General features: G+C 45.0%; 3 protein-coding genes across 4 annotated transcripts; all 3 read left to right on the top strand.

Moving 5' to 3' along the window:
- The first annotated feature begins 11,696 nt into the window (after nt 1-11,696).
- LOC123084836 (translation initiation factor IF-2-like) lies at nt 11,697-14,858 on the top strand. Its single transcript, XM_044506347.1, has 2 exons — nt 11,697-12,311; nt 14,343-14,858. The coding sequence occupies exons 1-2, from the start codon at nt 11,712-11,714 to the stop codon at nt 14,481-14,483; spliced, it is 741 nt and encodes a 246-aa protein (XP_044362282.1). The 5' UTR covers nt 11,697-11,711; the 3' UTR covers nt 14,484-14,858.
- A 19,742-nt stretch (nt 14,859-34,600) lies between these two features.
- Nucleotides 34,601-39,219, top strand: LOC123084835 (glutathione reductase, chloroplastic). Its single transcript, XM_044506346.1, has 11 exons — nt 34,601-35,064; nt 36,016-36,241; nt 36,353-36,631; nt 36,723-36,899; nt 37,007-37,060; nt 37,151-37,299; nt 37,824-37,887; nt 37,958-38,128; nt 38,210-38,347; nt 38,514-38,578; nt 38,879-39,219. Exons 1-10 carry the CDS (start codon nt 34,706-34,708, stop codon nt 38,547-38,549), a joined length of 1,653 nt encoding a protein of 550 aa, XP_044362281.1. The 5' UTR covers nt 34,601-34,705; the 3' UTR covers nt 38,550-38,578; nt 38,879-39,219.
- Nucleotides 39,220-39,993: 774 nt separating this feature from the next.
- Nucleotides 39,994-43,428, top strand: LOC123084834 (exocyst complex component SEC15A). 2 transcript variants are annotated; one of them, XM_044506344.1, is made up of 2 exons: nt 39,994-40,216; nt 40,782-43,428. In XM_044506344.1, exon 2 carries the CDS (start codon nt 40,792-40,794, stop codon nt 43,162-43,164), a length of 2,373 nt encoding a protein of 790 aa, XP_044362279.1. In that variant the 5' UTR covers nt 39,994-40,216; nt 40,782-40,791; the 3' UTR covers nt 43,165-43,428. The 2 variants fall into 2 exon arrangements, with proteins under 2 accessions (XP_044362279.1, XP_044362280.1); XM_044506345.1 differs by having other exon boundaries at nt 39,994-40,414.
- The last annotated feature ends 28,661 nt before the right edge of the window (nt 43,429-72,089 follow it).

The raw sequence follows: 72,089 nt of genomic DNA, 5'->3' as shown, positions 1-72,089 counted from the left end.
CTACGCGTTGTTTATATTGCTACGCTATGCTATGCTATGCTCGTAGACGTGCTTTGGGTTTGAGTGAAATCCATGACAGATGTGAGATTGTTAATTAATTGTTCAACTTAAGGTGGCAACTTAAATTAACATCTAGGTGGATTGAGGCACCTGGGGAACCCAGTGTTGTCTGTTTTTTTGGAAATCCTGGGGTACCCGTGTGATCTTCCTATGGACCGCCACCCAGGCTCAAAGGGAACTGGGATGGTTCATGCTAGAAACTTCCGTGTGCGGCCACAAGCTATTACGGGCTCTAGCATAGTTGAGTAAGTTACGCGAAGCTCTTGAAGAGGTAGATCAGCAGGTAGTGGGTTTTGTAGGTTTGGTATGGTCTACCCGGAGTAAAGAGTTAATGTTTCTGAAAGACTGTGTCTCGGTCATCCGTTTCTCAAACACGTGTGAGAAATCCAACGGAGGCGATCGGGTCTTGTGGGGAAAAGTGCGCAAACCTCTGTAGAGTGTAGAATCTAATCATGGTTAGCCGTGTCCCCAGTTATGGACAAATTTGAGTATCTAGTACTTGGGTTATCACATGTATCTCATCACTTTTAATTAATATTGTTGGGTTGTTAACTACTTTAATTTGGGATTGAGTTGGGGTTACCTTCTCAATATTGTTCAACCACCATGATAGTTAAATTAAAAATCTATTCCTTTGTTGTAGGGAAAATTTGGCTTTACGCAAAACTATAAACATAGAGCTCTCCACCAGCCAAATATGCATGTAGTGATAGCATTATTCTGTTCTTGCTCTACTATGTTACTTTGCCAGCATATTCCATGTGCTGACCCGTTTTCAGGTTGCAACGTATTATGTTGCAGACTTTTCAGACGAGGAGTAAGGTTCGTTAGGTCGTTGTCGTGCAGCTCAGCTATGTCGTTGGAGTTGATGGACTCACTTTATCTTCCAAGCCTTCCGCTGTTATCGCATTAGATGGCCTTAAGCCATATTATTGTAATAAGTTCTCTCTTGAGACTTTTCAATGTAATGAGTGTGTGATTGCTACTCTGTTATAAATCCTTCGAGTACTGTGTGTGTCAGCATTACCGATCCAGGGATGACACTGAAGCATAGAGACTTGACCATCTGAGATCCGGTCGCTACAAGATGGTATCAGAGCACACGTTGAGTGTAGGACACGACCACTAAGATAAACCATAGGTCACTCTTCTCTACTCATTTCTGACTCCTCTCCATTTTCTACTCTTTAGGATGACGGAGATGAAGAACAAGTTTGCACAACCGGATGAAGACACACCTTTTGGACGTCACTTGAAGGAAGTCACTAGGTACTTGAACATTGGAATACCAAGCTTCACCGGGACGTACAACGCCACCCTACCAGAAGAGGAGCGCTGGATGATTCAAGTACAAGTTCCAGGAAGGACGTTCTCGCCAACCTCTAAACCCATAGAATTTTCCTTCGACGCACCAACCTGGAGTTTAGGAAAGAGTATGGCAGCTCACATTACCATGGGACGCATTGGAGAAGTGTATCACAGGGATCTCAAGGACACTATCTACCAAATATGTGGGCGCCGAGACGAGCAATGGGAAGTGATTAGCACTAAGAAGGATAGATCCATTGCAGCTTTCATCCAGGAGTTAAACCAGCACATTCGACGTCAGGAGAACCAGATGTGCGCGGACATGATGGACTTGAAGAAGGCGAAGACTAGGATCATCGAGCTGGAGGAAGAACTCAAGTTTACACGCGATGGATATGAGGAGGAAATCAAGACACTACTGGAGAAGAATGACGACCTAGTTAAGAAGATCGGAATATTCATGGGAGACCCCACAGCAGTAGAAGATGATGAAGAACCCAATGAGATTCGCCCCGAGGACTTCATCATCATCGACGACACCGATTCAGATCCTAGTGAGGATGACTTTGAAGACGAAGCTGGAGCAGACATCATGGAGTCTTCCACCGATCAAAATTTCTAAGATGACCACCATATATTATTAGTATTCCCCATGTAATCAGTAGTAGTTGAGCACTTTTACGATAGTTCTAGACCGCTTGTATGCCCTTGCTTTCTTGATTGAGTGAAACGGTTGTGTTTGTCTCATGTGCATATGGGTAGTGCTTTCTCATTAGACCTCATTCTATTCTGGTCTCTCCCCTCTAAACCCATCAGATGCCTCCGAGATGTGACACCGGTTTTGCTTTCCCGCCGGAGCTCACTCGGTTGATCCAGCAGCAGAATACCCTGATGCAGTTGTTAGTTCAGAACCAAGGCAACAATAACAACAACAACAACAATCCACCACCACCACCACCGGTTGACAACCTAGCCCGTTTTCTGAGGTTACAGCCGCCGGTGTTTTCCAGTAGCACCGAGCCTATAATTGCTGATGATAGGCTACGCCGTATTGGAAGGGAGTTGACCACCGCAGGTTTCACAGATGCTGAGAAGGTGCGCTTTGCCGCACACCAGTTGGATGGACCAACATCCTCATGGTGGGAGAATTACACGACCACTTTTCCTGTAGCCAATGTCACTTGGGACCAGTTTCAGCAAGCTTTCCGCATAGCCCATGTCTCAACTGGAGCTATGCAGATGAAGAAGCGGGAGTTCCGCAACTTACGCCAGGGGAACCGTACTGTGGCTCAGTACGTGAATGAGTTTAGCAAGTTATCTTGTTATGCCCCTGATGATGTGGCCACAGATGCCGCTAAGCAGGAGAAGTTTATGGAAGGGCTAAATGATGAGATGAGCATGCAGTTGATGGTAGCAACCTTCAACAACTACCAGGAGTTGGTAGATAAGGCTCTTATGATTGAAGGGAAGCAGCAGCAGATTGAGAGCCGTAAGAGGAAGTACGGACAAGGGAAGTATAACTCAGGAGCTCAGCAGAAGCCTCGCCTAACCCCGAATTCGGGAGGACTTGTTCATAACCATGGAGGTCACAACCACACTGGAGGAGGATCGCATAATCACAATGGTGCTAAGAATGGAAATGGAAAGGGAGCTAACAACAATCAGAACTGCTCCAACCTAGCGACACCCGCCAAAAGAGACCTAAGTCAAGTTACTTGCTTTAAGTGCGGGAAGACAGGGCACTATGCCAATGATTGTCCCGAAGGAAGGAATGGAAACGGAAATGGGAGCGCTAGGAAGAAGCCTAATCCATTCAACAAAGGACAAGTTAACCACGTTAACGTGGAGGAGGTTGAAGAGCAGCCGGACGCGGTAATAGGTAAGTTTTTGGTTAAGTCATTTACCGCTCTTGTTATTTTCGATACTGGTGCATCGCATTCATACATATCAATGGGATTCGTGGAAAAGTTTAAACTACCAACCCAAACCCTTAGGACCCCTCTCCTAGTGAGTTCACCCGGAGCAGAGTACATGGCTAGCCGATGGTGCGACCAGATACCCCTAACCATTAGCACACATGTTTTTCCGTCCGACCTAATTATCTTGGAGTCACAAGGATTGGATGTGATATTAGGTATGGACTGGATGTCAAGGTATGGAGGAAGTATTGACTGTGCTAGTAAGTCTATTTATCTCACCACCCCGGAGGGAAAAAATATTAAGTATGTATCTAGGCATGTGCCTAGGAGGAGCCAAGTGAATGCCCTCACGGGAGTTGTTCAGGAGGAAGTTCCTGTAGTAAAGGACTACCCGGATGTTTTTCCAGAAGCAAATGATCTAGAGGAAATTAAGAAATGGATCAAGGAGCTATTGGAGAAAGGTTACATTCGAAGAAGCTCGTCACCTCGGGGAGCCCTAGTACTTTTGGTTGAGAAGGATAAATCCCTACGGATGGTTGTTGATTATCGAGCTTTGAATGAAGTGACGATTAAGAACAAGTACCCACTGCCGATGATCAATGATCTGTTTGATCAGCTGCAAGGAGTTTTCGAAGATCGATCTACGATCGGGATATCATCAGTTGAAAATTCGAGAGAAGGATATACCAAAGACAGCGTTCACCACGCGGTATGGATTATACGAGTATATAGTCATGTCGTTTGGACTGACTAACGCCCCTGCCTATTTTATGAGCATGATGAACAAGGTGTTCATGGAATATTTGGACAAGTTTGTTGTGGTGTTCATTGATGATATTATGGTATACTCGAAGAGTGAAGAGGAGCACAAAGAGCATTTGTGGTTAGTTCTCGAGAAACTCAGGGAACATCAGTTGTATGCTAAGTTCAGCAAATGCGAATTTTGGTTGAAGGAAGTCGGATTCCTTGGACATGTTATATCAGGAGAAGGTATAGCAGTAGACCCCAACAAGGTTCAGTCAGTCACTGAATGGTTGGCACCCACTTCAGTTAGCGAGATCCGCAGTTTCCTTGGACTCGCAGGATACTACTGAAGATTCATTGAGAATTTTTCCAAGACTGCGAAGCCAATTACTGAACTATTGAATAAGGACACTAAGTTTAAATGGACGGAAGATTGTGAGGCAAGTTTCCAGGAGTTGAAGAAACGTTTGACTACAGCCCCAGTGCTAACACTACCAGATATACATAAGGATTTCCAAGTGTATTGCGACGCCTCTCGCTTAGGACTTGGATGTGTGCTTATGCAGGACGGAAGAGTTGTTTCATATGCCTCACGACAACTAAAACCTCATGAGTTGAACTATGCCATGCATGATTTGGAGCTAGCAGCCGTAGTGCATACGTTGAAGACTTGGAGACATTACCTTATTGGAAACCGTTGTGATGTGTACACGGATCATAAGAGTTTGAAGTACATCTTCACGCAGAAGGAGCTGAACCTTAGGCAGAGGAGATGGTTGGAGCTTATAAAGGATTACGACATGAAGCTACACTATCATCCAAGAAAGGCCAATGTTGTAGGAGACGCTTTGAGCCGAAAGAGTTATGCCAATATCCATGAAAGTAAGGGATTGCCGAAGGAGTTAGCAGAGGATATCATGGAACTTCGATTGGAGATTGTTCCAAGAGGTTTCGTTGCAACAATGGAGGTTCAGTCTACATTATTAGGCAAGATTCAAGAAGCTCGGAAGGATGACAAAGAGATTGCCGAGATAAAGGAGAAGATGAGCAAAGGAAAGGCTAAAGGTTTTCGTGAGGATGAGCACGATACCTTGTGGTTTGAGGATCGAGTTTATGTGCCCAACAACCCAGAGATCAGGAAGTTAATACTTCAGGAGGCTCATGACTCACCATACTCGATACACCCCGGAAACACCAAGATGTATTTGGATTTGAAGGAACGTTTCTGGTGGACTGGTATGAAGAAGGATATCGCCGAGTATGTAGCCGTATGTGATGTTTGTCAAAGAGTGAAGGCAGAGCATCAGAAACCAGCAGGACTGTTACAGCCTATGCCGATACCCGAATGGAAGTGGAATAAACTTGGCATGGATTTTATCACTGGATTGCCCAGAACCAAAGCAGGATATGATTTTATATGGGTAGTAGTCGATCGCTTGACCAAAGTGGCTCACTTTATCCCAGTGAAAACCACCTATACAAGTGCGAAGTTGGCCAAGATATATATGTCCAGGATCGTATGTCTGCATGGAGTTCCGAGGACCATCGTATCAGATAGAGGAACACAATTTACCTCAAAGTTTTGGCATCAGTTACATCAGACTTTGGGAACGAGATTGGAGTTCAGTACAACGTTTCACCCGCAGACGGATGGACAGACCGAGAGAGTCAACCAGATACTAGAAGACATGTTGAGAGCCTGTGCGCTAGATTATGGATCTAGCTGGGATGACAATTTGCCTTACGCAGAGTTCTCGTACAACAATAGCTACCAAGCCAGTTTGAAGATGGCACCGTTTGAAGCCCTGTATGGACGCAGGTGCAGAACACCGTTGATGTGGGATGAGGTAGGAGACTAGTGGTTGTTTGGACCAGACTTGATCAAGGAGTCTGAGGAGAAGGTTAAACTGATTCGTGATAGACTGAAGATTGCTCAGTCCAGGCAGAAGAGTTACGCAGATTTGAAACGCAAGGAGGTAACATATGAAATTAGAGATAGAGCATATTTGCGAGTATCACCTTTACGAGGAGTAAAACGTTTTGGAGTTAAGGGAAAGTTAGCCCCAAGATTTGTAGGACCGTATCGTGTTTTGGAACGGATGGGAGAAGTTGCCTACAAGTTGGAGTTACCTGAGGGATTGTCAGGAGTTCACGATGTGTTTCACGTTTCACAGTTGAAGAAGTGTCATGCTGAGATGGCCGATATACCGTTAAGAGATACAGTACCCTTGAAGGTGATTCAGTCGGACAGTGATTTGACTTATGAGGAGAAGCCAGTTAAGATTCTTGAGTTTGCCAGCCGAGTCACCCGTAGCAAGGTTATCAAGTTTTGCTAAGTTCAGTGGAGCCACCATACCGAGGATGAAGCCACCTGGGAACGAGAGGATGATCTCCGCAAAGACCACCCACACCTATTTTCTAGCCAACCCGAATCTCGAGGGCGAGATTCATCTTAAGGGGGGTAGGTTTGTAACATCCCAAAATTTCAATTTGGAATGTTATACATAGGTCATTCATGCATATCATATTTTATTGCATCTTCGTTCCGCAATCCTTGAAATCCTAAGCAACTCGAGGACCCTCGGAGAGAGTTGGGGATTTCCCGGTTTTCATATTTGATTTTTATCAAATAATGAAACGATGATTTTTTATTTTAATAATTTTTCTCTCCGAAAAATATTTCATTTTAAAATAAATGAGAGGAGATAATATGACTTCTCCAAAATAATTGAAATATTGGAGGAAAAATATTAAAATCATTTATTTGATTTTATTTGGATTTTATTTGCATTTAGAAAAATTGCATGTTTTTTCAAAATTGCATTTTAGGGCCAAGAAAATATTCATCTTGTTCTAAATATTTTATTTAGACGGTGAAAATTTCTTTTGGCATTTAGATTTTTATTTTATTTTCTAGGATTTTATTTCTGTCGGCGAAATTGTTTAAAAAACATCTCTCTAGCCGACTGGGCCGAAACCCAGCCGGGCCGCCGGCCAAGTCGCCGCCGCCGCCTTCCTCGCGCGCGTGCGCCGCTGCCGCCGCCGCCGCCGCGCCTTGCCCCCTACTCCAAGTCGCCGCCCCCCTTTAAAGCCGCCACCAAGCCCCCCCCCCCACACCACCACACCACCGCCGCCGCCACCACCGCCTGCCGCCCCGTGAGCCGCCACCGAGCCCCGCCGCCCAACCCCGCCTCACCGGAGCCCCTCGCCGGAGGTACCGCGACGGATTCCGAGCCACCGGTTTTTAAAAAATAAACCGTTCGGTTTTTCTAGAAAACCCTAGTTCGTTTTTTAGATCGGTTCGCCGGGTTTTCTCGGTTCTTCTAATTAGCGGACGTTCGTCCGTACGTTCGTTTTAACGAACGGTTTTCGCCCGTTAGTTACAGTTAACGAACGCTCGTTCGTTAGTCTGTTCGTCAGTTTTCTTTTTATCGGATTAATCTGTGATTATTTTCGAACGCGATTTCTGATCCGATCTTAGTTTATGTTTATCTTTTCGCTCGTTAGTCGGAATTAGGCGATTCAAGCGCCTAGTTCTTCGTCTCGAGACCCTCTTTCTGTTTAACCAACTTGCACAAGTTTTTGCTACTGTAAAATTTGACCTAAGTCTAGATTAGTAAACAAATCTTGTTTCTTTCGCCGTTTGAGTTTCGTTGCTCCGTTCGATTTGATTCTTTTTGCGTACTGGAGTTCTTAAGTTGAACTTTCTGGTCAACCTCTCTTATTTGAGTTTTGCTTGTGCATTTTGGCTTGTCACTTATGTATGTTATTGTTTGTTTGCGATAGAACACCTGGAGTGCGAAGCGTGTTACTACGAGTCTCTAGGTTTCGCGGATCGTCAGCAAGGCAAGTAACACATTGATCATACTCTTTTCATACCCAGTTTTTATGCATTAGTTCCAATCCTCAAACATTGCATGACTATGATGTTATTAACTTGTGGGTTGGGAAGTAGTTGTTGAGGTAGAACCCATTGCCCTGTTACTATCAAACCCTTGGGAGTTACTTCTACGTGTTGTTTATATTGCTACACTATGCTATGTTATGCTCGTAGATGTGCTTTGGGTTTGAGTGAAATCCATGACAGATGTGAGATTGTTAATTAATGGTTCAACTTAAGGTGGCAACTTAAATTAACATCTGGGTGGATTGAGGCACCTGGGGAACCCAGTGTTGTCTGTTTTTTTGGAAATTCCGGGGTACCCGTGTGATCTTCCTATGGACCGCCACCCAGGCTCAAAGGGAACTGGGATGATTAATGCTAGAAATTTCCATGTGCAGCCACAAGCTATTATGGGCTCTAGCATAGTTGAGTAAGTTACGTGAAGCTCTTAAAGAGGTATATCAGCAGGTAGTGGGTTTTGTAGGTTTGGTATGGTCTACCCGGAGTAAAGAGTTAACGTTTCTGAAAGACTGTGTCTCGGTCATCCGTTTCTCAAACACCATGTAGTGCGAGAAATCCAACTGAGGCGATCGGGTCTTGTGGGGAAAAGCGGGCAAACCTTTGCAGAGTGTACAATCTAACCATGGTTAGCCGTGTCCCCGGTTATGGACAAATTTGAGTATCTAGTACTTGGGTTATCACATGTATCTCATCACTTTTAATTAATATTGTTGGGTTGTTAACTACTTTAATTTGGGATTGAGTTGGGGTTACCTTCTCAATATTGTTCAACCACCATGATAGTTAAATTAAAAATCTATTCCTTTGTTGTAGGAAAAAATTGGCTTTACGCAAAACTATAAACATAGAGCTTTCCACCAGCCAAATATACATGTAGTGATAGCATTATTCTGTTCTTGCTCTACTATGTTACTTTGCCAGTATATTCCATGTGCTGACCCATTTTTAGGCTGCAACGTATTATGTTGCAGACTTTTCAGACGAGGAGTAAGGTTCGTTAGGTCATTGCCGTGCAGCTCAGCTATGCCGTTGGAGTTGATGGACTCACTTTATCTTCCAAGCCTTCTGTTGTTATCGCATTAGATGGCCTTAAGCCATATTATTGTAATAAGTTCTCTCTTGAGACTTTTCGATGTAATGAGTGTGTGATGATTGCTACTCTGTTATAAATCCTTCGAGTACTATGTGTGTTAGCATTACCGATCCAGGGATGACACTGAAGCACAGAGACTTGACCATCTGAGGTCGGGTCGCTACACGTTTACATCCACGGAACGCTGCTAGTTCTGTAATAGTAGAAGGGTCCATAATTTTTTTGACACTGCTAGTAGTTGGCCAAGTTAGCGACGGTGTCTCTTTCCAGCCGAACGTTGCTACTAGCAAAATCATATAAGGTGTTCGTGCACTGGTGATGAATGCTTCATTGATGTCATCAACATGTTCAATCATACATATTATAGTAGGAAGGAGTGAGATGGAGATGGCGGCCGGCGAGCACGGCCTAGGCTGACGCCAGTAAGGATGGTGGAGGTTGTGCCTCCTTCTCCTCCTCTTGCACGGCCTTCATGGTGGTGCCAATGGAGAGGAAGCTATGGAGGGAGAGACCTCCCCTCTAGATGAGAGGGAGAGCCATCCGGTGGTTGTATGGAGTTGTTCGGAACAAATCACGACGGCTTAGGGTTGGAGGTGAACATATAGGAGGCCCCTCCTTCATAGACCCTTCACCTCACCTTGCATCCATGGGATCCAGGGGAGGCCTTATCCTCTCATAATAGCTCCCTTGGTTGCCAAGGATCACATATGAACAAACAGAGACGAAATCGGTGAAACATTATGCAAGCTATGGCTGATTTTGCAGCCTCGGGAAGCTGTGATATGAGCAATGGTACGACCATCCACGGTCGTACCACACGCCGTCTTCTTCTCTGGAGTTTGCGGTGGTGTTTCGTATTTTGGTCATCATTTCTCCATATGAACTTCAATTTTGTGTGTTCTTGGATTCGTCTCGAAAAGCCCGATAGACCCATGGTATGGGTTCTTCGGTTTGACAGTTCGTAAAATGTCTTAATATCAAACTCTCCACAGGACCAAAATCTGATGTCTGAACTTCTACGATTTTAGCCCAAGCTTTGTCCTTTTCTATGTGACAAGTCTCCCCCTCATACGAATCTACCTCCATGACTTTCATGTCAAACTGAAACTCCTTCCCTTGCATTACCCATAGCATGCCATCACATTTTGTGCTCACAATACATCTTAGGGCCATTTGCTAATGTGATTTTCATAGATTTATACGGAGTTGAGTCGTAACCCCCCCCCCCCTTCATAATCTTTGGGATCTACAAAACAATGCGTGCGACAACTATCAACCTAGGGAATCACTGTCAGTTCAAGCAAACCTAATAAAAAGAAATAAAATCTAGAAGTTACTAATAAAAAGAAATAAAATCTAGAAGTTGTGCAGTGAGCTTGGTGAAACGGGTAAATATCTAAAACTATGCACTATGTACATGAAAAATGTAAGATGTATATGATATGAGGGATTTTTGTCGCTAGGATAGGCCATAAAAGTGATGCAAAAATCCAATCATTACTGTCTAAGAAAAGGAAGCCAAAGCCGTGGAGGACTCCCCTCCACCGACATTGCCGACTAGGCGTGTAACCGTAGGGGTCCCGGTATGTTATATAACCCGATGTTGAGATAATCGATACACAATTACAATCTCTCGGTTATACGTGTACTTTGTACATCCCAATTTGCAATATACGCGAGTATGAGTAGGATTTTACCTCGTACGCGAATCAATCTGTGGTTGGATGGTTATGAGGACAGTGGTATTACCAGCCCACTAGGGTTCAAATCCCGGCGCTCGCATTATTCCTGGATTTATTTCAGAATTTCCGGCAATGCATGTTCAGTGGGAGAGTTGCCGTCGACTACAAGGTGTCTGTGATGACTTCATCAACCTCAAGATAATATCCCGGCTTGATGTCTCGAAGGTACTCATATGGATAGGATCTATATGTGTTCATAAAAAGAATATATGCTCGTATATATGAGCGTATGTGTCTGTACTATGTTCTCAAAAAAGGATTTTACCTCGTACGGAGGTCCTAGACCTGGGTAAATCTTTTATCCCGTTTCCCCTCCAACCTAATTACCTCAACAAGATACCGTATGAGGAGATCTACGAGAATCATCTCCGCCTAGACCCCTCCAAGCCTCCCATGAGTTTGTATTTGGTTTACGGGATTTCAGACACCGTATCACGCCGTAGACGTTTGGATATTTATGAGCGTTTTGCTGCACGAGGTTGGAGTTGCCCTAGTTAGGGCACGAGAAAGTATTTCAAAAAGAAAAAAATCCCGAGTATACCAATAAAAAATATCTCGCTACAAATCAAATGTCATATTTTTGAGCACGGCGAACTAAGCTCCGCGAGGATGATAATTTTTTTTAACAAGCATGACAAATTTTTGCGGTGTTTATTTTTTTTAACGAGAATTGGCATGCTTGCTAAAGAAAATCACCGTCCATCCCACAACATAAGATATCATAAAAATGCGTTCGATTACCATGCTCAGATTTTATCATTTCAAGTAAAAACAATGTCTGCTCCGTAGGCAGCGATCGACTCCAGTGGAGATGATACGATGCACTGCATTTGCAGCAGGGAAGGAGAGGAGAGAGGGGCAGGGCATCATTACTGGGCCTGGCGCTCGCGCTCACATCAACCATCAATGATGCGCGCCGAACCATTTGGGAACGAAAACTGATGAATGCTCTGCCCTGCCACCCTCCTCCTCTCCCACGTCAAGCTGACCCGCGTTGCTTCTCCGCGCCACCATCCCAGCTGGAATTCACTCCCCCACCATCCCGCTCCGGTTTCCGCGACAAGCGAGCGAGTAAAACCGAGGCGTGCGTGCGGCCTCTGTCGCCGGCGAGGCCAGGCGGCGCCTGGAAATTACCCCGCTGCCCTCGCCCACGCGCTGGCGCAGTGCGGTGGGGCGTCCGACGTCCCGTCGTCACGTCGAGGGGGCAGGAGCGTAAAATCACGGCGCCGCGCTCGCGCGGGAAATCCGGAAGCGGAGTGGCGTGGTACTGCGGCCCAGGGTGTCGCCCGTCCGTCCGTCCTTGCCATCTCAGAACCTTTCAATACAACCACCCCCGAGAGGCCGAGACTATTGCCATCCATCGTCGCACCAGCAGCGGCTCTTCCCCCATTCCGCGTGGGGGGCTAGGGTTTCCATCGCGCTCTCCCCGCCTCGCCCCTCGCCGTCGCCGGCCAGGGGCCCCCGATCGGGCCGGCGCCGGGGCCTCCTCGCCGCGGAGGGCTCCGGCCGGCTCGCGCTCGCCGGATGCGGCCGGTTCCGAGGTACAGGAACGCCCTCTCGCGCCGCTGTGCGACACTGCCTTTTCTTCTTCCGTGCCCGTGCGCTTATTGGTGGGTTGTTTCGGGGGGCGTAGCTTGCGATGATCTCTCTAGCGGAATGTGCGGTGGCGCTGGGGATTTTTGTTTGTGTCCTCGATGGTTCCGTTCCTGAGAAGGGGAGCGCCGCCGCATCACTCTGGGAGAATGTTGGTGCCCCGACGATGCTTTAGCGGTAGTAAGCTGCTCGAGATCGTTTGTAGGTGCATTGGTGGACATCCTTGTCTCTGCAGCGACTCCTGAAGGAGTTGCTGCGACTAGTACTCTGTTGTGCACATGCTTCTCGTTGTAGACTTGTAGGATCCTTGCAGTGTTGCTGTATGAGTGCATCTAGTACTTTGTGGTGATCCGTGATCTATCTAGCTGCGGATCACAAAGTCAAATGCCAGTTGCTGTACTAGTTGATTGGTACAGTTAGCAATTGATTTTCTTTAGTTCAGCTTGCACATATTCAGTGTGGTCTGGGTATGTTCGTCCTGCGGAACAAAGCTGGAAAGTGACTAGTTAATCCGGTAAAACCAAGCATGGAAAATGTGGATGTAAAATCCTGGCAGTTTAGCGAGTAATGTCTTGGGAGCAGGACGCACATTCTCCAGTGGTGACCTTTCTCTGCTTTGTTGGAATACTGTAGGATGTACATCTGATTACAAAAGTACTGATGCATAAATCTATTGCTGGTTCCACGAGCCTACTCTGAACTTCCCTGTGCTGTATATGAATCTAAAGAACCTGGAGCACTTCACATTACAGCATCATCTCACCTCAGCTTCACATCTGACATGTGTAGTTAACTATTACCTCCATCCCAAAATTCTTGTCTTTGATGTGTCTAGATACGGATGTATCTAGGGAGTATATAACAAGGTGTTTTGCACATTGTTTCTTGGTGGTGGGGTTGTACATGCTACCATGAATGCCAAATATTGCCTGTTGTCCTATATGAGATAAGATGCCATCATATGGCCTTTGGTATGCTTGCCTTTGATAGTTCTATGCAGTCTCACAATTTGAGTGAGCAATAGCTTGGGATGTGATTGAAGATGCAACTGCGAATGGCCTTTGTTAATGGTAACGACTATAAAAGCAGATAATGACACTTGATAATTTGCAACTTGAAGAGAAAAAAAGACGATGGGGCTATTGGTTTACTAGTTACTTTTACTTTTGTAGTCATAAATACAAGCAGCATACATGTCAAAATTTTATGACAAGAAGAGTAAAGCAACCATTGGAACATCAATCTTGCACCCAATCGAGTCATTCTACATGCATCAGTTCACTTGGCTATTTCAAATTAGAGTAAGAAATGTGGTAAAAATATATTCCAGAATTCATGAAGGACTGGTTGTGGCATGTGAAAATTATAATAATTGCCGTTATTGTATTGTTGAAGTTGTTATGTATTGGTTGTAATGGAATTGGACCCTTCAAGCCTAGTGGTCAAATGATCAAGCCGAACTTAACCAGTAAAGTTCTCAGGCCGTGCTTTTCTCCTGGACATTGCCTAAATTTGAAATCGATAGTTGTTACACTGATGGTTTGTACGTAATATTTTCGAACAGCATGTTTCTTCGGTAAGCTTGGTAAAAACCTTGTCTTCTCGCTGCCCTTGTACCACAGTCCAAGCTAACATGATGCCTTTCAGTAGAACAAATAAAAACATGAGTACTTTGACTTTCAGCAAAAGCGGCATCAAGTCCAGCATAATTACTTTTGTGAATTATTATGTACTCCCTCCGTCCCAAATTACTCGTCGCAGAAATGGATGTATCTAGAACTAAAATACATCTAGATACATCCATACCTATGACAAGTAATTCGGAACGGAGGGAGTACCTGCTTAAGCTTACTTGTTTATCCACATTATTCCTGGAGCTGCCTATTGCAAATGTTATTGCCGGTTATGTTTTTGTACAAAAATTGCTTGCTGCAGCCTTTTACCAACATCACTTCATTAAGACATCTGCTCTTTTGCAGTGTAGAGCAATGGGGAATGGAGCCAAGGCTGCTGATGATGTTAGGGAAGGGCAACTCAAGCTCATGGATCAATGTCTTGCCGCCACAAGCCCGGCAGTTGTGCATACTGCTCTTCTTTGGGGCTTGGCAAACCTAACCTGAGTCTCCTCAGGCCAAGACCCAGCGCAGCGACTCCTTGTAAGAGGAGGCATTCGTCTGCACGTGCCCATCAACAACTCCTGCAACTATTCTCCACTAACACCGATGACCTCGTCCGGGCACTAACCTGTCCTGGATGAGCTATGGTGATACCTACCTACCGAAGTACTATTATAGCCATCACTAATCTTTCTTCCTTAGTTTCCCTCCGTCTTCACTGCGGTTATTACCACTAATATTATGTAAGGTTTATTTTGGTTTGCTGTGAACCAATTTGGAAATTGGTGGATCATCGTGGTAGTACCATTTCATATTGTTGGATTCTAGATGTCTGTACTGACTTCTGGTGCACGAATGAATGAATGACCAGTTATATGACGCCGCATTTCTGAACGTTGGCGATTTGCTTGTGTACTGGAATCTTGCTGATGATACCTTGAACTAATGGAAGGTTATGTTGATGAGAGTTGAGTTGTGTTGTAGCTGCATGAAAAAGCCTTGTGTACTGTTTTGTTTTTGGAAAAGTATGTGGATTTATTATATAGGTTCAACCTTGCACCATCGGACGACCACAGCCATCATCTCTGCTTCTTTGTTGGAGCTGGCTTTGATTTTGTCACTGACAACCAACTTCTTTGTCGGAGCTGGTTTTGATTTTGTCGATGACAACCATCCGCCGACTCCGTTCTAATGGACGAACTCGGATTAAAGCCTGAAAGACTATCTTGAAGATGAAGCGTCGCCATCCGCTAAAATGCCACCTTGGCGAGAAAAATAATAATTATGACCTAACTACTCCCTCTGTTTGTAAATATAAGTCTTTGTAGAGCTTTCACTATAAACCACATACAGATGTAAATAGATGCATTTTAAGTGTAGATTCATTCATTTTGCTCCGTATGTAGTCCACCTAGTGAAATCTCTACAAAGACTTATCAGGAGATGAGAGAAGGATGTTCCTACAAGCCTCCTCAGCGATTTGGATTCCTGGTCGTTGGATCTGGCTGCTTGATGCGATCTGGGCCGTCAAATCAACCCCTGGAACGACCTCGTCCGTCGGATAAAAAAAAGTTACTGCTGGAATGAATAGTTTCACCTCGACCGTGCCACCGCACGTAAATAGCCTACCCTGCCGGGGGCATTTTCGTCATTTCACGCTTGCGCGTATAAATTGCGTCCCCGCTCCTGTGGAGATGACCTAGCCGCTCTCCCCCGCACTCACGCAGCCCCTCTCCTCTTCCTCTCGTCCCCCCTCCTGCCCACTCACTCGATCCCCACTGCTCGCCGCCCCGGACGCCGGTCGATTCCGGCCGCCCCGTCGCCGCCCGGCACACACGCAGCTGCAGCTCTACTAGCTTCACCGCGTCGATCCACTTTTCCTCGACTCCTGTGGTCGCCCCCATCAATTTCCCCCTGCTAGGGTTTCGGTTGTGGAGGTCGACCTCGCCTCCGGCAGCCGCCTGCTCATTGCCCGGCGCGATTGGACCGCGGACATCAACACGAAAGAGGTGTTGTTCATCATCATCAATCTGCTTCGGGTTCACCGGATTCAAGAAAGGGCACGGGCGGCAACTCCCTCCTGGATCCATCCGTTGCAGGTGTGCAGGCAACTCCGGTGAGTCCACCCTGATGCATTGTTTGTACCTCGCGCACTTTTTCCCTCTCTCGTGGTTCGGCGGGGAGCGAGCGGCGGTTGCAGATCAATGCCATGTGGTGGAGCGGTGGGGGGTTTGTAGGGGGAACCACGCCATGGCGGGTGAGGCGGACTGTGCCGACTAGAGAGGTGCAGGCGCTTTTGATGGGGCGGATGGTTCACGGCCGGCCTGTGGCGAAGGGAGGGGCGTTGATGTACAGGACGTAGGAGAGCATGGTGATGCTTCCGTACAGCGTGGTGACCACAGCGGGGCGTGCCTAGGTGCATGGGGGCGAGCTGGAGTTTGTTTCTGTTGATGGGCTCGTGGGAGGGGCCGTACCCTAGGGGAGGTGGCGACGGTGGCTTAGGCTTGTTATTTTCTTCCATATGCAGATTTCAGGCTTTATGTTGCCGCCTGACTTATTCAGTTCAGAGGCTATGAGCAAGTTTTAGGCTGCTGCTACTGTCTATCTATGCATGTTTGTCCTTGCCTTCTATGTCGTTGCTGATGTTTGTCTATACAAGTCTATGTTGATGCCTTTTATTTTCCAGTTGTCTGACGGTGAACTAGGAGTTTTTTTTGCTGATTAGAGATGATGCTGCTACTTTTATTTTTTCCAGTTGATTGATGAACTAGATGTAGTCACCGGTTTGGTGTTTACAGTCCTGTGAATGGCATATGTTTATTTGTGTCATCATTGCTGCTTCCTATCTCCTTTTCTCTGCATCTCAACATATTTTTATCATCATGAGAATCCTTGGTCTTATAGTTTATCTGTAGTGTCAAGCTTATCTTAGTCCTGCCAATAGTTACCTTGTTTTTTCCAGGCAACATCAGTAGCTTTTTCCTAAACAAAATGCATGCATTTGATCCTTGGGTAGAAGCTAACCTGAATTGCATATTGGTTATGTGAGAAGTGCCCTCTCTCCCTCTCTCATGGTGTGTTTCTTCCTCCTCTGTGTGTTTTCTTAAACAGGGGGAGGGGGTGTCGATATGCCAAGCAGGAAGAAAGCTGGATCCGGATGCAAGGGGCAGGCGGACAGACAATAAGGTGTGTGCCGACTACACAACTGCCAACCTTTTCTGTTTTAGTGAGATATTTTTTTGTGATGTTTCCTCTAGACACAAACCATAATTGTTTCGAATATAACTAACATTTTTTATTTCTTAGGAGTGTATTTCAGTGCAAGGGGGGATTTAATTTGATAGTCCATGTCAGCAGTTGCCATGTTTTTTTACTGTTTTGACCATATTAACCATTGAGTGGTTGTCAGATTAATCATACCTTGTTGTCATATGTTTTTTCATATGACCTTGCCATGTTTATAAACCCGTAGTTGCCGTGAATATACTTTGCTATCCGCGATAAGGGGGTGGTTGCCATTTTTTTATAAATACATGGTTGTTGTGTTTAATAAAGTGTAGTTGTCAGGTTTTAAGTGGGGTGTAGTCAGATATACAACACCTGGTTGTCAGGTTTTAATGATGTATAAGCAGGTGTAGTTGTAGTGCAGCTGCTTGGTTTGCTGCTGATTTGCTACCATTATGATTCCCGGTCGTTGAAGAAGCCGGTGGTTCCACTCATAAGTAACTGAAAACAAGTGGATGCTCCTTTGCCATCTCCTGTGCACAAAATTTGTGAACTCATTGTGATTCAGAAATACATGGTAGCGTGCAACAGAATATTCTTGTAGGATCGAAAGTATGTCTAGAGGGGGGGGGGTGATTAGACTACTTGACCAAATAAAAACTTAACCTTTTCCCAATTTTAGTTCTTGGCAGATTTTAGCTATTGTAGGACAAGTCAAGCAATCATCACACAATTCAAGCAAGCATGCAAAGAGTATATTGGCAGCGGAAAGTAAAGCATGCAACTTGCAAGAATGTAAAGGGAAGGGTTTAGAGAATTCAAACGCAATTGGAGACACGGATGTTTTTCCCGTGGTTCGGATAGGTGGTGCTATCCTACATCCACGTTGATGAAGACTTCAACCCACGAAGGGTAACGGTCGCGCGAGTCCACGGAGGGCTCCACCCATGAAGGGTCCACGAAGTAGCAACCTTGTCTGTCCCACCATGGCCATCGCCCACGAAGGACTTGCCTCACTAGCGGTAGATCTTCACGAAGTAGGCGATCTCCTTGCCCTTACAAACTCCTTGGGTCAACTCCACAATCTTGTCGGAGGCTCCCAAGTGACACCTAGCCAATCTAGGAGACACCACTCTCCAAGAAGTAACAAATGGTGTGTTGATGATGAACTCCTTGCTCTTGTGCTTCAAATGATAGTCTCCCCAACACTCAACTCTCTCTCATAGGATTTGGATTTTGTGGAAAGAAGATTTGAGTGGAAAGCAACTTGGGGAAGGCTAGAGATCAAGATTCATATGGTAGGAATGGAATATCTTGGTCTCAACACATGAGTAGGTGGTTCTCTCTCAGAACATATGAGTTGGAATTGTGTATGTGTTCTGATGGCTCTCTCCACGAATGAAGAGGAGGTGGAGGGGTATATATAGCCTCCACACAAAATCCAACCGTTACACACAGTTTTCCAATCTCGGTGGGACCGAATCAACAAACTCGGTCGGACCGAAAAGGTAAACCTAGTGACCGTTAGAGATTTTCGGTGGGACTGACATGCAACTCGGTAGGACCGATATGGTTAGGGTTTGGGCATAACGTAATCTCGGTGAGACCGATTACACAAACTCGGTGAGACCGAGTTTGGTAATAAGCTAACCAGAGAGTTGGTCAGGTAAACTCGGTGGGACCAATTTGCTCTTTCGATGAGACCGAAAAGTTACAAAAAGGAAACATAGAGTTTACACTGCAATCTCAGTGGGACCGATTCGCTCTTTCGGTGAGACCGAAAAGTTACGAAAGGGAAACAGAGAGTTTGTAATCCCATCTCGGTGAGACCGAGATCCCTATCGGTAGAACCGAATTGCTAGGGTTTGGCAGTGGCTTATGACAAGTGAAACTCGGTGGCGCCGGATAGAAAGAATCGGTAGGACCGAGTTTGGCTTAGGGTTTAGGTCATATGTGGATATGGGAAAGTAGTTGAGGGTTTTGGAGCATATCACTAAGCACATGAAGCAAGAGGCTCATTAAGCAACACCTCATCCCTCCTTGATAGTATTGGCTTTTCCTAAAGACTCAATGTGATCTTGGATCACTAAAATATAAAATGAAGAGTCTTGAGATTTTGAGCTTGAGCCAATCCTTTGTCCTTAGCATTTTGAGGGTTCCACTTTCACATCCATGCCATGCCAATCATTGAGCTTTCCTGAAATAGTCATCTTGGAATAGCATTAGCTCAATGAGCTATATGTTGTTATGAATTACCAAAACCACCTAGGGATAGTTGCACTTTCAACCTCCCCCTTTTTGGTAATTGATGACAACATATAGATCAAAGCTTCGACAAGTGATAATAAGCATGAAATATATCGTCGCTTTGAGAAGTATGTGACAAGTAAGAGCTCCCCCTAAATTTGTGCATATTTAAAATTTGCTTTGGACTGCAAATGCACAAAGAGTTAGAGTCATGGGTTACTCTTCCATGTCATATACATCTTGGTGGAGCGCTTAAAATGATAAGAATGAAATACATGCACTCATCACCAAGAATAGTGAATGATCACATAAGATAGATAAGATGATAATATTAAGCAAACATTAAGTGTAGCTTATGATCAAACACATAATCATCAATGTCTCACGAGTAATGACATAGTATCTCACACAAAAGCAAACAAAGTTCGAAAAACCACCAAATAAAACAAGAGAGAATAAAAGCAACACTCTCTCTCGAAGCCTATGATCTATACATTTTCTCCCCCTTTGGCAACAAGTTACCAAAAAGTTCCTAGAAAATGCATAGTGCTAAGTCGACACTCAGGCTTGATCTTCAGGTGGTGGTGGAGTCCGGAGCACTCCAAGGACGAAGCCTTCTGTAGACGTGGTCGGAGTCGAGGCTGAAGTGGACGCTGGAGCTGGTGGAACTGAGGCTGTAGCTGGTGCAAACGTGGTGGCTCTGGGGTCAGCAACTGGCACTGCAGACGACCTCGGACCTCGTGGCACTCTGGCAAAGGCATCAGTTGTAGTCTTGCCTCTCCTCTCCTGCATGTCATCCTGGAGCTGCTCCACTGCAGTCTGTGAATCTCTGTCACTTTGACATCCAAGTCATAGAATTTTTGTTCCATGATCCTCTCTAAGCTTGCCTGGTTCTGAGTTAGGGTGGCTAGTCCTTGCTCAATCCGCAGGGTGGATGCAATCAAGTAACCAAGCTGCTCTTGTTTGGTTTTCAGGAAATATTCAGATGCCTCCTCTTGAGTAGGCATCTTGGCAGCTTTCACCTTCCTCGCCTTCTCCTTCTTGGCTTGTGCTTGGGCAGATGATGGCTCATTCTCAGTCATGACCACTTGATTATCTTCAAAGTCTGGACGGATGGGCAGGTGTTCCTTGTCCAATAAGTATATGCCCGTGCCCATCTTAGAGTTGATGAGCTCCTGAATCTGTGGGGCATATCCACAGCTCCTCTTCTGGTTTGCTGCTGTCCTCTTGATTGTTTCAATCATAAGGCTCATGACTTTGAATTTCTGTGGCATGTCAAAGATATGAAGCAAGTTGATCGCGTGGCCCCTGATCATCTTGTGATCTCCAGACTTGGGCAATAGGGTGTGCCTAAGAATCCAGTTGATGGTTGGCAGCCCTGACAGAAGATAGTGTACTGAGCCAAACTTGAACGTATCAAGTGCTTCATTTGGAATCTCCTTGTACATGTTTGACATTGAGTTGTGGTCCATCTTCTTCTTGGCATAAATGTCCAAGTCATCGTCATGCTCTTCTGGGGCATTAATCAGATGAGCCCATTCAGCAACTGTAGACTGGTACCTCGTACCCTCTGACATCCATACAATCCTGCCATCTAGATAGAAATGGGCTGTGGAGTAGAACTGCATGATGAGTTCCTCGTTCCACTTTGTGAGCTTCTGCCCAACAAAGTCCTCTACTCCACATGCCTTGAAGCTGTCCTGCACTCCAGGGTAGTACTCTTTGTTGTCCTTGATGTATTGTCAATCAACCCATCTCATATCACAGACAATTGGCTTCTTGTCTAGCAGCACTGTCTCATAAAAGTCTTGCTGCTCCTTGGTGTGAAACCTGTAGTCAACTGCAGTCCTTCTCCTTGAAGCATACGGGTCTTCTTCTCTCCACTTCCGGAGCCCTGAATCTCTCCTGAGTTTCATATCCTCAGCCACAGGATGAGCATCGTTGTGGTCTGGGATCTTGGGCTTGAGCTTTCTAAGAACATTCTCTTCTTCTTCTTCTGCAGCTTCAGGCACTGGGGCCTTGTTCTTCTCAGTAGCTGAGATGCTTCTTGTGTTCCTCTTTGGCTTTGCTTTGGAGCTGGCTTGGCCTTAGAAGCAGCTGCCCCTGTTCTTATGGCATCACCCATCAGCTTGGGTGCCTTAGGTGCTGGTGCAGCTACCTCTTCTTCTTCCTCCTCATCTTCCATGATGGAAGCCTTGCCAAGCACTCTGGCTACAGTTTTCTTCACCCTTTCTTTCCTCTTCTTACCTTCAGCAGCAACTGGCTCAATGGGAGTGGGCTTCTCAGTTGAAGCTCTGGCCTTTGACATAGGCTGCCCGCCTGCTAGCCTTTTGATCTTCATCCCTGGTTTGATGCCCTGTGCTGGCTCAACTCTCTTGGAAGTTGCTTCCTCTTCTGCCACATAATCCTCATCTTCTGAGTCTAAGGTTCTCTTATTTCTCTGTCTTGTGGCAGCTTTAGGCAGATTGCTAGGGGTGCTCCTGCTGCCATCATCTGAGGAACTTGAGGGACTAGTGCCCTCACTCATCTGCACTTGCTGCTCTGACAAGTTCTGGCTATCACTTTGGTCTGACATGATGCAAACTCTGACTGCTGACCCTGTGAATAGGTTATAGATGAGATAGAGTGGATAAGCATCACAAAATGCAGAGATTTTTGCAAAAGAATAATTCAAAAACTTAGTTTTAGTTTCCCACTGAAAGCATCTCGGATCTACCGATTTCTAAACTCGGTGATACCGAAGCAGTTTTGGCACCTAAACTAGTGAACTCGGTCAGACCGAGTCACAGTTCGGTGGCACCGAGACTGCTAGGGTTTCACAGAGTTCCAAAATCAGTCACACCGATAAGTAATTCTCGGTCAGACCGAGTCTCACTTGTGCAATGGCATAAGCCAAATCGGTGGGACCGAGTTTTTCAACTCGGTGGGTCCAAGATGGTTTCGGCAGAAACCTAACCCTAAAATTTTCGAATTAAACCTAATCTACGAGTTCATTGACTGGATAGAAGTTTAACAAACGTGGCAAGAATCATGATGATCACAATGTGCTAAGAATCGGATTGGGGAATAGCACAAAGATCGAGTCCATACCCTAGTTCGGCGGAGACTCGCTACGGCGGCAATGGCGGGGTTGAATTTCCGTTGACGGCGACAGAGACCAGCGACTGGAGGCGGCTGGCGGCGAGGAGACGATCCGGAGACCAAGTTGGCAGAGCAGGCTATCGCGCGGGCGAAGGGGTTCGGAGAAATTTCCAAATTTTTGCCCGTGACTATATATAGCCCGACCCTGTCGGTGTGACCGAGTGGAACAACTCGGTGGCACCGAGATGCAAAACTGTATACAGTTGTTGCAACTCGGTGTGACCGAATGGTTCAAATCGGTTGCACCGAGATCGAAAACCTAGATCAACTTAATGATATCGGTAGGAACGAAAGTAGGGTATCGGTCAGACCGAGAATCATAAAGAGGTTTTGGAAGTTTAAGTCTATGACGAATCGGGGACTCCGAGCGCTCCTCACACAGAGTGGTTCGAATCTGACTTGATCAAATTTTGTGATGTAGCATGAATAGAGTTTGAGACGAGAAAAGCATAGATAGCTAGAGGAGGTTCTTAGGCATTCTTGTCCATCCACTTGGCAAAAGGAAATAAAAGCAAACAATCAAAACAACAAGTGGATGTCCTCGAATGAGTAGAATATGCAACCAGCATGCTCACACAATAAGATGGCAAATGAAATATGTGACAAGGCATGCACAACCAATTCTAGCATCTATCAAGCAATTTGCGATGACAAGGTCATCTATATATGAGTATATTGACTTAGGAGTCAAGTGAGAACACTTGATCATAGGTCATACTCATCGTTTAAGCTCAAGTGGGGTTACCACTTTTACATAAAGCATTGTTGTGTTCACATCTTTAGAGTTGCTTTAGCTCAAGTCTTAGAGTAAAGCTCCCCCTAGATGTGATATCCCCCCTTAGAGGGATGAACTAACCTCGGGTTTTGTCGATGATGACTTCATGTAGATGTTGAAGATGTGGATGCTCAATGTTGATGTAGATCACTTGGAGCTATCCATTTGAGTGAATTGCACTTTCAATACCTACATGGGTTAGTCCCACAAGGAACAAACAAGGATATCCATAGACATAGAGTGATGCACACACAAGATGATGTCCATGAAAACTTTTAGGTTACCTTGTCCCTTGTCTTACCAACAAGAGGGTTTGTGACTCCTTGAACTAGTGCAAGATGTGGAAGTTGATTGCACTTGTTCTTGCCAAAATGATAAGAGTGAAGTATGTTGGCGGAGTCACCCTCAAGAACTCTCTAGTTCTTCTTCTTTTGGATCCACACCATCTTGATGGGAATCCTTGGAGTTGTAGTCGTACTTGATGAAGTGGAACTTGAAGTAGTCTTGGGAATCCACTTGACTAAGGTCTTAGGAGCTTCTTCAAATGCATCAATTTCCTCTTGAAGCTTGTCCTTGCCTTTTTGCTTGTAGTCTTGTGGTGGAAGATCATCTTGAGCTTGTGTCCCCTTGAAAGAAGTATCATACTTCTCTTGTTGAGGAACAAACTTTGTCTTGGGGTATTGATCTTCTTCCCACTCAACTCCATTGGCATTGAACTTTCGTTCAAAACCAACACCTTGATTCTTCCGGTGCATTCCTTGCTTGCGCACAATTTCCTCGAATTGCTTACTCCCGGCAAGGCTTTTGTACACTCCTTTCTCTATAATTCCCTTCAATAAGCTATTTTCTTGCTCAAGTGTAACTTGGCTAAGAGAATCATTAGTGGAATCAAGAGAACTACTAGAAGCAACAATATTGGATTTAGCATGATCATTGTTACTGCTAGAGGAAGAATCTTTCTTGTTCTTGTTACTAGACTTGACTTGAGGCATGTAAGTGGATAAGAGTAAACGCTTGGCAATGTAAGAAGAACTTTTCTTGCGGAGATCATCATTGATTGCTTTTAAGAACTCATGCTCTTGCTCAAGATTGAGCTTTTCAAAGCGTAATTTCTCATGAGCTCTTAAAAGTTCTCGATGATCTTCGAAGATAGTTTCATGAGCTAACTTAAGAGTGTTTAGTTCTTTAGTTAGAGCCTCAATCTTCTCCTTATCATTGTCATTCGTTTTATCTTGATTAGCATGATTAATTGACGTTTCATCATAGTATTCATCACTAGAGTTGTCAACAAGCAAATCATCACCTAACAAGTCATCTTCATCACTATTGAAATCAACATACTCGGGGTGTGTTACCTTAGGACCTTTGGCCATGAAGCATCTTCCAATTCCTTCATTTGGTGAGTCAAATATGTCGTAGGAGTTGGTTGACACAAGTGCTAGACCGGCAACACCTTCATCTTGAGTATCTTCGGAGTCGGAGTGATAACTTCTCTCGGAGTGGCTGTCGGAGTCGGAGCCGGATACCCATTCACCAACATGAGCTTGATGTCTTCGTTTTGTGTAGCTCCTTGATGATTTTTCCTTCCTTTCCGAATCCTTGCTTCTCCGTGAGTATCTTCGTTCATAACGATCATCTCTACTCCTTCTCTCTCTTGGTGGTGATTCTTTGCTTCTTCTTTTTGGAGAATCTTCTCTTCTCTTGTAGGGAGCCGTACACTCATTGGAATAGTGTCCGGGTCTTCCACAACTGTAGCAGTTTCGCTCTCGACTAGAAGATCTTTTGTCATTGTAGGACCTTGACTTGAAGCTTCTATCTTTGCTTCTACTCTTGTAGAACTTGTTGAAGTTCTTCACCATTAAGCTCAATTCTTCATTGAAGTTTTGTTTCTCACTTGATGATGTAGGGGCTTCACATGAGGCTTTGTAGGCACCACTTGATTTGTTGTGAAGTTCCTCTTTATCCTTAAGTGACATCTCATGAGCAACAATTCTTCCAATCACCTCCGTTGGCTTGAGATCTTTGTAATTGGGCATCATTTGGATCAATGTGCACACGGTATCATATTTTCCATCCAAGGCTCTTAGAATCTTCTTGATGATGAATCTATCGGTCATCTCTTCACTTCCTAAGCCGGCAATCTCATTTGTGATGAGAGCAAGCCTAGAGTACATTTCAGCGACACCTTCACCATCCTTCATTTTGAACTTGTCAAGTTGACTTTGAAGCACATCCAACTTGGATTCCTTGACGGAGTCGGTACCTTCGTGCATATCAATCAAAGTGTCCCAAATTTCCTTTGCATTCTCAAGACGGCTGATTTTGTTGAATTCTTCGGGGCACAATCCGTTGAAGAGAATATCACAAGCTTGAGCATTGTATTGCAACATCTTCAACTCATCCGCGGTAGCTTCACGGTTTGGTTCTTTCCCATCAAAGAAGTCACCTTGCAAACCAACACACACAATAGCCCAAACGGCGGGGTTATGTCCAAGAATATGCATTTTCATTTTATGCTTCCAACTAGCAAAATTAGTACCATCAAAGTAAGGACCTCTACGGTGATAATTTCCCTCGCTAGACGCCATACTCTCCTAGGTTGTGAAACCAAGGCTATGACCACCAAAAGCTATGGAGATCAAAGCAAATGGAGACCAAAGCTCTGATACCACTTGTAGGATCGAAAGTATGTCTAGAGGGGGGGTGATTAGACTACTTGACCAAATAAAAACTTAACCTTTTCCCAATTTTAGTTCTTGGCAGATTTTAGCTATTGTAGGACAAGTCAAGCAATCATCACACAATTCAAGCAAGCATGCAAAGAGTATATTGGCAGCGGAAAGTAAAGCATGCAACTTGCAAGAATGTAAAGGGAAGGGTTTGGAGAATTCAAACGCAATTGGAGACACGGATGTTTTTCCCGTGGTTCGGATAGGTGGTGCTATCCTACATCCACGTTGATGGAGACTTCAACCCACGAAGGGTAACGGTCGCGCGAGTCCACGGAGGGCTCCACCCACGAAGGGTCCACGAAGTAGCAACCTTGTCTATCCCACCATGGCCATCGCCCACGAAGGACTTGCCTCACTAGCGGTAGATCTTCACGAAGTAGGCGATCTCCTTGCCCTTACAAACTCCTTGGTTCAACTCCACAATCTTGTCGGAGGCTCCCAAGTGACACCTAGCCAATCTAGGAGACACCACTCTCCAAGAAGTAACAAATGGTGTGTTGATGATGAACTCCTTGCTCTTGTGCTTCAAATGATAGTCTCCCCAACACTCAACTCTCTCTCATAGGATTTGGATTTTGTGGAAAGAAGATTTGAGTGGAAAGCAACTTGGGGAAGGCTAGAGATCAAGATTCATATGGTAGGAATGGAATATCTTGGTCTCAACACATGAGTAGGCGGTTCTCTCTCAGAACATATGAGTTGGAATTGTGTATGTGTTCTGATGGCTCTCTCCACGAATGAAGAGGAGGTGGAGGGTATATATAGCCTCCACACAAAATCCAACCGTTACACACAGTTTTCCAATCTCGGTGGGACCGAATCAACAAACTCGGTCGGACCGAAAAGGTAAACCTAGTGACCGTTAGAGATTTTCGGTGGGACTGACATGCAACTCGGTAGGACCGATATGGTTAGGGTTTGGGCATAACGTAATCTCGGTGAGACCGATTACACAAACTCGGTGAGACCGAGTTTGGTAATAAGCTAACCAGAGAGTTGGTCAGGTAAACTCGGTGGGACCGATTTGCTCTTTCGGTGAGACCGAAAAGTTACAAAAAGGAAACAGAGAGTTTACACTGCAATCTCGGTGGGACCGATTCGCTCTTTCGGTGAGACCGAAAAGTTACGAAAGGGAAACAGAGAGTTTGCAATCCCATCTCGGTGAGACCGAGATCCCTATCGGTAGAACCGAATTGCTAGGGTTTGGCAGTGGCTTATGACAAGTGAAACTCGGTGGCGCCGGATAGAAAGAATCGGTAGGACCGAGTTTGGCTTAGGGTTTAGGTCATATGTGGATATGGGAAAGTAGTTGAGGGTTTTGGAGCATATCACTAAGCACATGAAGCAAGAGGCTCATTAAGCAACACCTCATCCCTCCTTGATAGTATTGGCTTTTCCTAAAGACTCAATGTGATCTTGGATCACTAAAATATAAAATGAAGAGTCTTGAGCTTTTGAGCTTGAGCCAATCCTTTGTCCTTAGCATTTTGAGGGTTCCACTTTCACATCCATGCCATGCCAATCATTGAGCTTTCCTGAAATAGTCATCTTGGAATAGCATTAGCTCAATGAGCTCTATGTTGTTATGAATTACCAAAACCATCTAGGGATAGTTGCACTTTCAATTCTGTGGTTATTTTACTGATGTAGCTTACCAATCATGTTATTTGCTGTTACCAACATGTACCTGATTTTGGCCATTGTCGTTTAATATAGTTTTTGGTCTCATTAACAACACACGTTGGTGTCAAGATGAGCGACATGGCCTGCTATGATCAACAACTTCTGAGTCATAGGATTTGATGCATTATTCTGTGTGAAAAAGGGCAATGAATGCATGAATTAAGTTTTTTTGGTTTGAAGCAACTAGCAATTTCTACGTATAACTATACTAATAGATGAGAGCATGTGTGCATATGTATGTGGTTTTCAAGGAGAATTATGTGACCGTGGCGTTCGTGCTCGTCGGCGGGACGGTGCAAGGCGCAACTCCGACGTGGTCGCGTGGTGGATGTGCAGTGTAGGAAGCGGTTCCTTGCCGGTTGGACGGCGTTCAGGCGCAACCCCGGTGCCCACTGAGTACTGCCTCAGCTACAACCTCCCTCGGTGAGCTCCATCTTCCTCCTGCTCATCTGCTTCGGCTACTATATTAGACATGGTCGTGGCTATATTGATGTGGTGCTTGTCTGGTTGATGCTCTATGCCCTACTCATGCATCGGTCCCTACCTGAGCTCTGTAGTTGTGGATGCATGCTATTCTAGGGTTTGCAGGATGTTGTTCATGTTTGGTTGCTATCATAGGAGCTCCTGTGATGATTTGGTTTACATGTGGATGTCGTATAGCTATGCTCCTGGATTTGCTAAATTGACCAGTGGTGTTAGTGCTAGGGCGATGATGATTAACATTGGCTGAAATAAGTGTGCCTTTGAGCAATCGAGGCATCGGTGGGTATCAAGTTGGATCCTCCCTCTTGTCTCTAGAATCCTTTTTGATCATGTGATACTTGTTGTTCTGCCCTTGGATGGTCATTCTTGTTGAGTGATAACCAGGGTAGCTACCTTGTATAAACAGATTGATCTGGTGATAAGAGATGACGGGGTAGGCTATATGATCGAGGAAAGGCGAATCTGAGCCCACTATGCAATGAACCCTGAACCCTCTTTATTGTATTTAAAGGTGTTGCTTATTTATCGAGAATCCATCCAGAAAGTAGAGAAGGATGTTCCTACAAGCCTCCTCAGCGATTTGGATTCCTGGCCGTTGGATCTGGCTGCTTGATGCGATCTGGGCCGTCAGATCAACCCCTGGAACGACCTCGCTCGTTGGATCAGATCCTGTACTGTAGGAATGAATAGTTTCACCTCGACCGTGCCACCGCATGTAAATAGCCTACCCCGCCAGGGGCATTTTCATCATTTCACGCTTGCGTGTATAAATTGCGTCCCCGCTCTCGTGGAGATGACCTAGCCGCCTCTCTCCTCGGCTACAACCACCCTTGGTGAGCTCCGTCTTCCTCCTGCTCCTCTGCTTCGGCTACTGTATGGGACAAGGTCGTGGCTATGTTCATGTGGTGCTCCTACGGTTGTTGCTCTATGCCCTACTCATGCATCGGTTCCTACTTGAGATCTGTAGTAGTGGATCCATGCTATTCTAGGGTTTGCAGGCTGCTGTTCATGTTCAGTTGCTATCATAGGAGCTCGTGCGATGCTCTGGGTTACATGTGGGTGCCCTGGTCCTGTAGCTATGCTCCTGGATTTGCTAAATTGATCAATGGTGTTCGTGCTAGGGCAATGATGATTAACCATGGCTGAAATAAGTATGCTTTTGAGCAATCGAGGCACCTGTGGGTATCAAGTTGGATCCTCCCTCTTGTCTCTAGAATCCTTCTTGATCCTGTGATACCTATTGATCTGTCCTTGGATGGTCATTCTTGTTGAGTGATAACCAGGGCAGCTCCATTGTATAAACAGATTGATCTGGTGATAAGAGATGACGGGGATAGGTTATATGATCGAGGAAAGGTGAATCTGAGCCCACTATGCAATGAACCCTCAACCCCTTTTATTTGTATTTAAAGGTGTTGCTTATTTGTGCTCGAGTGTTTATAGTTGTCTTATGTAAAGATTTCTTCTCTCTCATATCTTTATTGCATAAAAGTTGTTCTTGATCTTTTATTGTTTGTTGTTGGACCTTGATTTCATCTGGTTAAGAGTAAGTTGCACATTGTTATGCTAGAAAGACTCGCTCCCAGCAAGTTGTCTGTTGAATGGCTTGTTTTAATTTGTTGATAAACCAGCAGAAACCACAGTGTCCTGTTTCTAATAACATCGTCCTTAGGCTGGTTAATGTTTGTATTGGAGCTGAGTATTTTTTTATATTTGCTGTTTATATCCAATATTGCTCCGTTTCATTTAGGACATGCCTGATGAACACATCTATCTATATGCCCCTGATGAACCATGTATTTAATATTTAATACTATAAGGCATGCACAGGAAGCAAATAATCAAGGCTGGGAAAGAAGTGTCATGTCTAATTGCTCTTTATTGCTTGTGTAAACCAAAACAAAAACCGCCACAGACAACTATTTTGCATATATTCATCTGGTGCGAGCAGGGAGCACAATTAGTATCACTGTAAACACAAAACTAAATGAGAAGCAAAGTGGAATGTTTTATAGTGTAAGACATAGGATTGCACATTTCCAGTTGCAACTTGCAATTGAATTGTAAACTAAGTATTGTAATAACACTCTTTCATTGGCCCTCACTACCCTTGACCAATCTATCCAAATCATTATGTCATTTGTGCCTCCCACCATTGTCAAGAACCATGTTAACAAAAGGAAACTCCGAGCAGGAACCATTCTTCAGGTGGCTTTCATTTCGCTCATCGTTCCTATATTTTATTTCGCTTGTTTTTTTACCATCTTCCTTCTCTGTCCGTTTCATGGTTGGGACGGTGGCGTGGCGTTGGGGCTGTCTTGCGGGTCGACCGGAGAGGGAGCACACCGAGTGGGCTTCTGAGATGGCTGAGGTGATTATTTGCTCCCTTGTTTGTCTTTCTCTTTGTGATGTGTATGTGCTCATCAAGGGCTTTGTTGTTTTTTAGGGATCTGTCTAGGGTTTCCTGGTTAATCCATTCTGATTTTGGTCTGCTCATGCTCTTGGCTTCTGGACCGTGGTGCTCGAGGTGGTCTAGCTGTCGTCGCCGCCCCTGCTCGATGTCGCGCCACCCGTTTTCCCCGCCGTCGACGAGCTTCTCGGGCTCTTCAATGATTCTTGCAAGGAGGTCATATGCAAGAGAGTAAGAGGTGTGTTCTTATTCTTCTTCTTCATCATCATCATCATCACCATCATGGAGAGAAAGATAAGAAAACCATTAGTCTCATCATCTTATGGAGCTGAGTGTCGTCCCATAACTATTGTTGCACGATTTATCATATTATAAATGTTAATCAGGCCATTAAATTTGCATTGCATTGTTCCCCTAAACGAATTGCATTTTTGCTGTTATTGCTTATTGTTGTTGGCAGGACAAATATGTGTAGTTTATAACACTGTTGCAGGATAAATGCAAATTTGATTCGCTTTTTTCTTGCACCGGCAACATCATCTCTGCATGTGCTGTTTAGGTTGTGTTAGTAATGACTAATGAGAAAGTGTGGCAAATAATCGCTGAACAGAGTCGGATGATTCATTCATGTGCCAGTGTCTCGCTATATGCCAATAGTTAGTCATGATTCATTTTCACTTCTGCATACGCTATTTTTTAGAAAGTGATCGCAATACTGTAGTTTTTACAAATTGCAAGGACGAAAAAAAAATCTTCAGTTCTATTTTAAAAGTAAAACCAGATGATCAGCACCGTCAGCCACGTAGACTGATTTTGTAGGTTGATACTAGAGGCTAATTATATGTGAATTGCTGATGAGTAGAAAGCAAATGTATAGAGGGCATACCAACTACTGTAAGGTCGAGAATTCATATACATCATTTATGCATGGGTTTGTTGTATTTCTAATTTCCAAATGTTTACTATGTGTGTAGTTGCATAGTATTTCTTGATAATTCAGACGCAGTAATTATGCATGTGTGTGCCATGTATCTTATTTCCAAATGTTTACTGTTTTTGTCGTTGCATAGAATTCATATACATCATTGTATGGTGATCGGATGCATACTTCTTTGGAATATAGAACCATGTTACATTGCTATTCTTACTTTTTATATTGGTGCAATTTTAATGAATTGCAGAGGCTGCTAAAAGACAGAGGCATACAGTGTTTTTTTTAATTCACTCAATCAGGTTAAAACACAAAACAATGTAAGTTTATGTTGCTTCTTGTATGGGTTAAATGTTTTTTACATGATTTTTCTCTGGTATACACACTTCATCTTTAATAACAGGTCATGTGACAATCTAGGAGTAGGAGTATTTGTTTGATATGTATTCATCATGCAACTTTGTCCAAACTGATAATCAGGTGGTAACTTTGTAAATAATAATTAGAGGCTTAGAACTTTCAGTAAATCCATAGTATTTACAGACTGGAATCACATTACTAGAAGTAGGTTTATAATCAAGCGAGAATCATGTTTTTGCAGATTTCCTCAACTCTTTATTCAACAATTATGGTGATTTTGTTTCTGGATGCGGTCCTTTTCTTTTAACTTCTAATGTCAATGACAAAATTCTACACTCACCGTTTCTATAGTGAGGCACACTGGTTATATTTGCAGCTGCATGTGGATCGACCGCAGCCTCACTATTTTTGCCTACAAGTATATCATGGTTTTGGACAGACTTCATACATTGTTGGTGCTAAATTTGTTTTTGGTGATTAATGCTACATTTACATTGATCCTTGCAACCCCAACTTGGTGGCATGTGTTTATTGTAAAAGTAGTGTGTCCGTGCATATCTATTTTGAAGCCCTTCACTTGCTAACACGAGTGACATCTAAGAATCAGAGTCCACTGATGAACAATTAATTATAATTGCACTGTATATCCTTTCTCCTGGGGGTTATTTGTTAGTCTTCTCTGACATTTAACTGGAAAATGCGTATTTTCATCATTTCACTGATAGTATAATACTGAACTTAAACATGTATTCTTGGATGATAAGTGTGAGTTGTGGACTTCCTGCCCTTTATCACAAATCGACAGTACGTACTTCAGAATTTAGTTGACATAAGATTAATCATATTCCTATTTTGAGCAGGAAAGAGTACCTTATTGAACCAACTCTTTGGGACTAATTTCAGGGAGATGGATACCTTCAGGGGAAGGTATACTCAATTTTCTTTACATATATTTCTTTCATTTTTTTCACTTCTCTTATCATGAAACTATGCTTTCAAATGTAGTACACCCTTAGATTTGATAGTATATTTCTATCGCTAGGAGAGGTATGTTTACTTGTAGTTTGATTCCCTTGTTCTTTTGACCTTTCGAGTAGCAAAGTGCAACATTAGAGAGATACTGGAAGGTTATGTACTTGGTAAGTAGAATAGTTACTGGTATGGTTTGGCAACAATCACTGAACTGTCAATTAGACCTAGAAGATAAGAAATAAAGACACCATGCATTTTCTCTTCTTTCTGTCATTCTGTGAGCATTCGGTGCTCCAACCAGAAAAACTTGGACCTTAAAGCATCTAATGTACATCTATTCATCATAACTGGCCAGAGTTATATAACTGTAAACCTCTTGTGTTCTATTACAAATGAAGCAATTGAGGAAAATTGCTATATCTGTGACATCTTATGTGTAGATTCTTGCCTACTTGGTTGAAATTTGTAGTTGCTGGTACCGATGCCATTTAGCTTTCCCCCAAATTCTTGATTGATTGATCTTGAACTGTGGGAGCTGCTCACAAGCTTAACAAATGCCAGGGCCTTTAGTTTAATACAGAACCAGATGCAGTCATGAATGCAGAGCAGCTGGTGACTCCACTATATAAAGATCTCTGAAGAAATGAATTACATACAGCTTTACAGCAATCTCTATAGAATGGAAGCAAGTCATGTCTCTCGCTGGAAGGGGAAGGAGGAGAGCTCGACCGGAGCTCAGCAGATGAGGGGCGCCTTGATCCATCCGTTGGCGAAGGCGATCGCCTTCAAGATTAGAAGGGGAAACCATCGCTCACTGTACATATGTTTTAGAGGGAAATCACAAGTGCATTTTCTATACAAAACCATTATGTGGTCATCATAATGGAATATCACTCATGGAGGCAGTTGAACCAAGCTATCTATGCCTAACTATGACTTCATAGTTTTATCGCCTCCATTGCCGTTGTGGTAGCTTTTGCTCTCTTATGTTCCTACTCGTATAAGTGAACTTAATGTGAGCTAATTTATTTTTGTAATCTCATGACTGCATTGAACTTGATGTTTTGCTACTTCTGGGGTGGATTAATTTTTACAATCTCATGATTTTGTTGAACTCAATGATGTTACTCTTCTGGAATGTTTATTTTTTCCCATGAACCAGAAAATCAGTTGTTGACGTTTTAGATGTGCTAAACTTGCTTCCTACTGATGCATCATGCGGTTTGATCTTCCATCACTTGACATATCGGTTGGACTGGCACCCTCGCGCCAAGGCGCGTTGCCGATCTAGTATTTAGGAACGGAGGGGGTACTAACCAAAGCCGAGGCATTGAGATCCCCTTCCCCGACATCGGCGACCAAGTGTCAGTCAAATAAAAGACGAATTCATAGACTCGCCGAGGTAGCTTAGAGGTGATGAGTGCCATAGCCGCCGCAAACACGAGAGGGGAAATGGCCTTCTGTGCCGTTGTTTGCTGTCACATGAAGGCGTCCTAGAACCCGCCTTAGAACATTGCGCGCGGGAGGCTTGACCGTTCACTTTAGCTACCCCTTTACGTAAAAGCATAGAGTACGCTTTCGGCAGGAAGTGCTGTTATTCGGAAGTACGCTTTCGGAATAAAGAAAGAGGAATCTAAACAAATTCGTACTACTCCACTCATCGCCAATCGTCTCGCCTCCCCCTTCCTCTCCCCTCCCCACACTTCCAGAAAGGAGCCGGCGGCAGCGCGGCGAGAGCTCGGACCTCGGAGGAAGAGAGAGAGAGCCATGGCGACCACCGCGGCCCTCCCCTTCTCCTGCGCCACCACCGTCCAGACCCTGACCCGGACCCTCTCCCCGCGCCGCTCCCTCCTCATCCACCGCCACCGCCTCCGCTCCCTCGCCGCCTCCCCGCGGCTCCCGGACCGCGCCCGCCCCCGCCTCCGCCGCCCCGTCTCGGCCTCCGCCGCGCCCAACGGGTCCTCCTCCGGGGGGGAGCACGACTACGACCTCTTCACCATCGGCGCCGGGAGCGGCGGCGTGCGGGCCTCGCGCTTCGCCTCCACCCTCTACGGCGCCCGCGCCGCCATCTGCGAGATGCCCTTCTCCACCATCTCCGCGGACGACCTCGGCGGCCTCGGGGGCACGTAAGTGGATGCCGCTTCTCCTGCTTCCGTGGTTCGTTTGTCGGCAGGGAAGGTTTGGCCAGGCCGTGCGTTGCAGCGTAGTATGTGTGCTTCGCCAAGTTTCTTCTGGAATGACAAGCGCCTAGTGTTGAATGTGTCGCGCGATTGGGCCACTTCTGCACTGGTTAGCTAGATTGCTACCGCCACCTCACCGCACGCCTTAGCTTGCTGAACTGGATTCTTAGAGTGAAGATTCCTATTATGCCATTCAGTTCTCATCACATTCGCATGCCATTTAAGGGTTAGAGGCTACATGATGGTGGGGATGTTTGTTTCTGGTGATGTTATTGTTGCATGAGTGGTCTTATTATATGGTTTCAGCACATCCAGTTATCCTTGCTTTGGAATTTTTTACACTAGTAAAGATAATGTTCATATGTGGTTCAGACAGCTGTCCGAAGTTTTTCGGTTTCTAGTTAATTGGTATTAGTAGAGGAATTTGACTGTAGGCAAGTTGCACACTGTTTCATGCTGCACCATCATACTGTAGCCTATTTCAGTATTGTGGCATATTTGCTGTTTCCTTGTGTAGAATTGAACCCATGCGCTTGATAATTCTTAACTTTACTATGGAGTAAATGTCATGTTATTAATATGATTGCATAAAAAAAATGGCTCCACTGGAATCAAGAGGTGCAGTTGCAGTATGTAGCAAGTTTCGAGAGACAAGCAGTTCTGCGTTTATCTTCTTGCATTTTCCTCACAATATCTTGGTTTGTCAATTATCATGTTTATATGTCCAATCTTTCTGTGTTCCACAGTCCACATCAGTATCGATTGAGGACTGTTTAGCACTACAGTTTTGGCCTTCATAATTTGCATATCCTTGTTAGTTTTGTTATGCATATTGAATTCCTAACTCACTTTTATGCCAGAATGCATCTATAAGAACTTTATTTGTTTTCATCACAGATGTGTGCTTCGTGGGTGCGTTCCCAAGAAACTGTTAGTGTATGCATCCAAGTTCTCTCATGAGTTTGAAGAGTCTCATGGCTTTGGATGGACATATGATACTGATCCAAAGCATGACTGGAGCACTCTGATAGCCAACAAAAATACAGAGCTGCAACGCCTAGTTGGCATTTACAAAAATATTTTAAAGAACGCAAACGTCGATCTAATTGAAGGCCGTGGAAAGGTTGGGCAATGTTTGTAAATCCGGTTAAAGTTGGGATAGATAGACTGCTTTCTGAAATGAATTCTGTTGGAAGGTGCAGTTACTGATATAATTTTTGTTCACTTGATACAGGTGGTTGATCCACATACTGTTAGTGTGGATGGCAAGCTCTACACCGCTAAGAACATACTTATAGCTGTTGGTGGTCGACCATCGATGCCCGATATCCCAGGAATAGAGCATGTTATAGATTCCGATGCTGCACTAGATCTGCCTTCAAAACCTGAGAAAATTGCAATAGTGGGAGGTGGATATATTGCCTTGGAGTTTGCTGGCATTTTTAATGGCTTAAAAAGTGATGTTCATGTGTTTATTCGGCAGCCGAAAGTTTTAAGAGGGTTTGATGAGGAGGTGAGAAAGTATTAAGAATAACATATAATAGTGTCAACGATAGATGAGGTGCCTTGTACTTCTGACTTATTTTTTCAGTTTTGAACTTCAGGTCAGAGATTTCGTTGCTGAACAGATGTCTTTAAGGGGTATCACATTTCATACTGAACATAGTCCTCAAGCTATAACCAAATCAAATGATGGTTTACTATCTTTGAAGACAAACAAAGAAACTATTGGTGGGTTTTCACATGTAATGTTCGCAACAGGTCGTAAACCGAATACGAAGGTTAGTAGTACCATCTGAGACATTTTGTTTTTGCTTAGTTATATCGTATATCACAGTTTTATGAATTCGTTCATCCTAGAGTCCTAACATAGTTGTTGTTCTTGTAGAACCTCGGACTGGAGGAGGTTGGGGTTAAAATGGACAAGAAGGGGGCTATAGTGGTAGGTAAAATAATACGTGGCCTTCAAGTTCTTCTGGCTTTTATTGTCACCATGACATTTGGATTCTTGTTATATATTTGTCCTTGCTAGGTCGATGGGTATTCTCGAACCTCGGTGGATTCAATTTGGGCTGTTGGAGATGTTACTGATAGGATCAACTTGACTCCGGTTGCACTGATGGAAGGTGGAGCATTTGCGAAAACTTTATTCGGTGATGAACCTACCAAACCAGAGTACAGGTATTTAATCATTTATCAACTCACAACCAGGAATCTTAAAAACCATATGGTTGAGCCGTTGAGGCAATGGTTGTTCTAGAAATGATGTATATCTTGTTAGTTGACCATGAGTGGTTACCTCTCCTGATGATAGTTTACAGGACCAGATTTGATTTAGTTTTTATTTCCTTGTTTTTCACTTTCAGAAAGTATTGTGGATTTTTAAAATTATGGTAGCCTTTCAAGTTAGTCCTCCATCCCCCAGTTCTATGGACGCAAGTTTGTGACCCTTAGGGTGCCCTCTAACCCTCGTCAGCCAAATGAACTAAAATTTGAAGTGATGTGACTTTTGAAAGTTGAGTTCATTTGGTCAATTTGTTTGGATAAATATTTTTCTGCTTCACCCAGCCTGACAATCTCCTGAAACTGAATTTGCACTGAAATGCATAATTTAATTTCATTGCTTTTTAGTTTTTTTTTTGTTATTTGAGACTGGATATCATTGCTCTATTGAATGCTTTTTCATTGTGATTTTTTTTTGACAGAGCTGTACCAGCTGCTGTTTTCTCCCAACCACCCATTGGGCAAGTTGGCCTTACCGAGGAGCAGGTGATAATATATGGCTTGCATCAAAGTTTGTTGCACAAAAAGGAGGTTGCTCATATGCATATTTGTGCAGGCTATTGAAGAGTATGGAGATGTTGATGTCTACTTGTCAAACTTCAGACCTCTTAGAGCCACTCTTTCTGGATTACCTGATCGTGTACTAATGAAGCTCATTGTGTGTGCTACTACGAACAAAGTTGTAGGAGTGCATATGTGCGGTGATGATGCACCTGAGATAATCCAGGTCTGCATGATTTTGTATTATTCTTCACCATTGTTGCTTCTTTCAAGGCTTGTTTGTCATGTTTCTACAACTATGTGACAGGGAATTGCAATTGGTGTTAAAGCTGGGTTAACGAAGCAAGATTTTGATGTCACTGTTGGCGTTCACCCAACATCTGCAGAGGAATTTGTCACTATGAGGAGTCCAACTAGAAAAGTTCGAAGAAAAACTGCAGCTGAGGTACATGATATGCTACCTTTTTTTAAACGGATTCCTGCATTTAGCCTATTTATTAGTGAGAGACTATATGTGTTCTATCAATCAGCTCTTTTCAGCTAGAAGTAGCTGCATTATCTATATATACGATGTGGAAAATTTACACTTTGTGCTGGTTATTTCCTTTCAGGCAGAGTCTAAGGATGAGGTCGTCACTCAGAAGTAGATAATGCCGTTGACCGTTGTACATAGAAGGTAAGCATGTGCATTCTTTTGACCTGTCACTCTATGCCATCCTTTCTTCTTAGCACGTACATTTATCATTGAGCAATGGTGCCCGGCATCATTGTATTGATCTTGATTCACCAAATCATCAACAATAGTTGCAAACCCTGTCTTTGACTAGTCGAGTTTTCTTATAAGGTGTTTATCTTTTCTAAACTACTATGACACTTTCGTATTCTAATTAGCACTTACTGGCTGTTAGCAAGGAAGTAGCTTGGCCAGGCATGTCTGTCATCATTCCTCTGGTTCTTATTTAGTTTGTTGCTGCAGTCATTCTCGAGGATGCCACCGGCCGAAACCTGACTGGAAATACACAGCTGAAACAGGTGCACCGTTGCCCGAGAAATCTGTCACGACGAACCCTCTGAAGATGTACGATAACGATGAGTTGCTACCTCTGTTTTTTTGCCATCCCATTTGCACACTTCTTTCCTTGCTGCTTGAGGCTTGAGCACGCTGGTCGTTGAGTTTCTTTCCCCCATCTGCTATTCATGTGTAATAAATGGTACAATGTGGCTGTGTGGGTGGGTATCTCAACCTGGAAACATCGCTCCCGAATACCAGTATAGAGTTTAACTACCCGCAAATCGATCTGTGACCAGTTAAGTGCCCGTGTTTATGTCTTGTATGTTCCTTTTTCTGAGGGAAAAGCAATAGCTTTATTATTATTACACAACGAGGAAGGGCAAATTGGCTGCTACAAAGCTAGCAGTACGTGCAGGCACATCATGCTCCCAGAGCAAGGCTACTTGCAGAACACGAAATAGCCTCTCCATTCTGGCACGTTGATGAGCAGGTTTATTTAGCTCCCTAGTGCATTCAAGAACCTCCATCCATTCCATTTTGGAGAAATTAGTGCGGAGATGGAACTCGAGATCCTCCATCGCTGCAGCCAGGTTTGAATCATCACCATGGAGCTCAGCGCATGCATTATTACTCCATCCAGTCCTTTTTAGTTCGCATATAAGATTTGACTGAAGTCAAGGCTCGTAAAGTTTGACCATCTTTATAGAAAAAAGTACCAACATTCACAATCTGAAATCAATATCAATAGATGTGTCATGACTTAAAGTTTCATATTGTATAACTTTAGCATGGCAAATGTTGATACTTTTCCATATAAATACGATCAAACTTTGTGAAGTTTAACTTCAGAGAATTATAATATGCAGAGTAAAAAAGACCGGAGGGAGTAGAAGCTGACGGCGCGTCTCCAGAGTCCAGACAGACCCTGATCGCACCCAAAGGCACCAACCGCTTGAGTAGCTAGCCGGCATGGGAGTCACTAGTCAGTCACTCACTCACGCACATCGTACTCCCCAGCCAGCCAGCCAGCCAGCATGGTTCTCACTTCTCTCTTCTGTCCTTCAACACCGGATCCAACCCAACCGAACCGAACCAAACGGAGCTGTAGACGGATGGCCCTATTCTCCGGCCACGCACACTTTCTTTCCCGAGGCTGTCCGGCCCGTTCCACTCCCCGCACGCACTTCTCGCGCCGCGCCACTCGCCAGAGGTTCCATTTCAGGGATCAACCGCAGGCCGCCGCCGATCTCCTCCGCACGGCGGCGCCATCGCATCCGCCCGCCCGACTCCTTCCCTTCTCTTGTACGTACGCACGCCCCTCCGCCGTGGACCAACTCGATAATGCACGCCCCTCTCCTTGTGATCCCGCCATCGTCTTCTCCGCCTGCCACTGACAAGGGAGGGGACGGAGCTCGCCGCCGGGGAAGGGCCCGCTATTATTTGAACGGGGAAGGGAGGAGAGACGTTAGACAAGGGAGCGGCCACCTGCGATCGATCCATGTAAATCCACCGCTGGTTTCCTTCTCCGATGGAAATTACCATTTGCGATTTCCCTGCCGCAACGATTTGAATCCCCAAAGATCGGACTGGTTTCGTCGTTCTGGTGATCGTCTAGCGATTTGGTCGAGTGATTCTTTCTTGGTTTCCTATCGGTTGTCTTTTGGGTATGCAAATAATCATGGAATGATCCTTGATGTTTTTTATTTTCGCTACTGCATTTGTACCAGGCAAAGGATCATTACAAATAAGCTCGTGAATCCCCGCGTCAATTTGCTTTATTTCTTTGTTGCTTCTATTTTAATTCCTAAACTTCTAGAGATGCATCTCCCATAACTGCGCTGAAATTGCACATCTGCTCTTTTTACAGTTATTAAATCATGGCTGACCAGCCAAAGAAGAGAGCTATCGTGGACAGCGGCGATGGAGGCCTCGGCATGGGCCTTGCCGCGTTCATTGCAAACGGCGAGGATCTGGGCCCCATGATCCGGCACGGGTTTGATTCCGGCAAGCCAGAAGCCCTCACGCATAGCCTCAGGAGCATCGTGAAGAAGAAAGAGGTTGAGATCGAAGAGCTATGCAGGCTTCACTATGAGGATTTCATCCTCGCCGTCGACGAGTTGCGCGGTGTGATGGTCGACGCCGAGGAGCTCAAGAGCATGTTATCCGGTGAGAACTCGCACCTGCAGGAGGCGTCGAGTGCCCTGCTGCTGAAGCTTGACAAACTTCTTGAGTTGTATTCAGTCAAGAAAAACGTGGGAGAGGCCATGACGATATTGAAGATCTGCGTCAAAGTCATTACCCTGTGCATGGCGTGCAACAATTACATTGCCGAAGCTAAGTTCCATCCTGCGCTCAAGACTCTGGATTTGATTGAGCATGGATACCTGCAAAACATTCCTGTGAAGATCATTAAAAAGGTGGTTGGGAGACAGATACCGTTGATAAAGCTGCACATCGAGAAGAAAGCCTGTGGCGAGTTCAATGATTGGCTTGTTCATATCAGAAGGATGTCCAAGCAGATCGGGCAGGTGTCGATAAGTCACGCCTCTTTGGCTCGCCAAAAAGAGGAGGAAATGCGTGCGCGGCAGAGAGAGGCTGAAGAGCATGGCCATGCTGGACCAGATCAGCACATGTATACCTTGGATGCAGAGAATACAGATGAGGAAACAGCACTAGATTTTGATCTCACACCTGTTTATCGAACGCATCACATCCATGTGCGCCTCGGTATTGGAGAGAAGTTCAGAGATTATTACTACAAGAACAGGCAAATGCAACTCAGCCTGGATATGCAAATTTCCACTTCGCAACCGTTCCTCGAGTCCCATCAGCCCTTCCTTGCACAGGTAGCTGGGTTTTTTATTGTTGAACAACGCGTCCTTCGAACTGCAGAGAGATTGCTGACCGAGAGCCAAGTCGAAGCAACATGGGAAACAGCCGTTGCCAAGATGACATCTCTACTGGAGAGCCAGTTTTCTCGCATCGGCACGGCCAGCCACCTCCTCCTCATAAAAGATTATATCACTCTTATGGCTGCAGTTCTAAGGAAGTATGGTTACCAAACCACACCATTGATCAATATTCTTTCGAGAAGCCGGGACAAGTACCACCAACTGCTTCTTTCCGAGTGCCGGAGGCAGGTAGATGATATCCTTGCTAATGACTCGTACGAGCAGATGGTTATAAAGAAGGAATACGAGTACAACATGAATGTCACAGCATTTCATCTGGAGCCAAGTGAGGTGATCCCGGAGTTTCCATATGTGGCGCCATTCTCCTCTTCTGTTCCAGAAGTTTGTCGCGTTGTCCGGTCCTTCGTTGAGGATTCTGTGAGCTATTTGTCTTATGGTGGTGACATGAACCTGTATGAAGTGGTGAAAGCTTACCTAGACAGGCTATTGATTGAGGTATTGAACGACTGCCTTCTCAACAGGATGTATGCTCGCTCATTGGCCATGTCACAGATGATGCAACTAGCAGGAAATATCTCTGTTCTGGAGCATGCTTGTGATCTGTACCTCTTGCACTGTGCCCAGCAGTGCGGCATCCCCAAGCGCGTCGCGCAGAGGTCTCGCGCTACTTTGACTGCTCGAGCCGTGCTAAAAGCCTCGCAGAACGCAGCATATAATGCCTTAATAAACATGGCCAATTCCAAGATCGATGATTTTATGGTGCTCTTGGACGACGTCAACTGGATAGTGGAAGAAACACCGGACAATGCCAATGACTACATGAACGAGGTTCTTATTTATCTTGAAACACTAGTATCAACGGCTTCGGAGATTTTACCACTTGAAGCTCTGTACAAGGTTGTCTCTGGTGCAGTGGGCCACATCTCGGACTCGATAATGACAACGCTTCTGAGCGACGGCGTGAAAAGGTTAACGATGAGTGCCGTTTTAGGCCTCGACATGGACCTGAAGATGCTGGAGGCATTTGCTGATGAGAAATTCCACATCACCGGGCTGGCAGATATGGGGAAGGAAACGACGTTCAGGGATTGCTTGGTTGAGATAAGGCAGCTCGTCAACCTTCTGTCGAGCAGCCAGCCTGAGAACTTCATGAATCCGGTGATACGGGGGAAGAACTACGGATCGCTGGACTACAAGAAGGTTTCCATCATTGTCGACAAGTTCAAGGACTCGGCAGACGGGCTGTTTGGAAGCCTTTCCAACCGCAACACGAAGCAGAATGCTCGCACGAGGTCCTTGGATGTTTTGAAGAGGAGGCTCAAGGATTTTGGCCATTGAAAATTTGCTGGTATTCTTCTCCAACAATCCTGCTCAGTGTCCACCTTCTGAATTTTATTTCTGTTTCTCCCCCCCTCGCGTTCTGGTGGTTACAAGACGCGTCTATTTGTCCGTCTAGGCGACTGTTTATCAGTTACAGTACAGTAGTCCCCTCAAATAATTTTCAATTTTCTCTGGTCCAAACCCTGTGATATAGGCACACAATGTTAAGATCTCTTATGGCCATTGATATGTTGATAAATGAAGCAGAGTTTTGAGATTCTCTGTCTTTTAGTATATCTCTCAGAGGACATAGTTTGAAGCCTGTTAAATGCGCCCTGTTCCACAAACAAAAGAAAATATTGTTTTGTTTGTTAAAACTGATGGTATATACTACTAGCATACGGTAGTGGTTCAACCTGCGACTCGCGATTCATCGATCTGGATCGACTTGCAGAGACAAGCACATGGAACTCTTAATTCAAATCTTAAAATGGCAATTGGCAACAACGGTAAAAATTCCTGTGCTTATACCATTCGTGGGGCCCCGTCTTTCTGGAGATAAAGACATGGAACATGTACGGCTTTTTCAGTCTGAATACGTGTGTGTTTGGTTCCTGCATACATGTAAAAGTATAATCTGAGACATGGTCAGCTGTCAACCTAAAAGATTTGAGAGGTCAACCTGGAAGACTGAATCTCATGCATGTAGCGTAATATACAGCTCTGTCTGTGTAGGCTGGCGAGCAGCACCAAGTCAATTCTGTAAGCACGATTCCTTTTGTCCAATGCTAGCTGAGTACTAGTACTGTAGATCGGAAACCAAAAGTTACTTGGAGTAATCAAATGACTGTCTGATTCTGCGTGTAAAGTTAGTATAAAGTTGAGACACTTATTTTAAGACGGAGGGAGTAATTGATTAGCAGGTCAACCAGTTCAGAAAGAATTCCACGGCATGTGGAGGACTTTGCTTCCATTTCTCAGTTAGGCGTGCGGTTGATCAGGTCCATCAATTGTTGCGCCTCAGATGACATCAGTACCGTAGTAGAATTTCAGTCGCTGAGAAAGCATGCGTGCATGATGTCTGAATTCCTCGGACAGCCAGCGCCAACAGTATTTCCAGTTCAACGGGGGCGACATGAACTTTTCAATTCAACTTTTACGCTCTTCCTTTTATTCAAAACATGTACGCAGTCAACTTCTTTCGGCCTGAATAAGCACTCTACCTACACCCAGGCTTACCATGCAGAGACCTGAAACCTTTGTTTACTTAGTTTGAGTTACAATTTTTTTTTAAATCGCTTATGCTAGACACGTTATCCATGACGTTGGTACGAGGTGCATTTCTAACTAATCCGCAGCAGGATATCCTAGTAACGGGTTTCAGAGATTAGTTAACCTGTCATAACATTTTGGAAATCTACCGCAAATTCTAGCGGTTTGAAGCTCCTAGTCATAGGGAGCTCGTGAATGAACCGAATGAATATACCACCTGACATATGTGGTAAGCAATTCAAACAATTCAAAAAATAATCAAATTGAATGAATATAGATAATTAAATGAAAAAAAACCCACGGCTGTCGTAGCTTGACCATTCTGTTATTGGTCTGGTCCAACTATGGAAAGGTCAAGCTGGCATGCTTGTTAGACCCGTCCGAGTTTGAAGCTCTTTATTTGGCAGATGATAGGTGTTTGACCTTTGTTTATTCCTAGGACTAGGATTCCAAATACGCACCTGCTTAGTGCCGCATGCATGATGCGATTATAATGATTGATATTAGTGCGCGCTTGATTAAATGTTTTCTAGCATGCACTTTTGAACTATTTTGAATAGGAGTACTTCAAGACTTCAACTATGACAAAACAGGGGTAATGGAAATATGGAATATTATGGGGACATGTAACAAACACTACAATTTGAATTCGACTGAACACGCTTCCTCGCATATACTTAGACATTCATTTCAAGTCGCCCTGAGTAGAAACATTTTTACCATTGGTAATGAATGATGAGCTATATCAAAAACAACGAACAAAACAATGCATAGAAACATTTTATGAAGAAACCAGCCCGAACATTGTCTTCTCGTTAATTTTATAAAGTGGAAATGAAATAATTACATATTTGCATGACTACTAAAGATTACCAATAAATGTGGATTATCCTGGTTTGGTCCCTTGACCTAGCTGGTAGGTAAGCCATTTCCCGGCGAAAATGAGTCTGTTTCGCTCCTTCCAAAATACAAATCACATGAAATCCAACAATCTTCCACTCATGGTTATGAAAAGAAACAGAAAGATCTTTATATACATTGGTTAGTGATCACGGAGACCTACGTGAGAGACAACCTTATTGCAAATTCATGTACTAAAACTAACTAAATTTGAACAGCTTCGAGGGCTCCATCATTTCACGGAAGCCCCCCAAAAAATACTACATTTAAAAGGATGAAAGAACCAATGAACAAAGAATCAATCAAACCAGACGAACACGAGACGACCTCTATCTACGCATGTACGTGCGTCACGCACATGCATGCTAATTGACTAGTCGAGCTCCGCCGGCGTCTTAGCGGCCGCCGTTGCATGGCCCTCCGGGGGGATGGTTGGGGTTGTTGGTGCAGCCGTTGGGTGTTCCCGCACCCGGAGAGCCGCCGGGCAGGACCTGCATGATAAGCGCCCCGGCGGTGCCAACGCCGCCGTGCAGCCAACCGCGGTCTCCCTCGAGCAGCCTCGCCGCGAGGACCACGTTGCAGCACTGGACCAGCAGCACGGCTACCACCACCGCCCTCGCCATCGTCGCCGACGACCCCATAGAAATCTTCCTGGTGTAACTTTTCGAGTCTCTGAGTACACCTGTGGTACGTACGGTATGGAGCAAATGTCGCAGATAGAAGGCTAGCCGAGCTACGTACGCACGTACGATGGATGAATGACCTTGCTTGAAGTTGTTGTTGGAGGAGAGATCGATGGTTGATGCCTTTTATAGGTTGCTGCATGCGCCCAACGAGTAAACGGTCGTCCGAGGAAAAAGAGTTTTCCTATATAACGAATGGGAAATGATGGACCTGGTCTATCCTACGGATTTGATTGTACGATCTGCTCTCGTCGAGCCAGCCTGTAGACAGGACACGCGCGCGCCACGTTACGCGCTTCTCAACCCAGTCCATCTCCTACTTAAGGTTGAACAAAGATCAAGAATTCAAAATTGAGGGAAGTGCCGGAGCTTGATAGAGATTGTTGAGGGGCAAAGCACAGCTGAGGGGGCCAAAAGAACAAATTCTGCTTGAAATTTGATCATCTTCAAAATTTTGGCTTGGTATTTCACATTGTTTCTCTAGGGTAGAGGGGCTATGCCCCCCCCCCCCCCCCCCATTGCCCTAGTGAAGCGCTCCGCCACGGTGAGCGATGCCATTCATACGAACGGGTTCTACAAAAACTTTCAGCAACGTTTGGCTAAAAACGAGGAAGCACTTAGGACATTTCTAACCGATTCCCTATTCGGCACTAGAGGAGTAAAAAGTCTGTTTTACTCCTTTAACGCGCACATAACCGATCCCAGTTCCGCTGTAAGAGAGTAAAAGTTATACTTTGGCCCAAAACTTCTCCCAAAAAAATACTCCACCGCTCGACGGCTGACTAAAAGCTCGCCTTTCCCTCGCGTCGCCCCCCGCCCGTGCATCTTTGCCGGCGTGCCTCCCGGTGACCGCCCGCCGGCCCCGCCGCTACCTCGTTGCCTCCCTTTCCCCACACCGCCCTTCTGTCTGACGTCTAGCTCATTCGGCCCATGTCGTCCTCGCCAGAATCAAGGTGAAACGCCGTCGTCGTCGCTATGGTTGATTCATCGGATTGATTCGTAGCTTCTCCTCTTTCTGTCATCCGCCGCATCTCGCCTTGCTTGCACACCGCTGCAGGTCATTCGCTCGTGTCGCCGCCCCCTTGCCTGGTCTAAATGACACTAGCTGGTCGGTGCACCAGCACCGCACTGCAAGTGTTCGACGAATTACCTAGGTGAGATTTTGTGTTTGTTTCTTTTTGAACCAAGCCGTTTGAGTTGTAGATGAAGAGGTTGAGGAGATGGTCTTGGAGGACTCCTCGTCATCTGAAGAGGAAGAAGACGATGATGACTTTGACACCGTTTTAGGCATGATTTTCAATGATGATGTTCGGCGGCCTAGGAGAGGATCACGGTTCGGCCACATACTCATCAACCGTGATAGATCTGAGGGTCATGCCAAGATCATGAGAGACTATTTTGACCCAAAGCCAACCTATCCGGAGAAGTACTTCTGCCGGTGCTTTTTTTGCGGAAAGGACCTCAGACCTATATTGAATTTAAGCAGTGGCACAACACCCCCCCCCCCCCCCAGAAAGATAGGAAATTACAAATAGGTATCTGGTGATCGATTCACCACACAGACCATCGCGAGATGAGGGCGCGCTGCTGTCGCCGCCGCCACTGCTCCCTCCTAGAGCCAGCGTGTACCCTTGGACATGCGCACGGATTGATGACGGACGGGAAGTCTCCACCTTAGTAGTGTTCGAGTCTTGGCATATGGGTGCTCCGCCAATGCAATTGATGACTCTATCCGCGTTGGTGAAAACACAATCTTGAAGGCTGTTCGAAGGTTCACTAAAATGGTGATCGCTGTCTTTTGCCCAGAGTACTTGAGAGCATCAAACGAGAAAGACACCCAGAGGCTGATGACAGAGAGTGAATCAAGAGGATGGCCAGGGATACTTGGATCACTTGACTGTATGCATTGGACATGGAAGAATTGTCCTGCAGGTTGGAAGGGTCAGTACAAAGGCCACTACAACAATCCAACGATCATTCTTGAGGCAGTTGCATCGAAGGATCTTTGGATATGGCATTCATTTTTTGGATTGTCTGGCTCCCACAATGACTTGAATGTGCTACCGAGATCACCATTGTTTTCTAGGCTTATTACAGGTGAAGCTCCTGCTTGCAACTACTCGGTCAATGGGCACAACTACTCTATGGATTACTACCTTGCAGATGGCATCTATCCACCATTGGCCACCTTTGTCAAAAAATCCCGCATCCAAAGTAACAAAAAACATATACTTTTCCCAATGTCAAGAGGCTGCTAGGAAAGATGTTGAGAGAGATTTCGGTGTGCTTCATAAGCGCTTTGCAATTGTTCGTGGCCCAGCCGAGTATTGGAGCTCTAAGGTTATATAGCGGATCATGACTTGTTGCATCATATTGCATAACATGATCATTGAAGACGAGAGGAATATGCCTGAGAACTTTCGGTACATCACCAATGGGACTTCATTAAGTCAGAGTATGATACGAATAGGATCCTGACATTCTTTGAGGAGCATCGCAAGATCGAGAACCATCAAATTCATGCTCAGAAGGAAGGAACCAATGAACAACGAATCAATCAAACCAGATGAACACGAGACGACCTCTATCTACACATGTACGTGTGTCACGCACATGCATGCTAATTAACTAGTCGAGCTCCGCCGGCGGCTTAGCGGCCGCCGTTGCATGGCCCGCCAGGGGGATGGTTGGGGTTGTTGGTGCAGCCGTTGGGTGTTCCCGCTCCCGGAGAGCCGCCGGGCAAGACCTGCATGATAAGCGCCCCGGCGCGCCAACGCCGCCGTACAGCCAACCGCGGTCTCCCTCGAGCAGCCTGGCCACGAGCACCACGTTGCAGTACTGGACCAGCAGCACGGCTACCACCACCGCCCTCGCCATCGTCGCCGACGACCCCATAGAAATCTTCCTGGTGTAACTTTTTGTTAGAGTTGTGTCGAATATTGTGTACAAGGTAAATTATAGTTGGACTTGTAGTAGTATTGCGTTTAGATAGGATGTGGAGTCGTGCCCCAGTAGGACACTTGTATTCTAGGCCTCTCATCTCTACTCCTAATGAAGCAGTTGGTAGTCTCGCTTCCAGGTTTTTTTTCGTCCCACCAAAGCCGGTTTTTTTCGTCCTCAATCCCACCTCCCACGTCCCAGCGATTCCCCCCAGGACCCGCAAACCAAAAAAATGTTATGCATCGACGATTTCCAGCGGAAAACCTCCGGTCGATGGAGGAAAGAACGGAGTAAAAAAAATCTACAAAATAAAAGCTACGAAAATTAACCAGACGCCAGCACCCACGAGCGATTCCTCGTGCCCTCGAAGCACTCGCCCGCACGAGTCATTCGCCGCCTTCATTCGTCCCTACGTCCGTCGCCGCCCTCCCAGTGCAAAGCAAGGTCAGATCTGCAGCCGATCCCGTTGAGGGTCCGCGGCGGATCACTTTCACGTCGATCCCCTTCTGGAGTCGCACGCGGATCCCCTAATCCGGCGCTGTTGTCGTTCAGGATTCAGGATCCGCCGCCGATTGCTTCCAGGACCCGCCGCCGAACGCTTCCACGACCCGCCGCCGATCGCTTCCACGACCCGCCGCCGATCGCTTCCACGACCCGCCGCCGATCGCTTCCACGACCCGCCGCCGATCGCGTCTAGGATCCGCCACCGATAGCGATGAAGGTATTACACAGTACACAGTTTATCATACAGCCAACGCATGCTCATACAGGCAATAGAAAGTTTATACACACATGATCTTTACTTTCTGTCACATTAAAATCACTCTTTTAGTGGGAAAGTCTATGCTAAGGAAACATCACATTGTAGGACATAATTGATCCTGTTGAAGAGTAGCACAGGTGAAAAAGACCAAAAAGGACAAGAGTGATGATCCATTAACTTGCCTGTAGGTCACTCTAGACATGAGCGTGTGTAAAACCTTAATGTTCCCGTGCTCAGTTCCAGTAGTAAGATCCTAAATGTTGTGCCAGGTAGAAGTTATTTTGGTACCTGATGTCAAAGAATTTCTAGGAAATAAACATTTCTCATAGTTCGGACCATAAGCAATGATCCTCTAGATAAGCAATAGTGTCAAACTATGAGAGGATATTACCTTACATAGTCTGACACTGTGTAACCCTCTTTAATTTGAGTTTGAAACACACAAGGGTTTTGCATATGCAACAAGCTATCTTGAAAAAGTAATCTTAATGAAAGGTTCACTCCATGTCTATACTGTCTAAAAGAGGGCCATGTCAGCAAACACAGGTTTTCAGTGTTGTTTTTACCTTGCTAGGTGTTGGACGACAATGCAACGGAGGAGGTGGATGCTGCCAAGATGCAATAGGCAGCTCCAGAGTACTGGGAAGCTGCTCCCACTAGTGTTGGTGGTTGCCATAGGTTGTGTGTGCGCCATAATCAAATGAGTTAGGGGCAGAAAATTGCTGTGAATACCAATGGTAGCCGGCTCCACTGCAGTTGTTGAAGGATGGCAGGGGTGCCTGAAATCATAGGCAACAGTTGATGGTAAGATGATGGAAAAATAGACACCTAGGCAACACATCAAAAGTAGCCCATCACAGCATAGCAGAAATACATAATTTCATCTTTGTTGCTTATTACTCCCTCCATCCCATAATGTAAGACGTTATTACATCCAATATACTATAACATCTTACATTATGGGACAGAGGGAGTATATTCCAATGAACTCAAATAATGAATTTAATATAACAGTTTAGTTGCTTTTAGGCTTACTGGTTACATATTTTTAAACTTGGTGCCCGTAGTTTTTTTTTCATCTTTTACTTTCAAAACACATAATGCAAAATTGCACAGAACATGTCAAGTTGGATCCATCAACCATGACAGCACATGTGAGAGAATTACTACTAAGAATATGTATCTTGCGAGTAATTTTTAACAAGTGAAGATGGTCCGTTCCAGGGCTACAGAGCTATAGGTCAATAGAGGAGATAGCAGAATATCATAAGCTTCATCAATGTTTTTACCTCATGAGGTCCAACCTCACTGTTATAAGTCAACTGCTGTTTTGATGGTGGTGGCTGCTGCCATAGTGCCTGGTGACGACCATGTACAGGGGCGAACGATGCATAACCAGGGTCACATGGTCCATCTGGCTTGTTGAAGTATTGCCACGCTGGCTGGAATGGGTACATTCTAATTAATTTTGCTTGACGATGATGAGAAAATAGACAACTGTAAAATAGGGTATATGGAATACAACATAACAGATTGTTTTGGGGCCACAATGAATGCCCAGGGGGCTAGCTTGCCGCATCCCACTTTTTGAAGCACTGCAGTTGTGGTTGTAAATGGTCCGTTCTAATCAATCTTGCTACCCCCCACACGCTATTTCAAACTTTCTTGCCATCAGACAATGTTCATTTCGTGTTAGGGAGCTGCCATTCCATATGTGTGTATGGGGAACAAACAGATTTCATAATAGGTGTTCTACTGAGCAAGGAAACTGATTTCAGAAACCAGAATTTCCATGTTGACAATATATGTGGTCAGGCAAGATAGCATCAAAAAAGTTTGAAAGTTAGTGCATTCTTTATCCTTAATCATACATGTCGACCGGTCTATTTTTTTGTTCCTAGATTTCCTAGATTTCCTAGCTAAATATGTATAGTTCCTTTCGGTCAGCTAAACGTCAATATGTTGGATGATGTTGTGGAGATGGCCACGAGAGGGGGTTTGCATTTCCAAAGTCAAAGGTGGCCATCGCCTTGACCTGCCTGGACCTCCTGACCTTTCACAACGCTCAAACAGGAAACACATGTTGGAGGAGGAGACCATAGGCTAAGTGTAAGCATCAACTATTTGTTAGCTATCAATCTTGTCCTTTGAGCATCTATACTTTATTTCTTAAACCATTATGCATGAGCTTTGCAGGATGATTTGGATGAGTGGACCAGAGGATGACATGAACAGGTATTTCCATTCGATCATACCCAAAATGATAACGTATACCCTCACTTAACATGCATGTGCTTGTGTGGAGTGCCTGCAAAATTAATAGCTCAAGTCTCTCAACACGCGGATGTGGAGAGACTTCTCCTAGCGGTCATTGCAACTGTGATATGCATTTCCTTGCTTTCGGCTCTTATCAAGTTTGTAGCGTCTGGGAATGTGCACATGAAAATCCACACGTAATAGTATTGTAATGCGATTTGGCTGTTATATTTTTTTCACACTGGTTTCTAGAGATGTTCAAGTTATCTCATATACTATATCGAATTATAATGGATAAGTTAGTGTACATACTGATTTGAAGATCCTTTTGCTGTCATACACATATTACTGCAGGACCATAGCGGACCATTGCAATGCGGCAAATCAAATTTCAATACTCAACACTCTTCTATGTGGATCAGTAAGTTTTGTTATCTACTTTCACTTTTAAATTGCTTGTTGAAGACACTTGATTCACTTTGTGCCTATTACTTCAATCTTGCTAAGTGCATACAGAAAAAATTCTACTTGCCCCTTGTCATGCACAAAATCGAATAAACATTGCAAATTACTTTACGTGAATCTGATCCTGTAGTTAAATATTATTTGGTCTAAGAAATGAGATGAAGCTTGTCCCTAGAATATATAATGGACTGAAAACAAAACCCAAGATGTGGCAATTCAAACACCCAAAAGAAATTACTTGCATACCTTGTTGAGATGATCTTTTTAAAGTTTATGCATTTACCAGCTTCGTGAATGAATCACTTGAGCTCATGGTACTATTCTCACTTCCACTCCAACTGACTTCTTACTCCTGAAAGCAAATATAATTGAAGGTCACATAGTATACACAGGAATAAACACATCATTCATCTACTTTATATTTCCTACATTCAGTGTAGTACAAAGGTATAATCGAAAAAAGTAAATGTGCTGAGTCAAGAAAAAATGAAGATAAAGAGAATAGTAAAATACAGAGCTCGCCTAAGAAGTAAGACTGCTTATGAATTGTGACTTGTGACAGAAGAAAATCAGGTAGGTATGCATGGGTGATTTATTACAGGTGGATAACCACATGATGAAGAATATATTTTAGTAGAGATGAAGAATGCCTACATCTATAGTATCAGTCCTTTATTTTATCCATTTTAGTAGGGATGAAGAATATACCAGGGGAAACGAGAAGCTTTTTTTGGCATATGCCAACTTTCTAAATGCTTAGCATGCAAAACTTAACATGAAAGATATAACGTCGATGTGTTCCTGCTTGTTACAGTAAGTCCAGGTGTAGAATTAATTTTTTTACACTCTACTGGATATAATAGTACATGATTGCGATGCAACTCATGGGAGTTTTGACAACCAACATCCACTGCTCCCGTATTTGTAATAAGACCAACATCTACAATGTGAGCAGCATGATTTTGTTCTCTCCTTGTCTTGGCTACTGACCAGGGGATCAAAGTGCAACCATTTACTTTAATTTCCTTGTAGATAGCATGGAGTATGGACAAGTTTGGGCCCGTGTCTAGGACTGCGGAGACCACCATATAGGCATCCGATTCGAGTATGACAGTATCTTCCGAACATCCAGGAAAGAAGTGGCTTTAACTTCTTCAAAATCAAAACGAGGTATCTTTAGTATCTTCAGCCACAATACGACCTGCAGGCAGACCACAGGTGGAGTGTGCTTGGATGGCAACTTGGCCGCCAGCTGCACGCCCTTCCAGGTGGCCAGGCAGAGATTCTTTGCCTTGGCAACCGCCTTGGCCTGGAGCCATGCCAGGTCGTCGTCGTCGAGGATGGATGCCGGCAACAACATCGATCTCTGTGATACCGACGGAGTTGGTTGCGGGGCGAGACCATGGCGGGGCGGCACGTCAATCTATGTGATACCGACGGTGTTGGTTGTGGGGCAAGACCATGGCGGGGCGGCGCGAGGCCGTGGTGGGGAGAGGACATGGGCGTGACGCTGTGGAGGCTGGCGGGAGAGGAGGTCGGAAAAGCAGCGCCATGGTGGGGAGAAGCGACTTGTGTGAGCGGCTGCTGTGCAGTGAGGGGGCTACCTGTACGGTGAGAGCGGTATGGTGAGGTACTTGTACATATAGGAGTGGCTACCTGTACGGCGAGAGCAGTCCTAAATACGCCCAACACGTGATCTAGACGTACCACATGGCACATGTGGCCAACTATCCATGGCACATGTGGGATGTGGCCTACCTATATATGTTAGGCCTCCTTTGGTTTGGAGGAATTTCATAGGAATTTTAGAGGATAGGATTCTTATAGGATTTTTTCCTTTAGAGCCCTTTGGTTCATAGGAATAGATTCCTATTCCTACATAGGATTGGTTCCTATTCTCCACATTTCATAGGAAAATAAAAATGAGCCTAGACTCAATGGAAAAATTCCTTTGGTGTCAACCAAATGACATCTCGTTTCCTATTCCTACTCATAGGATTTGAGATACATGCCATCTCATTTCCTACAAAATTCTTATTCCTATGATAATCCTATCCTATGAACCAAAAGAGGCCTTAACCTCCGCCATCCCTCCTCCCCCTCCTTGCTCTCCCTTCGCCCATCACTGATAGCACAGGATCAAATTAGCCAGACCTGGAGGAAAAATTCCCGAGGAGTACCTTGCGTAAGCTAGGAGCATCAAGAAGGCGAGTTCCTCTAGGTTCTGTCTCTTCTCTAAAAGTATAATAGTTATTAGATTATGATCATGTTTTCTTCAGGTATACTACAATTGATTGTAGATTTAATCAAGCAGTCCTATTAGGTGGGCTACAACTGAAGAAACATAGATTCATCACACATTTTAGGCTGCATAGCCAAGCAAACTTCCACCACAACATGATGAACCTCTGTCAGCATAGGTGCACCTGATGGACCCCCCATCCAACTTCCAGCACAAAAACTCATCCTTGGGCAAAGATTAACAAAATAAATATTGGCTTAGATGACTCTAAGGACTTGTAGTGTCTCTAAGTCATGAAGATATAGTCACATGATCGACCTCTGTTAGCTACAAAGCTATTTGGCATTAGATGACTCTAATGACTTGTAAGCACAATGCAAAATTTAGTCTTGAAGCTCACCACACACATGTACATATGTACTAAAATCTAAAACATGTCAAAGCAGTAGACAAGCAGTTTTTAGAGCAAGTGGTAGACAAGTAGTTTTTAGAGCAAGCAGTAGACAAGCAGTTTTTAGAGCAAGCGGTAGACAAGCAGTTTTTAGAGCAAGCAGTAGACAAGCAGTTTAGTTCAAGCAGTTTTACTCATAAATTGCCATCACAACTCTTGTCTGGGTGAATTTAGTTTGCAGTAGATGCACTGAAATTTACTGAATTTCGTTTGCAGTAGGAGTATTTGCAGTTCTGAATATATTGTTCACCCAGACAAATCGTGATCAATTTATTGTTCACCCAGACAAGCAACAAGAAAGCCTATAAAGTTATACAAACCAGGTTCTTTTCAATTATTCCTTTACATTTAGTACAACCTACAACTAAAGTACATAATCTAATAACTACCATAATCAAGAGATGCCAAAGCTATTCAGAAAGAAACCAATTAGTGTTGGCTGGAAGGAACTTCAGTGGCAAGCTCTGGATATAACTAAATGATCGAGCCAACCATCAAATCACAAACTTGCGAAACTAACAAGACATAATATTCCCACATGTAACTGTTCCACCTCAAGGCGCTCATAACCAACACCTAAACTGAAGATGAGCTATGAATCAAACAAACAATATATGTAACAAGTGATGTATAATGGGTGCCCGAGCACATTGCAACTGATTTACCCTCCTGACCGACAATTAGCACGACGCTGATGGTGCTTATGAGCGCATGAGAGAGATCACTAGAAGAATGAAATTAGTAGCCAGAACCCAGAGAAAGAGAAAGAAGAAGTAGCTTGCAACAACCATGTAAAGAACGCCAGAGTGACTGAAAGTGTGAACTGACTGCAGTCCAGACGCCGGTATTCCGCGCAGAAGTTCATATCCTTCATGAAGAAAATCGTCACGCTGGCAGAGGCACAGAATCCAGAGAACATGAGAATCGCCATGACCTATAATGCGTTCACAAGTGATGTGATCACCCACATACCGTTGGTCAACCAAGAAGTAATGCAAAGCACCCATAACAGCAAGTCTATTTAAGGCCGCCTTATTCTCATACAGGGAGGCAAAACAAAAGCTTGGCCAATAGAGAAGCATGACTTGCAGTTTTCCTGAATTTCATTTTTTCCTAAGAACTAATTAATGTTGATAAAAAATATTGGGTTCAGTTGTTTCAGTGCATGCCTTCAGATAATTCAGGCGCAGCTGCATGGACAATAGCAGTGACAAAGTGCACGACTTACCCAATCAATTATAACAAAGAACAATAGAAAATCCGGGGCATGAAGATCCCTGTTATTCCTCAGAGAAAATATATCCTGACAAGCCAAGCACAAACTCCACAAAAGCTGCACGATCAACACTAGATTCATGTAGCTGAAATAAAGAGAGACCATAATATACTCGTTAGTTGATGTCGACAAAACAAACTTAAGCTCCTGCCCAAGCAATTCTGAGAGTAATAAAGACACTTAAGACTTTATGTAGTTCATAGTCTCAATGATATGAACTTGATATGAAAAAGATACATCATTGGCGCACACTGGCACACTTGTACTCCTACAACAGTCAAGACATGTCACATGCTGACACAGAACCTAACTTGCACAATCCTCATAAATTTTTTTATCATGGGAGTAGGTACTGAATGAAAACACGAGGTTTCGTTGTGAGTTTCAGATGGTACAGACTGGTCCCTGACTAGATGGCATCAAGTGAAGCTTAACTCGGAAAAATTCTAGGGACAGGTCAATTGATAGGATGGCCTAACCTGCATGTTTCCTAACTTGTGTAAGTTCTCAACAAGTGCACATGCCTAGAAGTTGGGCTCTGTCTGTGTGACATATAATCTTTGGGAATATTCAACTTGAATATTGGACGGCAACAAGAGTTTTGACACTGACAATCAGGATTCACTGGAAAACTAAAATGATGCAGCGCACATATTAGACAAATACTTGCGAAACTAAATATTTGCCACAAGTTTGCTAGAAACTTAATGATTTGCCCCTGACAAAATTCCCCCACGGTGAAATATCCAAACTCACCTGGCCTGGCTTGCACGATAGCGACGACGGCGAAGTGGTAAGCTGTGCTGCTCCCCCAGCCGCTGCTGCTCCGCCGCAGGGTCCCTGTCCTTCTCATCATCTCGTTGCCTACGCGCTCCACCACCCCCTGCTGCTCCGACCACCCGCTCCCCCTGTCGCTCCTGCTGAACCAGCTGGCCACGGTCGAGGACGACAGGCGCCAGCCGCGACCCGCCCAAGCTGCGCGATGAGGACGACAGGTGCCGGGCCGCGGCGGTCACCCTCGGGGCGGCCATGCCGGCCGAGCACTAGACCTCGTCCATGACGCACGACGACAGTGATGTGGAAGCCCCGGGTCTCGTGAGTGGGAGGGAAGGGGATGGGATGGAGCGGCGGTGGGAGATGACGGAGCCTCAACAAGCTCGCACCTGATTGCCGTCGGGTGTGTGGAGGGGAAGGGATGAGAAGGGGCGGCGGCCGTGGTTGATGAGGTCGCCGGCTATGGGGGAGAGGGGAGGGAGGGGAGTGGGTGAGATCCAGTGAGTGGAGTGGATGAGGTCGCCGGCTGGGTTGGGTGCTTTTCTTTTTTTGAGTATTTTTTTTCTGTAATACTACTGGGTTGGGTGCTTGTTGGGCCGTGCTGTATAGCCAATTTGGGCCTTTGATCGGCAATGTTTTCTCTCCGAAGAAAAAAATACACTAAAGTATATACATAGATCATATGAATAAATGTTTTAACCTTCAAAAACAAATACGAATAAATGTTGTTTTCTCAAAAAAATGAATAAATGTTTTTATACTTATTACATATATTCAAAGTAACACAAAAAAGTAAAATTGTAGGGGAAAAACCCGAATATACTTGGTTTATGTTGGATTGCTTGCATGTTTTTATCTTTTGTCGGACAATTTTCCTTAGCCTGCATAAACAATAAACTCTTCTACTAAAAAATATAAATAGTTTAAAATGATTTAAGAAATTTCAGATGATATATTATTTATATATGCACATTATAGTTGGTTGTTTCCTTCGAAATAAAAGCAACATCTTTGACTAATAATATGAAAAACAGTTTTTCGTTTTTACAAAATAAAACAGCTGTGTTTGTTTCACTCTTACTTTTATTATATATTGTATATGTTTATATGATGCAGTAGAAAATATCATTTATATTTCATCGCAGATAAAGAGTGATGGGTTCCGACATACACACTGATGTAACCAGGCTGGATGCAACGATGACAGACCAGACTGAAACACCACGAGAAGAGGTATATAGCTAATTCTTCTTTGTTTGTGTCTTATATATGATAATACAAAATGTTTATATTTTACATATTATTATTTTTCAGAATATAGGAGACATAGATATGGATTTTGGAGATGCACAAAAAGAATGCATCGACAAGGGTTCTGAAGCGGCGACGCTGAAAGGGGCCGAAAACTCACCGAGTTTTTCAAAACAAAATGATGTGGGGGCGGTGATATCTCATAAAAAACCAAAAAAGAATGCCAATGTAAATGTTATTGCACAAGGTATTATTTTCAATGTTATTATCGATCTTTGCTTCGACATATTGTTTTATGTATTCAACCAATTTGTCTATTTTTTTTATACTAATTTGGCTCATTTTTGTATCATGTCCATAGACTATATTTGTACTCCTAGATATATTACAGTCATTGAATCTCTGCCCCCCAAAAAACCATGTTCGTGGACATTGAAGATGTCTTCTTATCAAACGACAATTTGGAGTGCCTTATGAAGGATGATATATTCTTACACGATGATGCAAGACCAATTTGCATAAACTTTGTAATTAATAATATAAAGAACATATAATATCGTAAGACATAGATATAATCTAAACGTGGAGTTACAGGTGATAAATGCTTACATATATTGCATTATGGCTCATGACCATCTATAAGACAGGGTGGGTGAAAAGGTCTATATTATTAGTTGTTTCTAGCCAGATGAAAGAAGACGGAGACACGGACATTGACCCATCAAAATATCATCACATTGTACAACATGTTAATACGTATCTACAACAAGATATGATTGGTATCGCCTCATTATCCATGTATATTACGATGTTTTTTTACTCAGTCCATGATGCGGGATTCAATACGAGGTCAAAAGTTCTGCGATAAGGAAACTATTCAGAAGTCGGCAAATTTGTTTGATAGCTGGCCTGGGATAGACAACATCTCATCGTGCAACATGGTAAGTAAGGTCTTTTGTCCATTGTTTATCATGGTTTATTATTGTCTATAATAACTACGACTTGTAGATTTATCTTCCATATGAATCCATCGGCCGATACATCTTGTATGTCATCAACAAAGAGGCACGTCGTGTATCTATTCTGGACCCTATTAATACAACACAATTGTTGGAGATGAAAATTCTGAGGCACTTAGTGAAAATAAAAAGTTTTGCATGGAAATTCAAAGAAGCACTGGAAATAAAGCAACCAGGATGGCATTCCGATATATCAAAATGGCAACGTTTATCTCCTGATGGTATTCCAACGAGCGTAGATGTGTAATAAATTTAGAATATAAACATTTATTTTTTATCATTATATTTAATACAATAACAATTTAGGAAATTGCAAGGATTTGTTAGGCTATTTTGTCTTTTATTTTATGCTTTTGTGGGACGGTAAAAACCTGGCGAAGCCGGTTTGCGCGGTGAGTACTGTGCATTACACATGTTTTTAAACCTTCCACGTGAAGTATTCATGCTAACTACGTATATTACTTGTGCAGAATAGGTATGAATTGAGAAAGCAATTTTTATTATGCTTGCTCAAACATCATGCGAATGAAGCTAAAGACAACTTGCCCGATATTGTGAGAGAATTTCTTAAGCGCATCAAGTAGATCTCAATACTTTGCAATAAATTTTTAATTGGATCATCACTTATACGTATACATTGTTAATTTGCTACTTTGTTATCACTTTTGATTCCAAATGAAGTGGACTTCAATTATTATGCAATTGTGATTGTGTTATATTTTCTCTATCTATGACTATTTCACAAGCCTGTGGCAACGCACGGGCATTCTACTAGTATATATATAGCGGGGGTAGACACACGATGTAACCTATGCCAACATAATAGCACAGGCGCGCAAGCGGGAGCCGACGACGTGTGCCGGCGCCCGGGTGGCCGGGGTGCGGTATTGTGACGGTGTCACGGGGAGGAGCGCCCGTAGTCAAGCCTCGGAGATGTAGCCATATCGGTGAACCTCGTTAACAAATCTCGGTGTCATACTCATGTGATTGCTTGGTCCTCGGATGATCGACGGAGTGCCTCGGATTTATTCTAATAAGTGGTATCATGAGCAAGGTTTCGATTTGAGGCTGCGGTTGTTGATCTAGAGGTAGTGCCGAATTCGTCGAGATGGATTGTCATTGGTGCATGCTTGGCGAGGAAATTCTACACATGGTTCGGCTGGATCGGATAGCCGTGTCCTGAAAGCAATCGGTGAAAGCGTTTGGAAATCGGCGAGTTGGCGAAAGCGGTAGCGGCGGAACGTGCAGAAGCGGGAGACAGATCGAGTCAGGCAGCACGAGTGGTGGCGGTGCACCACACATGTGGCAGGAGGAATCGAGCGCTCGATCCGGTCGAGCGAGGCGGATGCGCGTTGCGTGGACAAGGCGAGGCCCAAGCTGGCAAGGCCGACGAGTGGGCTGGGCTAGCGGAGCTGTAGCTGGGCTGCGGTGGAAGGTTGGAGGGCCAGACCCAGGTGCGTCGCTGAGTTGCATTGTGGAGCCCAAGGAATAAGGCATCATGGAGATTTGTTTGAAATAAAAATACGGCACAAAGGATTAGTTATATCGTGATGCTTTCATGGAAAAAGAAAAGAAAAGGAAAGCCCAGCTACAGACGTGTGATGAATCATGAGTGATCTGATTTGGTATGTTCGCACGGGAAGGCTATGGGGACTTTTCTTTGGTTTCTTTGTTGGTACACATTTATGCATGGATGATGGTGGTCACGGTGATGGCTTGAGGAGTCTGGAATGTGTCTGCAGCCGGGGAAGTTCGGTTGGGTCAGACTTGTCACTCTGATGGATCGACGCATATCGGTTGGTACAGAAGACGGTGGTGGGATCAGCGAAGATGACGTAAGAGTGTAATGCTGATGGTGACCGACTTCTGGGCGTGGAAACACGTGGTGCACATGCCCGAGGCTTGTGCGGCTTCGACAAGACTATGGCGCGGAATTGATTCAAGGTGGTGTATACACGGAGCTTGAAGTCGATGAGGCGCAGGAGTGGATTGATCATCTACCATGGAGTCATGTTGAAGGTGGAGCTGGATTGAGGGGCTACGGCGTAACCGCATAAGTCGACGGGGCCGAAGCCTATTCAGCGGGTGGAAAAAAAACGAGTGACATGTAGTTCGGACTGGAGCCCAGTGGTTTGATGGAAGCGTGAAACTCATCATCGGTCAGTGAAGATCGGTGGTACTCTGCAGTGGGGGTTGAGTGGTGTGGGTCGGGACCCTTGAGACTCAACCGGGACAGTGGAGGCTCGACGCGGTAGTAGCGGCGAGGCGTGCGGTACGCACGGAACATGGAGGCGGGCCAGGGCTCTGGTGGTCAAACATGTGGTGAGACAACTGCGAATTTGACTCGGGATGACTACAAGCAACGGTGAAATTCCTTCATGCTTCAGATAGGCGATCAAGAAAGGAGCGGTGATGTTAAGTTCAGATAACTCTTATGTGTGACACCCAATATGTGAGTTGTTTAATTTCACGCAGGTCAGTGATCAATGTGTGATGGCGTTGGACGGATACTCTGGAAGTTAGGAGCACAAACTAGAGTAAGAAGTAACTTAATTTTGCTCGAGTGTTGACTGTGGTCAAGAAAAGAAGGGACTATAGGTTGCAGGTGGAGTCACGTGGAGTCTTTGGAGTAGCAACGGTACTCATAGGACAAGCTCAAGTTCAATGTACATGAAAGTTTGACGCATGGACAAATCCAGGGAGGTGGAGAATATTCACCAAGGTGGAGTTTGTTAGAGTTGTGTCGAATATTGTGTATAGGGCTGGAAAAAAAGCTCGAAACTCGTGAGCTAAACAAGTAGCTCGTGACTCGGCTCGAATCGACTCGAACTCGAAGAATAACGAGCCGAGCCGAGCTTTAGTTTAAGATCGTTTATATACCAAGTTAAACGAGCCAATCTCACGAGTACTCGTGTAACTCGTTATGCTCGGTACAAAAGATCAGCCACTCCCAATATAAAAAAGATCAGCCACTCCCAATATAAAAAAGATCAGCCACTCAGCACCGTATGTCCTAGGCGCACAGCACAAGGCCTAGCCGTTGAAGGCCCAACCGCCTAGGAGACTCATGCGTTACAAGGAAATTACTATTATTTAGTGATATATATGTTTAATATATACATAATAATTTTTTATAATATTTGAGGGTTTTGTGTTCATATGTTTAACGAGCTTAACAAGCTAAACGAGCCATCTCGCGAGTTATACGAGCCGAGCCAATCTTGGATTTGAGCTCGTTAATAATAACGAGTCGAGTTGAGCTAGCTCGTTAACGAAACGAGCTCTAGCGAGTCGAGTCGAGCTGGCTCGACTCGGCTCAAATTCCAGCCCTAATTGTGTACAAGGTAGGTTACAGTTGGAGTTGTAGTACTATTGTGTTTAGATAGGATGTGGACTCATGCTCTAGTAGGACACTTGTATCATAGGCCTCTCATATATAGCGGGGGTAGACACACGATGTAACCTATGCTAACATAATAGCACATGCGCGCAAGCGGGAGCCGGCGACGTGTGCCGGCGCCCGGGTGGTCGGGGTGCGGTATTGTGACGGTGTCATATGGAGGAGCGCCCGTAGTCAAGCCCCGGAGATGTAGCCATATCGGTGAACTTCGTTAACAAATCTCGGTGTTGTACTCGTGTGATTGCTTGGTCCTCGGATGATCGACGGAGTGCCTCGAATTTATTCTAGTAAGTGGTATCATGAGCAAGGTTTCGATTTGAGGTTGCGGTTGTTGATCTAGAGGTAGTGCCAAATTCGTCGAGATGGATTGTCATTGGTGCATGCTTGGCGAGGAAATTCTACACATGGTTCGGCTGGATCGGATAGCCATGTCCTGAAAGCAATCGATGAAAGCGTTTGGAAATCGGCGAGTTGGCAAAAGCGGTGGCGGCTGAACGTGCAGGAGCGGGAGACAGATCGAGTCAGGCAGCACGAGTGGTGGCGGTGCACCATGCATGTGGCAGGAGGTATCGAGCGCTCGATCCGGTCGAGCGAGGCGGATGCGCGTTGCATGGACAAGGCGAGGCCCAAGCTGGCAAGGCCGGCGAGTGGGCTGGGATAGCGGAGCTGTAGCTGGGCTGCGGTGGAAGGCTGGAGGGCCAGACCCAGGTGCGTAGCTGAGTTGCGTTGTGGAGCCGAAGGAATAAGGCATCATGGAGATTTGTTTGAAATAAAAATACGGCACAAAGGATTAGTTATATCGTGATGCTTTCATGGAAAAAGAAAAGAAAAAGAAAGCCCAGCTACAGACGTGTGATGAATCATGAGTGATATGATTTGGTATGTTCGCACGGGAAGGCTATGGGGACTTTGCTTTGGTTTCTTTGTTGGTACACATTTATGCATGGATGATGGTGGTCACGGTGATGGCTTGAGGAGTCTGGAATGTATCTGCAACTGGGGAAGTTCGGCTGGGTCAGACTTGTCAGTCTGATGGATCGACACATATCGGTTGGTACAGAAGACGGTGGTGGGATGGGCGAAGACAACATAGGAGCGTGATGCTGATGGTGACCGACTTCTGGGCGTGGAAACACGTGGTGCACATGCCCGAGGCTTGTGCGGCTTCGACAAGACTATGGCGCGGAATTGATTCAAGGTGGTGTATACACGGAGCTTGAAGTCGATGAGGCGCAGGAGTGGATTGATCATCTACCATGGAGTCATGTTGAAGGTGGAGCTGGATTGAGGGGCTAGGGCGTAACCGTGTAAGTCGACGGGGCCGAAGCCTATTCAGCGGGCGGGAAAAAATCGAGTGACATGTAGTTCGGACTGGAGCCCAGTGGTTTGATGGAAGCGTGAAACTCGTCATCAGTCAGTGAAGATCGGTGGTACTCTGCAGTGGGAGTTGAGTGGTGTGGGTCGCGACCCTTGAGACTCAACCGGGACAGCGGAGGCTTGACGCGGTAGTAGCGTCGAGGCGTGCGGTACGCACGGGACATGGAGGCGGGCCAGGGCTTTGGTGGTCAAACATGTGGTGAGACAACTGCGAATTTGACTCGGGATGACTACAAGCAACAGTGAAATTCCTTCATGCTTCAGATAGGTGATCAAGAAAGGAGCGGTGATGCTAAGTTCAGATAACTCTTATGTGTGACACCCAATATGTGAGTTGTTTAATTTCACCCAGGTCAGTGATCAATGTGTGATTGCGTTGGATGGATACTCTGGAAGTTAGGAGTACAAACTAGAGTAAGAAGTAACTTAATTTTGCTCGAGTGTTGACTGTGGTCAAGAAAAGAAGGGACTATAGGTTGCAGGTGGAGTTATGTGGAGTCTTTGGAGTAGCAACGGTACTCATAGGACAAGCTCAAGTCCAATGTACATGAAAGTTTGACGCATGGACAAATCCAGGGTGGTGAAGAATATTCACCAAGGTGGAGTTTGTTAGAGTTGTGTCGAATATTGTGTATAGGGCTGGAAAAAAAGCTCGAAACTCGTGAGCTAAACAAGTAGCTCGTGACGCGGCTCGAATCGACTCGAACTCGAAGAATAACGAGCCGAGCCGAGCTTTAGTTTAAGATCGTTTATATACCAAGTTAAACGAGCCAATCTCACGAGTACTCGTGTAACTCGTTATGCTTGATACAAAAGATCAGCCACTCCCAATATAAAAAAAGATCAGCCACTCAGCACCCTATGTCCCAGGCGCACAGCACAAGGCCTAGCCGTTGAAGGCCCAACTGCCTAGGAGACTCATGTGTTACAAGGAAATTACTATTATTTAGTGATATATATGTTTAATATATACATAATAATTTTTTATAATATTTGAGGGTTTTATGTTCATATGTTTAACGAGCTTAACAAGCTAAACGAGCCAGCTCGCGAGTTATACGAGCCGAGCCAATCTTGGATTTGAGCTCGTTAATAATAACGAGTCGAGTTGAGCTAGCTCGTTAACGAAATGAGCTCTAGCGAGTCGAGTCGAGCTAGCTCGACTCGGCTCGAATTCCAACCCTAATTGTGTACAAGGTTGGTTATAGTTGGAGTTGTAGTACTATTGTGTTTAGATAGGATGTGGACTCGTGCTCTAGTAGGACACTTGTATCATAGGCCTCTCATATATAGCGGGGGTAGACACACGATGTAACCTATGCTAACATAATAGCACATGCGCGCAAGCGGGAGCCGGCGACGTGTGCCGGCGCCCGGGTGGCCGGGGTGCGGTATTGTGACGGTGTCATGGGGAGGAGCGCCCGTAGTCAAGCCCCGGAGATGTAGCCATATCGGTGAACTTCGTTAACAAATCTCGGTGTCGTACTCGTGTGATTGCTTGGTCCTCGGATGATCGACGGAGTGCCTCGGATTTATTCTAGTAAGTGGTATCATGAGCAAGGTTTCGATTTGAGGCTGCGGTTGTTGATCTAGAGGTAGTGCCAAATTCGTCGAGATGGATTGTCATTGGTGCATGCTTGGCGAGGAAATTCTACACATGGTTCGGCTGGATCGGATAGCCATGTCCTGAAAGCAATCGGTGAAAGCGTTTGGAAATCGGCGAGTTGGCAAAAGCGGTGGCGGCGGAACATGCAGGAGCTTGAGACAGATCGAGTCAGGCAGCACGAGTGGTGGCGGTGCACCATGCATGTGGCAGGAGGTATCGAGCGCTCGATCCGGTCGAGCGAGGCGGATGCGCGTTGCATGGACAAGGCGAGGCCCAAGCTGGCAAGGCCGGCGAGTGGGCTGGGCTAGCGGAGCTGTAGCTGGGCTGCGGTGGAAGGCTGGAGGGCCAGACCCAGGTGCGTAGCTGAGTTGCGTTGTGGAGCGGAAGGAATAAGACATCATGGAGATTTGTTTGAAGTAAAAATACGGCACAAAGGATTAGTTAGATCGTGATGCTTTCATGGAAAAAGAAAAGAAAAGGAAAGTCCAGCTACAGACGTGTGATGAATCATGAGTGATCTGATTTGGTATGTTCGCATGGGAAGGCTATGGGGACTTTGCTTTGGTTTCTTTGTTGGTACACATTTATGCATGGATGATGGTGGTCACGGTGATGGCTTGAGGAGTCTGGAATGTGTATGTAGTCGGGGAAGTTCGGCTGGGTCAGACTTGTCAGTCTGATGGATCGACGCATGTCGGTTGGTACAGAAGACGGTGGTGGGATCGGCGAAGACGACGTAGGAGCGTGATGCTGATGGTGACCGACTTCTGGGCGTGGAAACACGTGGTGCACATGCCCGAGGCTTGTGCGGCCTCGACAAGACTATGGCGCGGGATTGATTCAAGGTGGTGTATACACGGAGCTTGAAGTTGATGAGGTGCAGGAGTGGATTGATCTTCTACCATGGAGTCATGTTGAAGGTGGAGCTGGATTGAGGGGCTACGGCGTAAGTCGATGGGGCCGAAGCCTATTCAGCGGGCGGGAAAAAAGTGAGGGACATGCAGTTCGGACTGGAGCCCCGTGGTCTGATGGAAGCATGAAACTCGTCATCTGTCGGTGAAGATCGGTGGTACTCTGCAGTGGGGGTTGAGTGGTGTGGGTCGCGACCCTTGAGACTCAACCGGGACAACGGAGGCTCGACACGGTAGTAGCGGCGAGGCGTGCGGTACGCACGGGACATGGAGGCGGGCCAGGGCTCTGGTGGTCAAACATGTGGTGAGACAACTGCGAATTTGACTCAGGATGACTACAAGCAACGGTGAAATTCCTTCATGTTTCAGATAGACGGTCAAGAAAGGAGCGGTGATGTTAAGTTCAGGTAACTCTTATGTGTGACACCTAATATGTGAGTTGTTTAATTTCACGCAGGTTAGTGATCAGTGTTTGATGGCGTTGGACGGATACTCTGGCAGTTAGGAGCACAAACTAGAGTAAGAAGTAACTTAATTTTGCTCGAGTGTTGACTGTGGTCAAGAAAAAAAGAGACTACAGGTTACAGGTGGAGTCATGTGGAGTCTTTGGAGTAGCAACGGTACTCATGGGATAAGTTCAAGTCCAATGTACATGAAAGTTTGACGCATGGACAAATCCATGGTGCTGGAGAATATTCGCCAAGGTGGAGTTTGTTAGAGTTGTGTCGAATATTGTGTACAAGGTAGGTTACAGTTGGACTTGTATTAGTATTGTGTTTAGATAGGATGTGGACTCGTGCCCGAGTAGGACACTTATATCATAGGCCTCTCATATATAGCGGGGGTAGACACAGGATGTAACCTATGCCAACATAATAGCACAGGCGCGCAAGCGGGAGCCGGCGATGTGTGCCGGCGCCCGGTTGGCCGGAATGCGGTATTGTGACGGTGTCACGAGGAGGAGCGCCCGTAGTCAAGCCCCGAGATGTAGCCATATTGATGAACCTTGTTAACAAATTTTAGTATCGTACTTGCTTAGTTCTCGGATAATCGACGGAGTGCCTTAGATTTATTCTAACACTTTTCGAGTCTCTGAGTACACCCGCGGTACGCACGGTATGGAGCAAATGTCGCACATAGAGGGCTAGCTGAGCTACGTACGCACGTACGATAGATGAATGGCCTTGCTGGAAGTTGTTGTTGGAGAGATCGATGGTTGATGCCTTTTATAGGTTGCTGCATGCGCCCTAAGAGTAAACGGTCGTCCGAGGAAAAAGAGTTTTCTTATATAACGAATGGGAAATGATGGACCTGCTCCTGAGCCAGCCTGTAGAATGGACGCGCGCGCCACGATTACGCGTCTCTCAACCCAGTCCATCTCCTACTTAAGGTTGAACAAAGATCAATAATTCAAAATTGAGCGAAGTGCCGGGGCTTGATAGAGATTGTTGAGGGGCAAAGCAAGTTGAGGGGGCCAAAGGACAAATTCTGCTTGAACTTTGATAATCTTTAAAATTTTAGCTTGACATTTCACATAATTTCTTTAGGGTAGAGGGGCTACGGCACCCCATTGCCCTAGTGAAGCGCTCCGCCACCCTGAGCGATGCTATTCATACGAACAGGTTCTACAAAAACTTCTACGTGTAGTTCATTCTAGCAATGGTTGTCTAAAAACGAGGAAGCAGTTAGTCTGATTCCCCATTCGGCGTTAAAGGAGTAAAGAGTTTGATTTACTTCTCTAGCGCGCACATAACCGATTCCCGATCAGCCGTAAGGGAGTAAAAGTTATACTCCTGCAAACTTCTCCCTAAAAATACTCCATCGCTCGGCACCTGAGTAAAAGTCGCGCCTCTCCCTCGCATCGTCCACCGCCCCTGCATCTTCACCGGCGCGCCACCCGGCCCTGCCGCTACCTCGTTGCCTCCCTTGCCCCCGCCACCCATCTGCCCGACGTCTAACCCGTTCGACCCCCGCCGCTGTCGCCGGAATCAAGGTGAAATGCCGCCGCCGTCGCTATGGTTGATTCGTCAGATTGCTTCATAGCTTCTTCTTTTTCTGTCGGCTGCCGCATCTAGCCTTTCTTGCACACCACTGCAGGTCATTCACTCTCGTCGTCGCCCGCCTGTCTGGTAACGCCATCGGCCGGCCGGTGCACCACCGCTGTACCGCAAGTGTTCAAAGAATTGCCTAGGTGACTTTTTGTGTTCGTTTCTTTCTTAACCGAGTCGTTTGCATTGAACCTAGCCGTTTGAATTGTAGATGAAGAGGTTGAGGGAGATGGTCTTCAAGGACTCCTCGTCATCCGAAGAGGAAGAAGATGATGATGACTTTGACACCGTTTTAGGCATGATTTTCAATGATGATGTTCTGCGGTCTACGAGAGGATCACAGTTTGTCCGCATACACATCAACCGTGATAGAGCGAAGGGTCATGCCAAGATCATGAGACTATCTTGACCCAAATCCAACCAATCCGGAGAAGTACTTTTGCCGGTGCTTTCAGATGCACAACAAATATTTTTCTGACCATTCCAGAAGCCATTGAGAGATATGATGACCGGTTCAACCTTCGTAGAAATGCATATGGAGAGATAAGTGCAAGCCCTTTGATGGAGTGCATTGCGGCTGTTCAAGTCTTGGCATATGGGTGTTCGGCCGATGCAATCAATGGCTATGCCCGAATTGGTGAAAACACAATATTGGAGGTTGTTCAAAGGTTCACTAAAGCAGTGATCGCTGTCTTTGGCCCAGAGTACTTGAGAGCACCAACCGAGGAAGACACCCAGAGGCTCATGACCGAGAGTGAAGCAAGAGAATGGCCAGGGGTGCTTGGATCACTTGATTGTATGCACTGAATATGGAAGAATTGTCCTGCAGGTTGGAAGCGTCAGTACAAAGGCCACTGCAATGATCCAACGATCATTCTTGAGGCAGTTGCAATGAAGGATGTTTGTATATGGCATTCATTCTTTGGATTGCGTGACTCTCACAACGACTTGAATGTGCTGCCAAGATCACTACTGTTTTCTAGGCTTATTACAGGTCAAGCTCCTGCTTGCAACTACTCGGTCAACGGGCATAACTACACTATGGTTTACTACCTTGCAGATGGCATCTATCCACCATGGGCCACCTTGGTAAAAAAAATCCGCGTCCAAAAGGTAAGAAAAAACATCCACTTTGCCCAATGTCAAGAAGCTGATAAGAAAGGTGTTGAGAGAGCGTTCAGTGTGCTTCAGAAGCGCTTTGCAATTGTTCGTGGCCCTGCCGAGTACTAGAGCTACAAGATTCTGTGGCGGATCATGACTTGTTGCATCATATTGTATAACATGATCATTGAAGACGAGAGGGATATGCCTGAAAGCTTTCGGTACACACCAACGGGTCTCCGATTGGGTCAAGAGTATGATACGAACATGATCCGGATATTCCTTGAGGAGCATTGCAAGATCGAGAACCGTCAAGATCATGCTCAGCTCCAACAAGATCTTATTGAGCATCACTGGCAACGTCTTAGCGAGTACTAATTGTTCTATCACATGCTATTTGCTATATTTTAACCATTTGATGTGTTTAATTTTGAATAATCCAATTTGTAAACTTTGAATTCGATTTGTTAAATATATTCGTGATTTGCTTGAACATTCAAATTTATGTTTAGTTTCTATATGTGTGCTAATATGTAGTTGCAGTTTATACTAGAATTGCAAAGTTTAGAAAAATAAAAAAAAACTTTGTTATATATAGAGGATTGGCTAGGTCCGATCAAAACTTAGTGGGGTAAATATACTCCACTAAAGGTTTACTCCACGGGATACTCCACTATTTTTAGTGGATCTGTTAGAAATGCCCTTAGAATCTAAATGGACTAGTACGTAAGAATAGGAATTTCCTTCAAGATTTGTCCAAAAAAGAGAGAAGAATTCAAGATGATCAAAGCAAACCACCACAGCGTAGCAGGCCATGCTAAACACCCCATCTTTTTTCTTATTTATTTCGGACTAGCTATAGCCTAGCGACTGAAAAGGCCGTATTCATCTCAAAGCATGCATGCAAACCATGGGCTTTGCCAGTCAAAACTATTGTAGGCTGTGACACAAGAGCACGTACATGAACATGCACACACGCCCACATGCATACACGATCACGAAGATCAACTTGTGTGTCTAGAGGTGCCCCCTTGCCCCCGTATATAAAGGAGTGGAGGAGGGGGCCGGCCAAGGAGGGTGGCGCGCCCAAGGGGGGGAGTCCAACTCCCATCGGGAGTAGGACTCCCCTTTTTCCTATTAGGAGTAGGAGAGGGAAGGAAGAGGAAGGAGGGAGGAAGCAAAGGGGGGCGCGCCCCCCTCCCAATTCGGATTGGGCTTGGGGGGGGGCTCCCTTGCTCCTTTCCCCTCCTTTTCACTAAGGCCCACTAAGGCCCATATACCTCCCGGGGGGTTCCGATAACCTCCCGGTGATCCGGTATTGTCCCAATCTTACCCGGAACCTTTCCGGTGTCCAAATATAGTTGTCCAATATATCGATCTTTATGTCTCGACCATTTCGAGACTCCCCGTCAAGTCCGTGATCATATCCAGGACTCCGAAAAACCTTCGGTACATCAAAATATATAAACTCATAATGAAACTGTCATCGTAACGTTAAGCGTGCGGACCCTACGGGTTCGAGAACAATGTAGACATGACCGAGACACGTCTCCGGTCAATAACCAATAGCGGAACCTGGATGCTCATATTGGCTCCTACATATTCTATGAAAATCTTTATCGGTCAGACCGCATAACAACATACGTTGTTCCCTTTGTCATCGGTATGTTACTTGCCCGAGATTCGATCGTCGGTATCTCAATACCTAGTTCAATCTCGTTACCGGCAAGTATCTTTACTCGTTCCGTAATACATCATCTTGCAACTAACTTATTAGTTGCATTGCTTGCAAGGCTTAAGTGATGTGTATTACCGAGAGGGCCCAGAGATACCTCTCCGACAATCGGAGCGACAAATCCTAATCTCGAAATACGCCAACCCAACATGTACGTTTGGAGACACCTATAGAGCACCTTTATAATCACCCAGTTACGTTGTGATGTTTGGTAGCACACAAAGTGTTCCTCCGGTAAACGGGAGTTGCATAATCTCATAGTCATAGGAACATGTATAAGTCATGAACAAAGCAATAACAACATACTAAACGATCGGGTGCTAAGCTAATGAAATGGGTCATGTCAATCACGTCATTCTCCTAATGATGTGATCCCGTTAATCAAATGACAACTCATGTCTATGGTTAGGAAACATAACCATCTTTGATCAACGAGCTAGTCAAGTAGAGGCATACTAGTGACACTCTGTTTG

Source organism: Triticum aestivum, chromosome 4A (genome assembly GCF_018294505.1).
Source record: "Triticum aestivum cultivar Chinese Spring chromosome 4A, IWGSC CS RefSeq v2.1, whole genome shotgun sequence".
Lineage (NCBI taxonomy): Eukaryota > Viridiplantae > Streptophyta > Magnoliopsida > Poales > Poaceae > Triticum > Triticum aestivum.
This window is presented reverse-complemented; position numbering and strand designations above follow the sequence as displayed.

Coding starts and splice junctions, on each gene's coding strand:
- LOC123084834 (XM_044506344.1), top strand. CDS start 40,792: ATGGCTGACCAGCCAAAGAAGAGAGCTATCGTGGACAGCGGCGATGGA.
- LOC123084835 (XM_044506346.1), top strand. CDS start 34,706: ATGGCGACCACCGCGGCCCTCCCCTTCTCCTGCGCCACCACCGTCCAG. Junction 35,065..36,015: donor CTCGGCGGCCTCGGGGGCAC/GTAAGTGGATGC, acceptor TTTTCATCACAG/ATGTGTGCTTCGTGGGTGCG. Junction 36,632..36,722: donor TAAGAGGGTTTGATGAGGAG/GTGAGAAAGTAT, acceptor TTTGAACTTCAG/GTCAGAGATTTCGTTGCTGA.
- LOC123084836 (XM_044506347.1), top strand. CDS start 11,712: ATGAATGCTCTGCCCTGCCACCCTCCTCCTCTCCCACGTCAAGCTGAC. Junction 12,312..14,342: donor CGGATGCGGCCGGTTCCGAG/GTACAGGAACGC, acceptor GCTCTTTTGCAG/TGTAGAGCAATGGGGAATGG.